This window comes from Pelodiscus sinensis, chromosome 31 (assembly GCF_049634645.1).
Source record: "Pelodiscus sinensis isolate JC-2024 chromosome 31, ASM4963464v1, whole genome shotgun sequence".
NCBI classification, from domain to species: domain Eukaryota; kingdom Metazoa; phylum Chordata; order Testudines; family Trionychidae; genus Pelodiscus; species Pelodiscus sinensis.
The window spans coordinates 1,934,690-2,004,905 of record NC_134741.1 but is presented as its reverse complement, the minus strand read 5'-3'; the positions used below and the strand labels follow the sequence as shown (position 1 = coordinate 2,004,905).

The 70,216-nt window shown below is 49.1% G+C and overlaps 3 protein-coding genes across 10 annotated transcripts; 1 reads left to right on the top strand and 2 right to left on the bottom strand.

The window, feature by feature from the left end:
• Positions 1–6,622: 6,622 nt before the first annotated feature.
• LOC142821635 (uncharacterized) lies at positions 6,623–14,798 on the bottom strand. 3 transcript variants are annotated; one of them, XM_075913214.1, is made up of 3 exons: positions 14,539–14,798; positions 11,175–11,375; positions 6,623–8,315 (listed from the first exon to the last, which is right to left on the bottom strand). In XM_075913214.1, exons 2-3 carry the CDS (start codon positions 11,359–11,361, stop codon positions 7,720–7,722), a joined length of 783 nt encoding a protein of 260 aa, XP_075769329.1. In that variant the 5' UTR covers positions 11,362–11,375; positions 14,539–14,798; the 3' UTR covers positions 6,623–7,719. The 3 variants fall into 3 exon arrangements, with proteins under 3 accessions (XP_075769329.1, XP_075769328.1, XP_075769327.1); XM_075913213.1 differs by lacking the exon at positions 14,539–14,798 and having other exon boundaries at positions 11,175–11,614; XM_075913212.1 differs by having other exon boundaries at positions 6,626–11,375; positions 14,539–14,788.
• A 3,370-nt stretch (positions 14,799–18,168) lies between these two features.
• LOC142818222 (uncharacterized) lies at positions 18,169–68,061 on the top strand. The gene is given in 6 exon segments (XM_075912465.1): positions 18,169–21,646; positions 57,635–57,877; positions 60,503–60,675; positions 61,934–62,047; positions 62,244–63,425; positions 64,346–68,061. Coding segments are annotated over 6 exon segments (4,017 nt in total). The 5' UTR covers positions 18,169–19,442; the 3' UTR covers positions 64,447–68,061.
• On the bottom strand, positions 40,605–57,852 carry LOC102453118 (uncharacterized). 6 transcript variants are annotated; one of them, XM_025178361.2, is made up of 10 exons: positions 57,742–57,852; positions 56,001–56,466; positions 53,532–53,627; positions 51,966–52,196; positions 51,623–51,645; positions 50,867–50,982; positions 50,243–50,302; positions 48,095–48,295; positions 46,217–46,330; positions 40,605–45,482 (listed from the first exon to the last, which is right to left on the bottom strand). In XM_025178361.2, exons 2-10 carry the CDS (start codon positions 56,187–56,189, stop codon positions 43,993–43,995), a joined length of 2,520 nt encoding a protein of 839 aa, XP_025034146.1. In that variant the 5' UTR covers positions 56,190–56,466; positions 57,742–57,852; the 3' UTR covers positions 40,605–43,992. The 6 variants fall into 6 exon arrangements, with proteins under 6 accessions (XP_025034146.1, XP_025034147.1, XP_006136973.1 ...); XM_025178362.2 differs by having other exon boundaries at positions 57,707–57,773; XM_006136911.4 differs by lacking the exon at positions 57,742–57,852 and adding an exon at positions 57,364–57,695.
• Positions 68,062–70,216: the final 2,155 nt, after the last annotated feature.

The window sequence follows — 70,216 nt, the reverse complement described above, 5'->3', positions numbered from 1 at the left end:
GTTGGAAACATATACACGGAACACAACGCAGGAGCAGGAAAGGGCTGCCAAGCAACTTTAGGAGATTCTTAAGCCATTGTTAGCGAATAGATAACTACAGCCTCTCTGGCTGGAATCGCAGGCTACCCAAGGATGTTTCACAATGCACAAGTGGGGGCCATCCAGAAAAAAAATAAAGAGTTAAAACCTTTCCCTCACACACTGTTATAATTAGCTTGAGGGCGTGGGAGGACGTAACCTAAAAGCCACCCTAAAAGCCAACTAGTGGGAATTGAGTTTGAAGATGTAATCACTAGAAGCTAAATCTGCCCTAACAAGGAGACACATTCTGCAAAATAAATCTCCTTACAGAGCATGGTCGAGTGATCTACCCCAGAGTCAGCAGCATAGATCAACTGCTGCAGCATGGATGTTATGAAAACCCTATACTGAGCAGTTTAAAATTAGTAATAGCTGACTGCAATAATACACATTTGGATTTACCTATTGAAAAGAATTAGGAGGTGAGGGGGCTAATGGGAAAGCCCACCCTCCTTACCAAATTAATACTGGACAAACATGTGTCATTGGGAAGGGTCATTTAGCAGGAATCAGGACAGATCATAAGAAGGAATTAAGCAATTGTTGTAATATATGAAGGGAAACCTGCTTTAAAAAGTGACTCCTTGTTTCTTGCAGCCTTTTTCAATAATCCAGGCAAAGAAACAATCAAATGTAAACATTTGGCTACAGACACTTTTGTTAAATCTGCAAAAGGAAAATAAGGAATTCTATTGACACTTAACTGGTTAACTGTATAAAAGAATGAAATCTATACATTCAATCCTTAAGGTTGCTTTAAGAAAACAAATCTTTGTTTTAAGAATCCAAGCCCTGTGTCTCTGTTCAAGGCTGAGTTGATAACACTTTTGGCTTGCTTTCAAATCCAACATTATATGTGAATACAGGCTGCCTGGCTATTTCAAAGGAATATAAAACACCTGTCCCCTCAAGTAAATTGTCCAAATACAAACAAAATATTTATAAGCGCCCATTTAACAAAATTTAATGTACAATATTATTATTACTATAGTCTTAATAAGTAACACTGTATATGATTCTTTTCAGGAAAAGAAAAGCTTTTTGCTTGCTGGAACAATAATTAACCAACACCTTGTGCTAAGGAGAAGCATTATAGCTTCACACATTAAGCCTGATCTGTGGTACAAGAGGGAAACTGAGGCATGCCACTGTTGGGCAGGGCTAGCAACTCTAGAGGTAATTCGAGGGAGTGGAAGGTCACGAGTACCAATGAAGCGCCCTTGTTCTCGTAAAGTTATAGCTCACTCGCCCATGAGAGTGGTAAGGAACTAGCTGTAACCAGTTCCCCTAACAGATCTTACGCAGTATTTTAAGTTATAATGGGCCACCCAGACAGGGGTAGAAATATTTTCTTGTCTTTCAGATCATCAGAAAGCGCTGGTGCCAGCTGAAGAAAAACAACAACAAAACAACAACAACAAAAAAACCATGGTTCTATGTCATGACAGAATAAGTTTGTGTTCTGTCCAAGTTTGTCTTGTGTGTCTTAATTGTAATACGTATTGCAAATATTGTTGTGTGTAGGATATTGTTTTAATGAAAGGATAATTTGAGTAAAGCAGAAGCATTAATTTAAACCATCAAAATTAATAATTGGGCCCAATCAATTGGCAACTTTAAAATTCAGTGAAAGGATAATAGTTTGGAAATTGTTTAGGCTAGGAGAATGTTAACAATGTCTCCACAGGTGAACAAAAAAGGAACTGGAAGGAAGCAAGGAGTGCATCATGTGAACAGAAGGACTGGAAGTGGGGTACCAGCCCTCTCCCCCACCGGATTGGTTTTGCTTTAATGGCTACACAAATGAAATATTTAGCTTCTGCAAATTTGCACACCAACCATAAAAGTGGTTTGGCCAGAGATAATAAGAAATCTATAAGTAACAACATGGGCAAGTGGGACATCAGCATATTTAAGTAAAGATGCCCACAACAATGAGGAAACTAGTAACCTCACCATTGCAATAACAGCTACTTGCCCTGCTACTCATTGGTGCCTGATGCCTTAAAAGGCCTCAAGAATTATGGAATTGCATGGGTTCCTATTAACAATTAAACATCTGTGAACCATGCTTGGTCCTATAAGAGAAACAGTGACTCTAGTCAATGTAACGTCCTTCAAGTCACATACATAGAACAAATACACACTAATAGCAATGGGGAATACATGGCCTTGGGCCTCCCCTCATTCACACAGAATTATTTTGTTTATTGTAACAACATGAACACTACAAGGACAAAGAATACACAGTCCTCTGAGTTAAAGTTTGTATGGAATATTGTGGGAAAGAAGCTAAACACTAACATTAGGCTACTGAAGTTGGACCTACTGACTCCCACTGGGACTTACCACTTAAAGCCCAGACAAAGGTAACGCCTGAGGCATGGCTGTCATTTGTTAAACAATGGCCATTGCTAACTTGCCCTCATTTGGATATTATTAACCAGGTCCTTAAGGACAAAATAGAGCCTCCCAATTGTGCATCATGTCCTGAACAGACCTGTCCCAGAACTAGGACAACTGTCACTGGTCCTTACCTTGGTGACGTTCCACACTGGTACAGACCAGCTGTGTGCTAGACTGGCTAATCAAATTGGCAAGTGCCTGATTAGGCAACGAAGGGGCTTAGCAGATACCATCGCAGATTGGTTTGGGCCTGGAAACTCTGTCAGCAACACTTATGTCATAGCCCAGAAATCGTATGAGAATCCAGGCTGGTAGATGCAGTAATATCCAGTGCCTGTAAAGGCCTAGACACCAGCCAAGCCAACCGATTGATCCTGAATAGTTTGAAGGATCTGTCCAGCTCTGTGTCCATTTCACTAAACCTAACCAGATATTTGGACCAGAGACTAATTGGATTTTTAATTAATGGAACTAAATTAAAGGAATTAGAAGGCCAGTATTGAAGAATAGGATAGCTTTGACCACCCAGCCCTTATGGTGGTGAGTCCCCATCTCCCCCGTCCTACCCATGGGAGTGGGGAAGTAGAGAATCCATGAGGACCCAAAGGCCCACCTGGACAGGGCATAGTATAACAGTTTGTTTTTGGCCCCTCTGGAGATTCCTCACTCAGATCAGATCAGAATGGTAACCTCCCTGCCTGTACCAAAGCAGGAGCATATAGATAGATCGAGGGCATTGCTTATTCTGAAGGTGTGGGAGCCTCCCTATACCCAGGGATTGTTGCACCCACTTTGATAAGGAAATTTTATGTACCTGCCCATTTAACATCATGACGAATCTGCCTAGGTTTGATGTGGTTGTCTCAGAGAAACAAAAACATCGAGCTGGTCCAAATAAACGGTACCTACTGGTGTTTGACTACCCAGACAGATCACTCCATCCTGCCCCTCTACATATCCATCTGTGTGTATAACAGCCCCTCGCCGGATGATCCTGACCGTTGATGGAATGTGGCTCTATCTCACTTCGGCATTGATAAGTAACCTAACATGAGATCCTGAGTGGCACGGCGGAAGTAAGTACCTAGAGGAGGGCTTACTGGCCCTGCAGGCGAAGATCGAGGAGTTGGTGGCCAATGCCCAAAGATATGTCGGGGCTGGCCGTCTGAGGTACACACAGATAGGGAAACACCGTGGACCATGCCAAACACCTACCTCTGCAGCACTCAACCAGGCAGTAGAGGTCAAACCTATAATCATGGGCAGTGCCAGTAAGGCGATGAAATATCTTAAAGATGGATTTAAATAGTGTTTGCCAAATTATGTGGGAAGTTTTGATTATAACATTTATAATAATGCTGGTGCTGTACTCGTACTTCCAGAGTAAATTAAAACCCCTTAAATTGTATTTAACCTTGTGGGTTAAGGAGAACCCCAAAGTCAAGAGAAAGGAACTATAGGAGTAAACTGAGGCAGTCCATGGTATCTTGCTGAGAACTGACAACTCAAACCTGAAAGTATTAGGCCAGCTTGGGAAGTAAAACAGTTCAACAGTTACTGTGACCCTGGTTCCCCTGGCAACCACATTCCAAAAGGGCCTCACTTTGATAAGGCTGGTACCAAACAACCACGCGGGATTGTTTTATGTTTTTTTTTTATTCCTAGGAAATAACCTTGGTTCCAAAGGAGCTAGCTGGCTTTTAGCTCAGAGAATAGAGACTCGTATGTCCATCAGCGAAAGACTGCTCTAGAAAGACCTTTACCAAGTTTTGCTAACCACCAACACTGCTGTGAAGTGCCAAGAACTGACTGTTGGCCAATGCTTCTCTCTGCAAAAAGATCCCTCCATCTCGAAATGATCCTACCCCGATTGATGATAAGCCTCTCTCTTCTGGTCCTGCTTTCCTACCTGCTGGACACCAGAAGAACCAAAATATTACGGGGTGATGTTCTGGTAACCTCTCCCCTGCATGATGTTGAACCACGACTGTTTCAAGAAAAAAAAAAAAAAGAGGAAAAATCCGCTCCTCTGACACTGCCAAAGCCCAAAGATTTCTGACTACAAAAGGACATTAAGAACTGACCTTGGTGAAAGAAGCGAAGTATTGTATATTGCCAAGGAGAAACTTGTGGGAGTGGTTTGGGTTTCTCTCTTTGATCTGGATTCTGTGCTTATGGACAGGTACCATCAGCATGTACCTGCCCTCCCTAATTTGGTTACTAATTATGATATAGAATCATAGAATCATAGAATAATAGGACTGGAAGGGACCTCAAGAGGTCATCGAGTCCAGCCCCCCGCCCTCAAGGCAGGACCAAGCTCTGTCTACACCATCCCTGACAGATGTCTATCCAACCTGTTCTTAAATATCTCCAGAGAGGGAGTTTCCACCACCTCCCTTGGCAATTTATTCCAATATTTGACCACCCTGACAGTTAGGAATTTTTTCCTAATGTCCAATCTAAACCTCCCCTGCTGCACTTTAAGCCCATTACTCCTTGTCCTGTCCTCAGAAACCAAGAGGAACAAATTTTCTCCTTCCTCCTTGTGACACCCTTTTAGATATTTGAAAACCGCTATCATGTCCCCCCTTAATCTTCTTTTTTCCAAACTAAACAAGCCCAGTTCATGAAGCCTGGCTTCATAGGTCATGTTCTCTAAACCTTTAATCATTCTTGTCGCTCTTCTCTGTACCCTTTCCAATTTCTCCACATCTTGAAATGTGGCGCCCAGAACTGGACACAGTACTCCAGCTGAGGCCTAACTAGTGCAGAGTACAGCGGCAGAATGACTTCACGAGTTTTGCTTACAACACACCTGTTGATACAACCTAGAATCATATTTGCTTTTTTTGCAACAGCATCACACTGTTGACATATTCAACTTGTGGTCCACTATGACCCCTAGATCCCTTTCCGCCATACTCCTTCCTAGACAGTCGCTTCCCATCTTGTATGTATGGAACTGATTGTTCCTTCCTAAGTGGAGCACTTTGCATTTCTCTTTATTAAACCTCATCCTGTTTACCTCTGACCATTTCTCTAACTTGCTAAGGTCATTTTGAATTATGTCCCTAGCCTCCAAAGAAGTCGCAACCCCACCCAGTTTGGTATCATCTGCAAACTTAATAAGCGTACTCTCTATCCCAATATCTACATCATTGATGAAGATATTGAACAGTACGGGTCCCAAAACAGACCCTTGAGGAACTCCACTTGTTATCCCTTTCCAGCAGGATTTAGCACCGTTAACAACAACTCTCTGACTACGGTTATCCAGCCAATTATGCACCCACCTTATCGTGGCCCTATCTAAGTTATATTTGCCTAGTTTATCAATAAGAATATCATGCAAGACCGTATCAAATGCCTTACTAAAGTCTAGGTATATGACATCCACCGCTTCTCCCTTATCCACAAGGCTCGTTATCTTATCAAAGAAAGCTATCAGATTAGTTTGGCATGACTTGTTCTTCACAAACCCATGCTGGCTATTCCCTATCACTTTATTACCTTCCACGTGTTTGCATATGATTTCCTTAATTACCTGCTTCATTATCTTCCCTGGGACAGACGTTAAACTGACCGGTCTGTAGTTTCCTGGGTTGTTCTTATTCCCCTTTTTATAGATGGGCACAATATTTGCCCTTTTCCAGTCTTCTGGAATCTCCCCTGTCTGCCATGATTTTTCAAAGATCATAGCTAAAGGCTCAGATACCTCCTCTATCAGCTCCTTGAGTATCCTGTGATGCATTTCATCAGGACCTGGTGACTTGCTGACATCTAACTTTCCTAAGTGATTTTTAACTTGTTCTTTGTGTATCCTATCTTCTAAACTTACCCTCTCTCTGCTTGTATTCACTACGTTAGGCACACCTCCAGACTTCTCGGTGAAGACCGAAACAAAGTTGTCATTGAGTATCTCTGCCATTTCCAAGTTCCCTGTTACTGCTTCTCCCTCCTCACTAAGCAGTGGGCCTACCCTGTCCTTGGTCTTCCTCTTCCTTTTAATGTATTTATAAAAGGTCTTCTTGTTTCCCTTTATGCCTGTAGCTAGTTTGATCTCATTTTGTGCCTTTGCCTTTCTAATCTTGCCCCTGCATTCCCATGTTGCTTGCCTATATTCTTCCTTTGTTAGTTGTCCTAGTTTCCATTTTTTATATGACTCCTTTTTTATTTTGAGATCGTGCAAGATCTCCTTGTTAAGCCAAGCTGGTCTTTTGCCATATTTTCTATCTTTCCTACACAGCGGAATTGTTTGCTTTTGGGCCCTTAACAACGTCCCTTTGAAATACTTCCAACTCTCCTCAGTTGTTTTTCCCTTCAGTCTTGCTTCCCATGGGACCTTACCTACAAGTTCTCTGAGCTTATCAAAATCTGCCTTCCTGAAATCCATTACCTCAATTGTGCTGGTCTCCCTTCTACCTTTCCTTAAGATCATGAACTCTATTATTTCGTGATCACTGTCCCCTATACTGTCTTCCACTTTCAAGTTCTCAACTAGTTCCTCCCGATTTGTTAAAACCAAATCCAGAACAGCTTCTCCTCTGGTAGCTTTTTCAACCTTCTGAAACAGAAAGTTGTCTCCAATGCAGTCCAGAAACTTATTGGATAGCCTGTGCCTCGCTGTGTTAGTTTCCCAACATATGTCTGGATAGTTGAAGTCCCCCATCACCACCAAATCTTGGGCTTTGGATAGTTTTGTTAATTGTTTAAAAAAGGCCTCATCCACCTCTTCCACCTGGCTAGGTGGCCTGTAGTAGACTCCTAGCATGATATCACCCTCGTTTTTTACTCCTTTTAGCTTAACCCAGAGACTCTCTACACAGCTATCTCCTACGTTCATCTCCACTTCAGTCCAAGTGTGTACATTTTTAATATACAAGGCAACCCCTCCTCCCTTTTTTCCCTGTCTGTCCTTCCTGAGCAAGCCGTACCCTTCCATACCAACATTCCAATCATGCGTCCCATCCCACCAGGTTTCTGTAATACCAATGATATCATAGTTGTATTTATTGGTTAGCAATTCCAGTTCTTCCTGCTTATTACCCATACTTCTTGCATTTGTATATAGGCATCTAAGATACTGATTTGATCTTGCCTCCCTGTTGTGCCCTGACCCTCCTTTCTCCTTGCCATTATAGGCCGTAGTCCCCCCCATTTCCAACCCATCTCCCAGTCCCGCACATTGAGCACTTACCTGTGGGCTTTGCTCACCTGCCCCCGTCGAACCTAGTTTAAAGCCCTCCTCACAAGGTTAGCCAGTCTGTGTCCAAACCAGGCCTTCCCGCTCCTGGAAAGGTGAACTCCATCTCCGCCAAGCAGTCCTTCCTGGAAGAGCACCCCATGATCAAGGAAGCCGAATCCCTCCTGGTGACACCATCGTCGCAGCCAGGCATTCACCTCCAGGATGCACCTCTCTCTGCCCAGGCCCCTACCTTTGACAGGAAGGATAGAAGAGAATACCACCTGCGCTCCAAACTCCTTCACCCATACTCCCAAAGCCCTGTAGTCACACTTGATCCGCTCAGTGTCACACCTGGCAGTATCATTTGTGCCCACATGGATGAGTAGCATGGGGTAGTAGTCAGAGGGCCGGATAATCCTCGACAACGCCTCCGTAACATCTCGGATACGGGCCCCTGGCAGACAGCATACCTCTCGAGATGAACTGTCAGGGCGACAGATGGGTGCCTCCGTTCCCCTCAGAAGAGAGTCTCCAACCACCACTACCCTACGTTTCCTCCTCGCAGTGGTGGCAGGAGACTGCTCAACCTTGGTGGTGCAAGGCCTGGTCTCCTCCACTGTGGGGGGTGACTCCTTGTCTCCTGCGGAAAGTAAAGTGTAACGGTTATGTAACAACACAGTGGAAGGGTTAGGAGCAGGGGTGGAACACTGCCTGCTGCCGAAAGTAACCAGCTGCCAGTGCTCACCCTGCACCACCGCATCCTCCATAAGTGGCTGGTCAACAGTCCCACATCCTAGGACAGTGACCTCAGTGGACTCCACAGGAATACTGTCCAGGAATTCCTCATGGCTTCGAATGCTCCTCAGCCTGGCCACCTCCTCCTGTAGCTCTCCCACCTGCTGCCTGAGAGATTCCACCAGCAGGCACCTTTCACAATGGTTGTCTCCCCCAGCCTGGAGATCACTCAGTGGGAATTGCAAGCCACAAATACTGCAAGACCACACCAGGACCTGGGTAGAGGCATCCATGCTCAGGTTCTCTGTCTGGATACAGGCACAGGTGGAGGAGACAGGAGAAGTACTGGCACAAGCGCTTCGGGTCTTCATCACCATCAGTCACTCCCTCTGCTCAACTCCCTCTTCAACTCCCCTGTCTGCAGTCCCCTATCCGCTTCGCTCCCCTGGTCACACTGCTCTGGCTTTTTAAAGCCTGCTTTAAAAACATGTTGTATGATGTTACTAAAATTATAGAACAGCCCCATCATAGAATTATATTGGGGATATTAATGATTATATTGCTTTTGCTTATTAAAAGTTTCATATTTGATTGTTGTTGTAAAAGATGTAGTAATAGAAATAGCTTTTATGTTTGTACTAATTATGTAATGTTTAATGAAAATAAAGGTTTAGAAAGGTAGTTGTGCTGTAAGCTCAAAAGGGGGGATTGTGGAGGCAGAAAAAGAGAATAAGGGAATTTGTGTGCAGCCATCTTGGTCTTGTTAACAAGAGAGCAAGAGTCAGGCTAAGTCTGTGGCCTGACAACGCGAGATCTGTAATTAGACGCTGCCTTTGCCTCTCGCCTCCATACGGAGATAAGGATAGAATACTGACTCTGGTAGGGACCTTGAGATAAGGAGCATCTGGGTGGAACTAAATAACTGTTAGCCATTGGTGTTTGTAATGGGAAGGAGACTAATTGTTATTGTTATTATATCTAATAGACAGTATATAAACTGCTTCATAATTGCTTGTATTCGAAGATCTGCCTCGGTGAGGGGGGGGGACTCCCCCCCTGTCCGAACCAGTTTTTCCCTTGCTGCAGCTTGTAATAAAACTGCCTCTGGCTGCTTGTTGCTTACAAACTCAGAGTGAGGACAATGTTTTCTTCCACATTGGGTAAGACTGCAACAACTGTTAGGAATTTTATTATCAAGTTGGTGGGAAAACAGAAGGGCCTTTTGAATGTTCCTCTGGGGAATGTCAGGATTGGCTGACCATTCAGGGATGGGTAGAATGCTCTCTTTCATTCAAAATTTCCCAGGAGAAGAAGGTCGCTGTGCTGATACAGGTTCTGTGTGAGGGCCTGTCTGGCTTGCAGGAGGTTACTAACCTTAGAAGTAAAATAGAAACTCTGCAACAAATTGCTGAAGAAAAGCAGCATGCTGTTACCCATCAGTGTGTGCCAGCAGCCAGAATGACCAAGAATTATATAGATTTTTAATCGCCTTAAGTCAGAGAATCTGCCTCTGAAGGGTCAAGTAGACACCTTAAAGAAAAATGCCTTTCCACCTCCCTCCCCCAATAGAGGTACACAAAGATAGGACATTTCAAAATTTCTTAAGTAGAGGGTCAGGAGATGTGGAGGCTAGTTGAGAGGGCCATTTTCCTTGCTAAACGGGTAGTAAAACAAGCCTGTGTCTATGGAAGGGTATCATTCTGCCCAAGAAAAATGACTGAGGCCCAGAGAAGCTGGCACACAACAGGTAAACTTTAAAAACGTGTGGGCAGTGGGAGGCATAGTGAGAGAAGTAAGGAAAAAAGTACAGGCACAGTGAATTCAGATCCCTGTGAATGGTGGGAATTTGGTATGGTTATCCTGGGAACTATTGGAAGTGTCATTTTGGGAGATAAAGCAAGCAATTTAAGGAAAAAGAGCGAGTGAAAAGTTAACTCTGACTTTGATTTTTTTATCTACTTCAGTTTAAGTGCCCATTCTCCAGATACTTAACGATGCTCTGTCTCCCACCTTCCTCCCCTTTTCTTCCCACCCCTTCCCCTCTCCTATTTATTTCGAGTGTCCACATCCAAAAGTCATAACTCCGGTCATCTGAAGAAGTGGACTGTGCCCACGAAAGCTCATGATATCATCTACATGTTTTGTTAGTCTATAAAGTTCTACCACACCATTTGTTGTTTGTTTGTAGTGTAAATATGTAAGGGTTTTAGAATTTAACCAACAATCATGATTTGTAAAATTCTGTTCGGAAAGCTTGAAATGAATTGTTTTTTTTATAATGCCATTTCTTTTCAAATTGTAAAACTGACAGGACACTTTTTGCCATACACAGGTAATTAGTGTTGCTTGGTTTTTGGTATTTAGCATTTAATCTTAAAGGTATGAAGTTCAATATCTTTTTATCAGACAAGTTGTGGCTGTTACATGGGGCAGCCAGAACCAGGAGAATGGAAGAGATTCTGAATTTATTTCTTGGTAAAATGGCAAATAGCCGCCATAGTAAAAGAATTAAAGAAAAACAGCAATGTTAGAAATGCTGAAGGTGGCTGATAACCAGACTATCATTTTGATAATAGTGTATGAAAACTCTGTGAGCACAAAGGAAATAGTTCCATCTTGTGCAAAAATGTATATGGCTAATTTTCATAACATTAAACTCCAAAAGGAATGTGCATTTTCCTGTAACATATGCAATGTATATTGCAGAAGGGGTAAATTAAATGCAAATGAACATGCTACTTAACATCTTATTAAGGCTCCTTACCCAACCAGCTCACAGCCTCATAGTTCTCCTGCATCGCATCCCAGTAGAGGGATCTCTGGACCGAGTCCAGCAGAGCCCATTCCTCCTCAGAGAAATACACAGCCACCTCCTCAAAGCTCACCAGCTCCTCCACAGCCAGTTCCTGCCCCTGGATCTGCAGGCCAGGGGCTGAGCTGGAAACAAACATGGGTGTTCTGCAGCCTGGCAGGGGGAGGAGGACAATTGGAGACATTTCAGAAGGGGCTGTAACCCTTTCCACACCCCTATTGTCCCCAGTCTCTGTCCCTGGTGACACACATGCCAGTCTTTGCCATTTTGGGCAAAAGCTTGAGCCTAGATATCCTATAAGCAACACACACAAGTTAGATCCCAAATCCACATGCATTTCTCTCAATACAGGGTTTGAGTTTCAACATTCCTGTGCCTGCAACAATGGGATTCGGTTCTGAGCACCTAGTAGTTCTGAAAAACAAGCCGCATATTCAGCAGCCTGAACATGGACGTAGGTGTCTACATTTAGGCTCCTATATTTCAAGTCCTTAGTCTGCCTTCATTTATTTGCAACACACACCTAGGTGCTCTCATCAGGACTAAATTGGCAGAAGTTAAGTGAAGTCGAGGGGACCATTCAGATGCTTAAAATTAAATGCAGCTGCTGAATGGTTGCAGGATAAGATCCTAAGATTCATAGATTCACAGAATCATTTCATGTATTTATTTAATCAGACACCTAATGGTGCCCACTGATAGGTTCAAGTATCACTTTAGTTCAATCTGGATAAATTGGGACACTTTGATACACCTGTTAAAGCAGCTCCAGGATCAGCAAAGCCACACATGGATCCTGGAATTCCAAGCCATGCAAGGGACTAATGCAGTCCCAGGTTCAGTTCCACTTGTTGGCTACTTCTAGACTGGCATGATTTTCCGGAAATGTTTTTAACGGAAAAGTTTTCCGTTAAAAGCATTTTTGGAACAGAGCGTCTAGATTGGCACAGACGCTTTTCCGCAAAAGCACTTTTTGCGGAAAAGCGTCCGTGCCAATCTAGACGCGCTATTCCGCAAAAAAGCCCGATCACCATTTTCGCGGTCGGGGCTTTTTTGCGCAAAACAAATCTGGGCTGTCTACGCTGGCCCTTTTGCGCAAAAGGACTTTTGCCCGAATGGGAGCAGCATAGTATTTTCACAAGAACACTGACAATCTTACATGAGATTGTCAGTGCTTTTACGGAAATTCAAGCAGCCAGTGTAGACAGCTGGCAAGTTTTTCCTGAAAAGCGGCTGATATTCTGGAAAAACTGACCAGTCTAGTCACAGCCGTTGGCTTTACACATGCTCCAATTAACAAGTGTGGGATGGTCCACATTCCGCTTCAGATTAGAGCCTGGGCCATTGAATGAGAGGTGGAGCAGGACACCGGTTGGTACAGCCAAGCTCTTGATCAAGAGAACTCCTGCTGCTTGTCAGGGGATCTCTGTCATATTACTCAAGATATAAAACCATAAATAATTTAAACCAAACAAGCATTAAAAGAAAATTACTAGTTACATGTACTGCAATGGCATCTAATAAACCTAATCATAGAGCAAGAGGTCCCAATCCACTAGGCCCAGTACAAACACAGAAGCAAAAGACAAGCTCCTACACCAGTGGCTCCCAACTTTGAGCACTGGGATCCTTTTTCAATCTATTAAAGTTGTATGGACCCCCCAAACAATATAGCTGTTTTCAAACACTCCATTACTTGATAATATGATCAAGGAAATAAAATATTGAATATATATTTATAATTATGCAACATACAATATTAATTCAAATACATAAGTGTTTTGCATGATGTACATTTACTTTAATTTATATTTTATACTTTCCACAGACCCTGTACAGTACCATCATAGAGCACTAGGGCTACGTCTACACTGGCCCCTTTTTCAAAAGGGGCATACTAATTTTCAACTTCAGAATAGGGAAATCCGCGGGGGATTTAAATATCCCCCGCGGGATTTAAATAAAGATGTCCACCGCTTTTTTCCGCCTTGGGGAAAAGCCGGAAAAAAGCATCTAGACTGGCCCGATCCTCCGCAATAAAGCCCTATTCCGGAAGATCTCTTATTCCTACTTCAAAGTAGGAATAAGAGATCCTCCGGAATAGGGCTTTCCAAGCTGGAAAAAAGCGGCGGACATCTTTATTTAAATCCCACGGGAGATATTTAAATCCCCCGCGGATTTCCCTATTCTGAAGTTGAAAATTAGCATGCCCCTTTCAGAAAAGGGGACAGTGTAGACATAGCCTAGGAGTCTGCTGACCACAGGCTGGGAACCACTGTCCTACACCTATGAGCTTACATGCTATGGGATAAGCTGTTTCAACAGATATATCAACTAAGGAGTTCTCATTGCCGCAAGCTTTGCAGCAAAGAGCACTAAGGATCCTTCTAGGAGCGCCCCACACTGCAGTGGAGCATTATCACTGTCAGCAACCAGGAACTGACACACATGAAGACAACATCTAGGACAGGGGTGGGCAATAATTTTTGGCCAGGGGCCACTTCAAATTTTTTTTTACAGTGGCTGTGGACTGGCCCATAAGGGGTGGGGCCAGAATGCTTCTGGGCTTTCCCATCCCCAGACCATAATTGGTCTTGAGGGGAACTCCTTTACTTCTCCCCTTCCCACGAGGCACCCATGCCCCTGGCAGAGTGGGAAGAGGCTTCAAAAGAGCCACCTGCTGCTCGCAGGGCAGAAGGAGCCGTCACCCACTCTCCCAAGTCCTGACTGGCCTGGGGCAGGGGAGCTGTGTGAAGCTTCCCTCGCAGAGCGCGCTCAGAAGTGCCATGTGCTCCTGCTGGCGGAGGGAAGTGAGAGGAAGCGTCACATGTTCGCCCCGCCCCCAGACCTTGATTGGATCCGGACTGCGGGAGCCCTTTTGCCCACCCCTGCTCTAGGAAATTTCACTTCCCGGCGGGCTCGCAGCGGCAGGCGGGCGCTGCCCGGCTCCTGGGGCCGGGCCGGGCTGGGAGCCGGGAACCAGCGGGCACCAGGCTCCCAAGAGTCAACCCCAGGGCTAGACCAGTGCGAGACCCGCGTCATCGCCCCGCCCAGGAGTTACCCCAACGTCTCCAACCGCCCATCCCCACAGACACCGCCATCGTCAGGCCTCCCGTCCCACAATACGCATGCGCACGGGATGCCCCCGTCACGAGCTGTTGGAAGCCCTTTATGGCTGTGGTCGGTGTCACGTGATCTTAGAGCCTTCCCAGGGCAAAACCGCCCGCCCGCACCGATCTATCTGCCCCGGCCTCAGCGCCCTCCCCCCACATCTCACACATCACCTACCCCGCCCCCACGCCGGCCCCGCCCCCACCTCGGCTGTCCCGATTCCAGCCCCGCCGCCCGCTCGGTGGCGCCTCTGCCTGGAAGCGGAAGCGGAAGCGGAAGCAGCAGCAGCAAGTAACGGACCCAACGGCTCCCTCGGTGCGGTGCAGCGTCCACGGCTGAGCCCGCGGCCTCCCCCTGCCGCGTGCGGAGATGGGCGGGGCCGGAGCAGAGGCAGGGAGTGATTGGTGGGCGGGCGCACTGAAAACTCGGCCGGTACGGAAATGGGGGGGCTCAAGCCGCGCGTGCGCAGCGGGTTCGGCGCCTGAGCCAGGGCGTAGCTCAGACGGGGACCGGGACACGGGGGGGTGGAGCGACGCAGAGAGGGTTGCGGGGCTGTGACTGGTGAGGGGGAGGGACCCTGGCAGCTCCCTCACCCAAGGGAGCGAATCTGCTTCCCTGCAGTTGCTCTCACGGGGGGGGGGGGGGGGCAGGAAACTTACCTCTGGGTCTAAAGCCTCCGCAGTTACAAGGCAAATATGTAGGGCGCCTCCCCCCCCCCCCCCCAACACACGGCTCCCAGTTTAATGTCCCTGTTAAAACCCGTCTCAGCATTTGGGGGCGGGGGCAAGTGGACGGGGCTGGGCGCCTGCTGTCTGATTGGTGCCCAGGCTTCAATGTCAAGCCAGAGTCACAGTAGGGCGCTGGGATTGCCCAGTTCAGTTTCGCTGAGTTACAAGACAACTGATGGTTCCAGTCTGGTTCCTGGTCACTTAAAAATCCCGGTTCTCCGGATCTGGTTCTGTTCTAGTGATTCCAGCTGCTCGAATCAAAGCAGCATCTGCTGAGCTGGCACTGGGGCAGCCTAGAGGGGCTCAGGCATGTGGGGAGGGGACCTTGGTTACAGCACAGGCAGAGGAGGCTGGTGTCTGTCTGCTCAGGATACAGAGCCCCAGAGCTGGCTGAGTTTCCTGTGTCAGACGTTGCCACCTTTGACACTGTGATCTAGGAGCTCAGGTGGGAGGGAGTACTAGGGGATAGTGTGGGGAGCTGCAGGGGGGTTGTGGCAGATGGGGATGGGCAGGAAATACACAGCATGGGACAGGGTGGGATAAACCTGCTCAGCCTAGGGTCTGATGGTCAGAACAGGGACATTGGGAGGAGAACAGACCCATTGGTAGGGGAGTTTCCTCTTTCTCCCATTTTTGGAAGAGAAAACTTCCCATGGACAGGGCTGGGAAAACTGACCAGAGTCTCCATTGGCTGCTAGTCAGGATGGGCAGGGAGGGTGTCCCGAGCCTCTGTTTGCCAGAAGCTGGGAGCGGGCAATGGGGTGGATCACTTGGGGATTCCCTATTCTGTTCATTCCCTCTGGGGCACCTTCATTGGCCACTGTGGGCAGACAGGACACTGGGCTAGAGGGGCCTTTGGTCTGACCCAGCCTGGCTGTTCCTGTTTCTCATGCTGGAGACAGAGCTCACTAGCCAGAAGCTGCCATGAACTAGGAAGGGGCTGGGATTCCTGTCCCTGTTGCCTGTCTGCTCCCACCTCAGCCTGTGGGGCAAGTGGGTGACTGAGAAGACCCTGCCCAGCTCCATCTGCTGGGAGGCACAAGGAGCTCTCCCCTCCTTCTTCCCTGGAGTCTCCTGGCCTCTCTGGGCAGTGCAGGGTGGGATTCAGCTTCTAGGTCTTCCTCCATCATGACTAGTGGAGCTGTGGCTGGGGCAGCAGGCACTGATGCCGGTGACCTTCGAGGAGGTGGCTGTGTATTTCACCGCAGGGCAGGGGGCTCTGCTGGGCCTGCTCAGAGAGCCCTCTACAGCAGCATTTCTTAAACTGTTCCTGGGCACACTGGTGCATTGCGAGGTAGTTGGAGGTGTGCTGTGCAGAGAACTGAATTCAAACTGACTGCCCTTAAAGGGGCAAGCTTCCTTTTTTTTTTTTTTTTGGTCAACAACTTTTCCCTGAGGCTGCTTTTTTTCTCCCTCAACCAAAAATGCTTGGTGTTCTCCATAAAAAAAAATTAATTGTTTGGTGTTCCTTGGTCTTCAAGAGTTTAAGAAACACTGGGGCGTCATGCAGGAGAACTATGAGACTGTGGCCTCGCTGGGTAAGGATTCCTAGCAGAGCCCTGGGGCCAGCATTTCTGTATCTAGCCAATTGGATTAGAGCAGAGGTGAGCAATAGTTTTTAAAAGGGGGTCATGTACAGATTTCTGAAGTGGCTCCAGCCCACCCTAGAAGGGCTGTGGAAGGGCCAGGGCCAGAAGACTTCTCGAGCTCCCCCGCACAGAGACCCTGATTGGCCTGGGGGAGTGGCAGCTGGGGTAGTTTCCCCCTCTGGCCCCACTCCCTCAGTGCCTACAGAGGATCACCAGCTATTTTAAAAGGAAGAGGGACCAATCAGGCCTGGAGCATACAGTGGCTAGACAGTTTTAAAACAGTCAGTGTTTCCCTCCGCTGGATGCCCTTGGAGGGGAAAGAGATTCTGTGTGCTCCCTGTCCCCAGATCTCAGTGGGTCTGCAGGTGAGGGAGTGGCAGGGTGGCCAAACACTGGATCCACTGGCTTGGCAGGCTGGAGCTGACTCGCAGAGGCCCCCTTTGATCACCCCTAGATGAAAGTGAAGTGGGACCGAAAGCCCCTGAGTGAGAGACACTTTCATCACAATGTCCATTTCTCTGGAACAAGGGGCACCTAAGGGACATGCTAATTCATCCCCAGCTTTCAGGGGCCAGAAGCAGGGAACTGTCCTGTCTACATTATTTCTCCTACACACACCATTTACCTGCCACCTTAGGACTAGCTCCATTGTGAGGAGGGCTCTAGGTTCTGCAGGCTTGGAAATAGGCAGGAGTTTAACCCCAGAGCTGTGTGTGTGTCAGCAAGTCCCCCAGAGCCCTCAGATCATTACAGTTCCTAGTGAGGCATGACAACACACTCTGTCACCTAGGGGTGTGGAGTCATCAGGCCCTGCAACTCCATCAGCAGCCAGACACAACTCTCAGATGGCAGGTAAAACAGAAGGTTTATTAGCTCACAGGGATACAAGACTAAAAAAGATTTCTTAGCGCAGGAACCAGGAGCAATTGGTACAATCCATCTCAGGGAGAAAGGGGCCTAGAGCCAAGGACTTCCCCATGCCCCCATCTCTTTTCCCTAAGCCAGTGAGACTCACTTCCACACTCCACAGCTCATCCCTGGCTTCAGCCATCTATTTTAGGCAAAATGCTTCCTGGGCAAAATGTGTCTGAGTTGCACAACCCTCCCAGGCTCCGATTGCCATGAGCCTGGGCCATTGTGAATGTGCTGGCCTGGGCATCCTCCCTCAATGAGTCACCCCCAAATTCCCATCCCCATCTGGACAGTGGTTCAGTGCCCAGGGAAACTGAGGCGCACACGGGGTTATTACAGGATAGTAGAAATCACATGCAACACTAGAAAGACATTGTCACATCCCCACCCCAGTGCACCCCAGAAGTCTGCTGCTCTCAAGCTGCATGAGTTTCCCCAGTTCTATGTAGGATGAGATTGAGCTCAGAGAATGTTCCTTCTGACACATACTCTGCCTGACTCCATGGCTGTGTCTACACTGGCGGGTTCTTGCACCAGAAATATGCAAAGGAGGCTCAGCAATATTCCACGCTCAGCCTCATTTGCATATTTCTGGCACAAGAACCCGCCAGTGTAGACATAGCCCATGTGCCTTCACCTTGCCTGATCTCACCCAGGATTCCCCATTCCCAAACCTGACCTGATCGCCCTGTCAGCCGACGGTCAGGGCAGTGTGTGTGTGTATGCTTCTAAGAAAAGGTTTAACGTCTGTGTTTTTACTGCTAGGACCGGGGTCCCGTCGCAGAGGGTGGCCAGCAGGCCAACAGACGCCCTGTTATATAGGAAGAGCTTATTACACTTTAGATTTTAACTGCTAGAACACAGGGGTTCCTTCGCAGCCTAGGAAAGGCTGAAAAGGTGCCCCAACGGATCTTGTCACCTGGGAGTGACACAGATCCAAACGCCTAAGCTCTCCCTATGTCTGTCCCTTTATGACCGGCTGAAGTTCTTTTAAATTGTGCTTGGTTCTATTACAGCAACTGAAGGAGTCAGGTTAAAGCTTAAACAGTTACAGGTTTATTAAAAAAGCTTATAAATCATATGGTTACAATGGCTATTGCTCTATTTTTTAAATGCTAGCAAATATATATATATATATAGGTCTTAAAAATGATCACAGGAAAAAGGTAAAGATAGAAAATAGAAATAATGGTACCAAGTGACAGCTTAATCTTTAAAGAGCTCTAACACTAGGTATATATATACTTAAACAAAGGACCACATCCAGGTACAATTTTTACCCCTTTCTGTGCCTCTCGACTCCAGCGTGTCAGGCCAGGGCCGGTCTCTCAATTCCTAGGAAAGACGAATACGAGGTGGGCGTCCCCTTGGAACCTCGGGAGATCAAACACCTAACCCGACCAGCAGATAGATGGTAGATTGACACTCAGAGAAAATGCGCTGCTGGACCTATCTTTATACCCCTGGGGGCCTATATCTTCTTTCTTATCTAAGATGCCGAATTGTACTGGTCCGTTTTGTGGCGCCAGTTCTTACAAGCAAGTTTCAAGTTAATTTACACTTGCAAGAGAGATAACTAAATTGTAAATACTAGACATTTTTTTACTAAGCGAGAGATTCCTTCCCCCTCAGATAGATGTGTGTTCGTATCAATATAAGTTTGAGTCAAGGGCACTCCTTGGCAGCCTCTTAGTCAACAATTAGCATATCTCTGTTTACAGCCATTCACGGTCACACAGCCTGGGCCTTCTGCTCTGTGTGCCCTAGATGCTCCAAGCAAGCAAAAATAGATGTTACAAAAAAGAGTTCCTGTCTAGCTACACGCCCGGCTGGAACAAGGGCAAGAGCCATGGGTCCCAGATCTCCAGCCCATCAAAGAAATGGAGATCCTGGGAGGCACCCACACAGGTAAGGAGTCAGGGAAACTGACACAGAAACCACTCAGTGAATGTAGGAAAAAGTTGAGGCTCCCAAAAATGAATAGGGAGGAAGGGAGAGCCCTCACTTCTGCCCCATGTAGGGCTGCAGGTATTATCCTGGCAAGTGCCTGTCATAACTCGGCAGCCATCCTGTTAGCTGGCAGGAGTTTCCTCTCTACATTTCCTTCCTTGAGAGTGTTTGGGTGGGATGTGGAGGCAGAATCCAATGTCTCAGTTTCCCGAACTATTATTGTGTTGTGCTTTCTGTCTTTGTCATTCCCATGTCGGTCCTTTGTCCCCAGCAGAGATAGTGAGTCCTGCTTGGGTTCTCTCCCAGCAAGTGGAAGGCCAATGAAGGAGAACACTCAGGAAAATCAACAGCAGGAAGGTCCTGGAACCATAGACTCACAGGGAACATTTGTGGAAAGAGTTGAAGGGGATTTTCCCCAGCATGTAGAGCAGGGGGAAGCCTGGGGGAATCGATACAGGGCAAAGAGGCAGCTGGAAAACAATCCAAGCAGGAAAGCAGAAGAATCCAGTGAATGTAGAGGAGGATCACAGGATCCTAAGGAAATTCCAGCCCAACAGACAGATCAAGATGGAAAGAAACCCTGTGAATGCTCAGACTGTGGGAAAAGATTCAGAGAGAAGTCAGGCCTTATTCTGCCTCAGAGCGGACACACAGGAGAGGGACTCTGCAAGTGCCAGAAGTGTGAAAAAAGTTTAATTGAACTGTCATCCTATATTGAAAATCAGATTTCCCACAAGGGAGAGAAATCCCATAAATGCTTGGAATGTGGGAAAAGCTTCAGTCACAGATCAAGTCTTAGTATCCATGAGAGAATCCACACAGGAGAGAGACCATATAAATGTCATGGGTGTGGGAAAGGTTTCACTCCCCGATCAGCCCTCTTTAGACATGAGAGAACCCACAAAGGGGAGAAGCCATATAAATGTCATGAGTGTGGGAAAGGTTTCACTAGACCGTCATACCTTACTGTCCATGAGAGGACCCACACTGGAGAGAAACCATATGAATGCCATGAGTGTGGAAAAAGTTTCACTGAACAATCAACCTTCATTAGACATAAAAGAACCCACACTGGAGAGAAACCATATAAGTGCTTTGATTGTGGGAAAAGTTTCAATCGGAGTTCAAACCTTATTATCCATCAGAGATTGCACACAGGCAAGAGACCATATAAATGTCATGGATGTGGGAAAGATTTCACTCACCGATCAGCACTTACTGTCCATGAGAGAACCCACACAGGAGAGAGACCATATAAGTGCAACGAGTGTGGAAAAGGTTTCACTGCACAATCAGGCCTCATTAGACATCTGAGAACCCACACAGGAGAGAGACCATATCAATGCCATGAGTGCAGAAAAGATTTCAATATATCATCAGACCTTACTGTCCATGAGAGAACCCACATAGGAGAGAAACCATATAAGTGCAATGAATGTGGAAAAGGTTTCACTGCACAATCAGGACTCATTAAACATCAGAGAACCCACATGGGAGAAAGACCATATAAGTGTTTTGACTGTGGGAAGAGCTTCAGTTTGTCCTCGCACCTCATTATCCATCAGAGACTGCACACAGGAGAGAGACCATATAAATGCAATGAGTGTGGGAAAGATTTCACTGTACCGTCAGCCCTTACTGTCCATGAGAGATCACACACAGGAGAGAAACCATATAAGTGCAATGAGTGTGGAAAAGATTTTACTACACCATCAGGCCTCATTAGACATCAGAGAACCCACACAGGAGAGAGACCATATAAGTGCTTTGACTGTGGGAAGAGCTTCAAGTTCACCTCACACCTCATTGCCCATCAGAGACTGCACACAGATGAGAGACCATATAAATGCCATGAAAGTGGGAAAGATTTCACTCGCCAATCAGCTCTTACTGTACATGAGAGAACCCACACAGGAGAAAGGCCATATAAATGCCCTGAGTGTGGGAAAGGTTATACTGCACGATCAGCCCTCATTAGACATGAGAGAACCCACACTGGGGAAAAACCATAGAAATGCCTTGACTGTGGGAAAAGCTTCACCTCAGAACTTACTAGACAAGAGAGAATCCACACAATTCCTTGCATCAGCCAATCCCCCAGGGAAGAAACCTCTCAGATTTCAGTACCTGGTGTGTAAAACACATCTGTTAGAGCCTGGGCACCAGAGACTGCTCCACAACCAAGGGAAATTCTGCCTAATTCCCACACACAGGTGAGTGGCATTTGACCTCCAGGGATCCAGGTGTCCAGTGCTGCAGTAAGGAGACAGTAGCACCTAACCATCAACTCGTCAATGACCCTCTGGCTCTGCCTGGTCTAAGCAAACTCCAGGCAGAGTGGGAAACCCCAATCATCCCTCCTGCTGGCTGCAGCCCTGCATGCTAAGCTGCTGGGCCATAGGGTGAGAACGAAGAGACACAGACTCCTCTAGATGTTCCCTGGGCCTGCCTCAAGTTTCCCCTCCCCCTTGCACTCCCAGCTGGGATCCCCCTGCCATGGAGATTATGAAAAGGACACGTGGGCCAGGCCCCACTTTACCTCTAGACATCTGTCCCCACCCCCATTTTCCATCTCTCTTTGGCTGGGCTCCTGCACTGCCCTAGATCTGTTCCCTGGAAGAGGCGTGTGGAGCAAGACTGCTAAATCTTCCCCTCCCTAAATCCCACAGGGACACTGGGATCTGTGAGACCAAATTCTGAGGGGCCAGGACACTTTGTGGAGGAAACTGGGGCAAGAGCTCCACACAGATGCAAAAAAGTGTGTGCAGAGCCACAGAGTTGCAAGGCTCAGTCCCAGAAAGGGGCAGGTGTGTGTGTGTGGGGAGGGGAGGGGGCTGCAGCTTCCCACAGTTGCCTGTGTGGCTGTCCCAGACCCTGCTCTTGTGACAGGGCAGCTCAGAGATCCAGTCTGGCCATGATAAGAGCCCCATTCCCTGGGCAGACAGTGAGCCCATAGCACAGGCTCCGCACAGCTGTTTTCTGGGCTCTTACCCTCAGAACCCTGTGCAGATGCAAAAACTTGTGTCCGCAACTGCAAAACTTCTCTGGGGATCTCTGGAGATATGTGCGCATTTGCAGGGCTCTGCCCCAGACCTGAGCACGTGGGGGGGAGGAGGAGGGCAGTTCCCTGCAGCAGCCCGTGTGGCTCTCCCAGCCCCTGCTCTCGTCACAGGGTGGCTTAGCGCTGTAGTGGCCATTGCAAGAGTAAGGTGGGCAGCTGTAGGGCAGCAGTGGCCCTTCATCTGCCCTGGGAATGGGCTCTGAGGAGCCCTCCCATCCCAGGCAGGTGGAGGGTCCATACCAGAGTTCCTCAGAGCAGCTGCCTGGACTCTTACCCTCATAGCCATGTGCAGATACAAAATGTGTATCCACACCTGCCCTGGTAACTGCTCGATGGGTAGCAGGTACAGAGCGGCTCCCTGCAATGCTCCTCTTAATTGCCAGCAGATCCAGAGAAGTGATTATTCCCCTTTATTTGGCTTTGGTGAGGCCACATCTGGAGTATTGTGTCCAGTTCTGGGCCCCCCAATACAAAAAGGATGTGGACTCATTGGAGAGGGTCCAGTGGAGGACAACCAAAATGATTAGGGGGCTGGAGCATATGACTTATGAGGAGAGGTTGAGGGACTTGGGACTGTTTAGTCTGCAGAAACGAAGAGTGAGGGGGGATTTGATAGCAGCCTTCAACTTCCTGAAGGGAGGTTCCAAAGAGGATGGAGAGAGGCTGTTCTCAGTAGTGACAGATGGCAGAACAAGGAGCAATGGTCTCAAATTGTGGTGGGAGAGGTCCAGATTGGATATTAGGAAAAACTATTTCACTAGGAGGGTGGTGTAGCACTGGAATGGGTTGCCTAGGGAAGTAGTGGAGTCTCCATCCCTAGAGGTGTTTAAGTCTCGGCTTGACAAAGCTCTGGCCGTGTTGATTTAGTTGGAATTGGTCCTGCCTAGAGCAGGGGGCTGGATTTGATGACCTTCTGAGTTCTCTTCCAGTTCTATGATTCTATGAGTGCAGGCACTGCCTGGGGAGGGAGCGGCTGGGGCTATTGAGTGCTTGAGGAACATGGGATAAAAAGGCAGGGAGAGTGGTGGAGCAGGGAGAAAGTTCTACCTCTGACCATTCACTGCCCCTGCCTTCTCCCTGCTCCCTCTGCAGTCAGACAGTCCCAGGAGAGGGGTGATTCCCACGGGCTCTTCTGTGGGAGGCCCAAAGCCCCTACCTCTGAGTCTGCAGCCTCCTCCTCGGAGGGTCTCTGTGGAAGGAAATGTGGTGGGGATTGGCCAGTGCGTCCCTGGGACCAGATTTCCTAGTGTAACCTGCCCCTGAGCAGCTGGTGTCCTGCTCCCCATTAGTAGAGTGATTACTAGTCCCTGAGTACCCTGTGGGGCTGGATTGGCTCCTTCCCAGACACTCTCATGTGCACGACTCAACAAATTTTGCAACATCCTACTTGCCAGACAAAAAAGGGACTCGCCACTCTCCCCACCCCCACCGCACAGGCGCGCATCACCGGAGAACAGGACGACCAGGACGGCATGTTTGTTTACGTCAGTTATCATGGCCACGGTTATTGTTTTGTCATTCTTTGATGTTTTGACGTGGTCTCAAAAACTTCAGTGAAAATTACAACAGTATTTTCATAGGTGTGTGCAGAACATTTCATTAGGGTGTGCACCTGAAGAATTTTTTTAAAATGTACTCTTTGACCTCCATTAACCATGCCCCTGACCCCATTAGCCACAGCTCTGACTCCTGTTAACCATGCCTCTGACCCCCATTAGCCACGCCTCTGGAGGTAACACTCTCGGGGCAAGATGGACATGTGACCAGAAGGAAAAGGTTTCATTTGACCCCCCTCTAAAGACTTTTCCCATCATCTTCCTACCAAGAGGGATTAGTTTGGTCCCCAACAACCCCCCCTCCCCCCATGCAACTATCCTGCAATTGCATTAACCCACTGTGCGTGACGTTAACTCGGGGGCAGAGAGGCTGGGGGAAGTGTTCCCTCTAAGAGTTTCCTCCCATGAGCAGAATGAATTTTGTGTTGTGCACCAGTACTGAGTTCATATGGCTTGTTTGATGTGCCACTGTGGTACCCAAGTTATTAATAAATATCTTTTAAACCTCTACCTTTTCCCTCTGCTGCCTTGTCTCCTCCCCTTGGTCCATCAGGTCCCCTGGTGCCTGCTGCCCCCAACCCCTCACTCTCCTCTGCTGTCCTGACTCCTCCCCTTCTCACTGCCCTCAGCCTTCCTGAGATCTGCCCCACTCAACCAGCCCTTCTCTCCCCACCATGCCCACTCCTCCAGTAGCCCCACTCTGATCATGTGAGCTACCCCTCCTCATCCGCTCTCCTAACACCTCCCTCTACACACCTGCCCTACCTCTCTCCTCTGGTCCCTCCCCTGCAGGTGTCTGCCCTTCTGCTTCACCCCCAGAATCCCCTTGCATCTGCACCCTTCTGGTGCCTCGCCCTTCCCTCACTGCCCCTGCCCCCTTTGCCCTCTTTTTCCCTGATGCCAACCCTCTCACCACTCTGCCCCCATACCTCTCATGCCCCTTTGTCCTCACACATGCCTTGCTCCATCCCTGCCTTTCTCATGCCCACCCTTCTTTCAAGCCTTCTCCTAGCACCATGGTCCCCAACACGGTGCCCACGGGCGCCATGGCGCCAGCGGGGGCACTTGCATGCGCCCGCCAGGTGCTCGGGGCTGGCCTGGCCCCGGGCACATAGCGCGGTGCTTGCGGGGAGCGTCGGCCCTGGGCACACGGCGCTTGCGGGGCGGGGGGAGTGCCGGCCCCGGGCGCACGGCGCTTGCGAGGGGGGAGCGCCGGCTCCGGGCGTGCGGCGCTTGCAGGGGGGAGGGGGAAGCGCCGGCCCCGGGCGCGCGGCGCTTGCGGGGTGCTTGCGGGGGGCCCTGGCCCCCCGGGCATGTGGCTATGGGGGGGGCCGCCCCCGGGCAAGCGGCTATGGGGGAGGCCGCCCCCGGGTGCGCAAGTGTCCCCACCCCCTGGCGCCCGGTGGGCGAACGGCCACGCCCCCTGGCGCCCAACAACCTCAAAAGGTTGGGGACCACTGTCCTAGCACCTCCTCCTTCCCTCTCTAGCCCCCAATGCCCCTCCTCTCTCGTCTCCCAGCACCACCCTGTCCCCCCTTCCACTGACACCTCCCTTCCTGCCCTTTTCCTCATTGTCTCCACTTGGCCCCCTGGCATTTGTCTCCTGCACCCCTGTCCCTTGGCGCCTTCCCCTTTCTTCTGACCTGCTCCCCTCTCCTCCTCTCCCCTGCCCTCTCCTCAGTGCAAGCCCCTTCCCCCTATTTTCCCCCTTCCCTTCCCCTTCCCTACCTGGCTTCTGCCTTCTAGTTTGCGGGGCTGCCAGAGCCTTTTTAAATCCGGTGGTCGCCGGCCGTGATGTCATGATACCACATCATGCCAGCATCCTGGCGTCCTGTCCTCTGGTTCATGCCCCGCCTCCTCGTGCTGGAGCTGCACGCAGGCAGCCCAGTGCTGAGAATCGCCACACTTCCCACTCTCTGGTGGTGCTCCACTCCTTCGCCCAGCTGGTGGATCAGCCAGCCCGTCAGAATGGCCCATCATTCGCCAGCTGGTAAAATCTACTCGTCACGGGTGAGTGGGCGAGCGTATTGTTGAGCCCTGCTCAAGTGACTCCATGCTGTACTGAAAAGCATTTATTGTTTGTCCATTTCCCGCCTGCTGGGCCAGAGCTCACTAGATGCTCAAACAGTGCAACAGTGAAATGTGTTTTCCCGCCAGTGCCAGTGGAGGGGGGTAGGTGAGTTTGAGGGTTCCCTCCTTCTCCCCCCACCCTCAAATTCCACCCTAGACACAGGAACCTTGGTCCCTGCTATGGAGAGTTTTATCCTCTCCCTGTTCTACCGCTGTACCTCCCCAAGGGTCACTGCCCAGAGCAGCCTGGGCTCTTCGTGTGCAGGGATCCCAGAGTGATTTCTGTGTGTCCTAAGTCAGGCTCCCGAGGGCTGCAGGGGAAAGTGTCATAGGCCTGGGCATGGGCAGGGAAATCCCAATGAACTTCCCAGCACAGTGTGACCCATCCCATCTCCCAGCCCTGGTTCCATCTCCGGGTGCAATTGTTGCTGGGCTTTTCTGGGCGACTCCAGATCATTTGTTCATGGGAACGTGGGTTTTTTTTCTTTTTGTTTTAGTGAGATGACATAGAGAACTTTTGTAACTAACACAGCCATGATAAGAGGTGAGAAGTAAAGCAGGTTTAGCCACTTCAGAAGAAAAGTGGTAAATGTATTTCCTGCTTTCAAGGCTTAAATGATTCCCTGATGTTTCACTGTAGAAACTTGAAAGTGTTTAACAGCCCACCCTGTATCATGGGTTTTCTCTTTGTGCGAAGGCCGTTGGGTTGCATGCTTTGATCTCCAGTTAGTTAAATGTGCAGACAACACAACACAAATGATCATTTGCCAGAATTTTCATTGTATTTTAACCATGTTCTAGCCTTTGCCCAAGCTGTGTGTGTGTGGTTTGGGCAATGACAGTGGTCAGTATCTCTCAGCAGTGGGGTGGGAGGGGGCAGAGAAAGGGGAGATGGAGGGCATGGGGGATGCCTTGACACTGCACCTCCTCAAGGATGGGCTTGGCTGCAGGTTTCTAATCCCCCAACCGAAGCACTGCAGGCGGGATCCAGCTGAGTTTGGCCAGCTACAGCCTGGCCACAGGGCTATCATCTCACTATAGACGCTGGGATGGACACCCCCCCCCCCCTGCAATGCTTTATGAAATGGACTGATGGACACAAATGTACCTAACTCAAAGATGCTTTGAGAAAATTATTTCATGCAACTCATCAATCTTCATGTCATGATCTGCTGGCAGTGTGTCTGACTTCAATGTATCATCTTTGTATGTAACATTAGACCTATGGAGTAGGGAATACTTGATGGGTTTCCAGTGTGTGAATGAGGCATCGAGGGTGTTACCCTCAATGTCTTGATGAGCAACTGTTACACAATCTTTTATCTTTAAGTCTGAGCAGGGGTTGGTCAGGGGTCGCCTAAATTCCTTAAGAAGACTGGGGAAGCAGGGGCCTTGGTCTTTTGGCTGGACTGCATCTGAAGGAAGGAACCAAAGACCCCAGGGTGGGGGAAAGCCCTGATTTGGAAGGGAAGCTGGAAAAGAAATTTTAGGATGAGTTTGTAATGAGGTTTTAGAGTAGCATTAGCCAAGCATTTTTTTGTTGCTTTTGAGTTTGTAATCTATTTTGCTCTGCCTGGTCTCACTTATCACCACTTAAATCCTACAGCTTTTACTTAATAAAACCACTTTTACTATCAAGCCCAGTGTAAACAATTATTACCTATGGGAGCAATCGGTGTGCACATTCCCCTTTCATTGCTAAATAAGGTTTACCCCATTCTTTGGGATTTGATCCCATTTGGGGAGTGCTATCCCAGGAAGCTGGGCCCTAAACTGCACTCTTCTCAGACCTGAAGAGGTTCAGTGTCTCTACTGCTGCTCAGAGGCAGGGGTGGAGGTGGGGAAGGAATCTCATCTTGGGGCCTTGGTCAGGGGAGACTAAGGAGCTGCCCCGGCAGGACTGGGCGGTGAGAAGCCCCAGAGCGCAGGAAGGCAAGTGGCAGTGGCCATGTCAGTATCCCAGGAGGCCCTCCCCAAGGGGTCTTCTGGGACCTCACCCTGTCACAGACACAGTCAGAGCATTTCCCTTTGAATTGGAACCTTAGGGATTCTCTCTACTTTCCAGCCCCCCCCATGTGTGAATGCTGCTCCCTGGCAGGTGCCTGGAGGAGTGCTGGGCTGGGATGCAAAGTGCCAGGCTGAGTGGGGTGGGGACAGGAGTCTGTCTTTGTTCCTCCTTTGCAAATAAAGCAGATTGTTAGTTTCACCCACTCCTGATGTCCTCTGTTCTGTTGTAACTGGCTCCCACCCAGGGCTGGCTCTAGACACTAATAAAACAACCAAGTGCTTGGGGCGGCACATTGCCAGGGGTGGCATTCTGGCCCAGAGGAGGAGCAGGGCAGCGGGGAGCCTCCTGGAGCTACCCCCAGCTGGGAGCCCTGCGCCTGGCTGCTCTGTGCCTGGCTGCTTGTAGCCTGCGCCTGGCCTTGGGAGCTCTGCATGGACAGCCCCAAGGCTTGGCCCCTGCTTTGAGGGTGGCAAGGGGAGACCACAGCTGGTGAGGCTGAGCCCAGCGTCCTCTTCTTTGCCTTCGTGAGTGTGGCCCCCCTGCCCATGTGCCCCCCCGGCTGGCCACCCCCCTCCCGTGCAGCCTCCCCACAACTCCCCCTCCTCCACCCGGCCTGTGTGCCCATGCCCACTGTCCCGCAACCCCCCCACCTCCCTCAGCTTGGCCTCTGCCCAGCAACCCCACCTCCTAGCCCCCACAACCCAGCTGGGACCTCGTCTCCTCTTCTCTCCCCCCTGCCGCCTCCCACCTGGATCCCCATCTCCTGTCTGGCTCTCTAAACAATCCTGTCTGGGTCTACACTGCACTTGGGGCTGGGGGACTAGACAACTGCCATCCTAGAGGTCCAAGTGTTCAATCACCTTTACATTTCCCATGGTGAAGAAAAAGCCAGGGGTGCCTTGGAAATTCTCAGGGAATAGGTTTTTCTACTCAACATAGGGTTGAACCCACAACCTGTAGTTCTCAAGGCCCCTGCCTTATCCATTAGACAACTGGGGCTCTATGACAAAACTTCAGGAGGGACAGAAATTCTCTTCCCCAAAGACAAATCCCTCCCATTGGCTGGGCAGACATGTCCCTCCTCCCTACCCCTGGCAGTCACGTCTGCAGCTGCTGGTCATTTCAGAAAGGTGCCTCAGGCAGCTGCAGGGATGTTGTGTGAGACAAGGTGGATGGGGCAGGACATTTCCTCCAACACAGGGGAATTAGCTCAAGTGCTTTGCATGTGAGCAGCATTGGGATTGATACCCACATTCTCCAGGAGCAGCAGAGTTCTCTCCCTTCATTCTACAGGCAGAGCCAGCTAGGGGGCTTAGGGCCTCCAGGGGCCCCTCTCTCTTCCTACTTGCTTTCCCCTAAAGCCAGCCACCCTTGGGCAGAAAGCTGCTGGGCCTGGCAATGACAGGAGCAATGAAGACAAGCCCCAGGCTGGCAGAGTTTTCTCACTAGGAAAGTGCCTGTTGCACAAGGGAGAGGCAGTGGCTCCCTCCACATGATCTCCAGCTGGCTCCTCCCTGGGAGTGGAGCATTGGCTGCTTCCTTGCTGACCTAACACAAGAGTCCTGGTCCTTTGCTCCCTCCACCATGCTCTTCCCCACAAAGCTGATTGGCTGGCAGAGAGTGCCACTCGAAGGGACAATCACTCAGCTCCCTGAATGCACTGAGTGACAGAGCAGACCAGTGGGAGGGGCTGATGATATCAGAAGGCCCCTGAGCCCAGAGCATGCTGGAGGCAGCCAGACAGCTGAGAGGGAGCCAGAGCCAGGCAGGACTAGAAGACAGGAAAGGGGTGAGTCAGAGAATAGAGACTGGGCAGCAGAAAAGAACATCTATGATTGTCAGTGGGTGGCAAAATGGCAGCAGCATTTTCCCACATCACACTTCTGGAGAGGGGCAGCCCCAGAAGGCAGCTTGACTCTCATGTTCTCATCCCAGTTTTCACTTGACTGTGTGTGGCAGAGGGTGCAAGTGCATCTCCCTGTAGTGCACAAGACTCATAGTGCCTGGTGGCCAGCCCTGTGTCTCTTCCACTGTCCTGGGCCCCTTTGGGCACATACTAGGGGTTGCTTCTGGGGAGCAAATAGGTAAAGTGACACGGGTGGGATCTGAACCCAAAATGACGGGCCTGGCTCACACTAAGCACCACAGCTTAGAAGGCCAATATGCTTGCCATTGTGTCCATAGAACCTTGCAGGCTTCCTAACCAGACATCCTCTTTATCCGCTTTGCATGGCCCTGCTGCTGGAGTCTGCCACTGGGCTGGGAGTGGGCAACTCCACAGTCTTTGCACTTGGGCTGAGAAGTCTCAGTGGTACTCTACCATTGATGGCATTAGTCAGCCTGACAGCCAGCTGGATCCATTCAGTTGCAGTGCCTGAGAGGTAGCTTTGCAAGTGTCCTGTGTCCATTGGTATTTCCTGGGGCTTTGTGTAGGGGGATTGGACTTCTCCATCTTCTCCACAGGAAATGACTCTTCTTTGGACCAAGATGCATGGGGCTTTCTCTGCCTCTGGGGGGCGGGCAATGAAGATCAGATGCCTTTCTGGAGTGTTCTTGGGTGCAAAACTCATTGCTGCACCATGCAGGAAGCTGCTGAAGTCTGTCACTTTGGCCTTTAAAGTCTGCAGGTTGCATGTAGCACTCTCTGATGTTCCCTGCTTGAGCCCCAGAACAAGCCCTAAGGGAATGGGGGTGACACAGGAGGAGCAGCTCAAACATGCCAAGGGGACGGCCATAAGCCCTGCAAGGCAGCAGTGACATCACAAGGGCCTTTTGCAGCACACCTCAGCTTATTGGTTGGGAGGCATGACCTCACAGAGGGTCCACAGCAACAGCCAGGTGGGACAGGCTGCAGGGCTGGGCCAATCTCAGAGACCCCCATGGCCTGGAATCTCCTTTGTGAGGTTTCCCCTTGAGGGCAGAAGAGATTGAGGGTCTCATCTGGGAGTGTCTCACCTTTCCCCAGGTTGCAGTGGGCTGAGGCAGGCAGGGTTACAGGAGGGGCTGGCACTGAACTGAAGAGAGCTCTGGGAGAGGCAAACACCTAATGAGAATGGGACTCAAACCCATGTGTGCAGACCACAATGAATTAGCAGTCTGTAACCTCAACCACCTCACCTGGGCTATGGGTGTTTGCTGTGTTGTAGCTAGGTATTTTTGTGCCTAGGGAAAAATATTACTTATGTGCCCCCTCTGCTTAGATTAGCACCCATTGCACCTTTTACTTTTTTTGCAGCTTATTATTTTTACTTACTGAATCTTTGTGCCACAATTTATGATGCACCCAAAGTGAGTGCCTCGCTTACCCCACCCTAGCTACAGTCCTGGGTGCTTGTTTCAAACTACCCAAAGTCAGCGCTGTTGGGAACTTTTGTGCCACTTGCTGTCTGATAAGTGGCACCTTTGTCTTTTCATAATGTTTCCTGCCCTATTGTACAAAACTAAGCCTTCCATCTCCTCTAAAAACCCAATGCAAACAGCCCCATGGCAGCAAGGGAGTCAGTACATCTGTGGGTGGAGCAGGGGTCAGAGTTAGGCTCTTGGGCTACGTCTAGACTGGCCCTTTCTCCGGAAGAGGCATGCAAAGCAGGCAAGTCAGAATAGGGAAATCCGCGGGGGATTTAAATATCCCCCGCGGGATTTAAATAAACATGGCCGCCGCTTTTTTTCCGGCTTGGGGAAAAGCCGGAAAAGAGCGTCTAGACTGGCGCGATCCTCCGGAATAAAGCCTTTTTCTGGAGGATCTCTTACTTGCAAGTAGGAATAAGAGATCCTCCGGAAAAGGGCTTTATTCCGGAGGATCGCGCCAATCTAGACGCTCTTTTCCGGCTTTTCCCCAAGCCGGAAAAAAAGCGGCGGCCATGTTTATTTAAATCCCGCGGGGGATATTTAAATCCCCCGCGGATTTCCCTATTCTGACTTGCCTGCTTTGCATGCCTCTTCCGGAGAAAGGGCCAGTCTAGACGTAGGCTAAGGGTATGTCTATACTTGCACTCCCTTTCAAGAGAGGGATGTAAATGTAGACATTCAAAATTGCAAATGAAGCGGGGATTTAAATATCCCGCACTTCATTTGCATAATCATGTCCAGCTGCTATGTCGAAATAACAGGCACTGTTTAGATGAGGTTATTTCGAGAGACTAGCCTTCTTTCAAAATAACTGTTAAACCTCATTTTATAAAGCACTAGAAAGTTGCTAGCTGTGATGGCCTAGTGGTCAAGGTATGCAACTAAAAACCCAATATAGTTTCCCTGTGCAGGTTCAAATCCTGCTCACAGTGAGGCCTGTGTTTTGGCCACACCCCTAACCAGGGCAACAAGCTACACAACCCCTGAGACACTCCCCATCCTCTGTCAATCCCCTTCTACTCCTGTCAGAGAGATGGTGCCTCACGCTAGGTCTCTGAGGTCTGAAGCAAACTCTCAGCTCCTACAGCCCCTGCCACTCATCCAGTGACCCATGGCTAGGCCCTACCCCAAGGGCTGTTCCACCCTAGGCTATGTCTACATTGGCGGATTCTTGCACAAGAATATCTTATGCCATGTGCTCTTGCGCAAGAGCATCCATGGCAGAGTGGGCACGCTCTTGCACAAGAAAGCTCTGATGGCCCTTTTAGCCATAGGGCTGTCTTGCGCAAGAAACCTCTGCCACACATCCACACTGCCTTCTAGCGCAGGAGCTCCTGCAGAAAAGGGCTTACACTTGTTAGAAAAGAGCGTAGCTCTTGCGCAAGAAGCCCTCTCTTCCAACACTGTACTTTAAATCTTCTTGTGCAAGAGCGAGCAGGCCATGTGAACTTTCTGTGGGTTCTTGCACAAGAATGTCTGTTCTTGCGCAAGAACCTGCCAGTGTAAACATAGCCCCAGAGTACAACAGAAGCTGGATGAGAGGCTGGGGAGTCTGGGCTTGCCCCCAAAGGTCCATCTCTGCAGGGGGAAAAAGCTGAGGATGTGATTTGGGTCACCCCTCCCCAGGCACATGGGCCCCTGCCATCTTCCCAGTCTAGAGAAAAAGCATAGTGGGGAAGGAAGGGAGTTGGTCCCCGCTCTTGCTCAGCCTCTTAGCCAAGGCTGTGGCCAAAGCAGTAGTAACAGAATATTTGTCCGCTATTGAGTATAGCAGGAGACAGATAAAAGGGCGTTTCTATGGTGTATGGTTATCATGTTTGCCTCACATGCAAAAAGTCTTTGGATCAAAGCCAGGCAAAAACACAGAGCCTACATCTTCATTGTACTCTCTTCTGCAAGAACTTATGCAAATGAGTCATGGTGATGAATATTGCCACACCTCATTTGCATTCTTAATGAGCCACCATTTTTGCCGTTCTGCCTGAAAATAAGCAGAACATCTTTTGCCAGTAGACAGCTCCTTCTTGCGCAAAAGCCCCTTGTGCAAAAATGATGGCTCATTCAGTATGCAAATGAGGTGCGGCAATATTCATGATCATGTGTTTGCATAAGTTCTTGCAGAAGAGAGCACAATGCAGATGTAGCCAGGGTCTTCTCTTATTGCGGCTCCCCTTGGTGCCCAGGTAAGCACAGCTCCTGCTGCCCAGCCTGTGCCTGGGATAAGCCCAACTCCCACATGACAGAGGGGGGACACATCAGGTGAGCATGCCCCTTGGTGCCAGCCTGGGGAAGCAAGATGACTCAGGCCAGACACCTGTTGGAGGCTTGTGGCTTGGCCTCCCCTGCCCTGGGAGGCTGGTGTATGGGGCCAGCTCTTCCTGATTCCTCCTGTGTGACTTGCCCAAGGAGGACATGAGGCAGGACCTGGGCTGAGGTGGGCAGGGCAGAAGCTCAGTGCCTCAGTGGGATGACCAGATCCCCCTCACACTTTGTTCTGCCAAAGCCTGTGGGGCTGGCTGTGGGGAGGCAGAGTGATGTATTTGTCTCAGGGCATCCCAGGGAGGCTCCTTTCTTTCTGGGTGGAAAGAAAACAAGCAAAGGTGGATCTCAGTGAGCACAAACTGGGACACCAATTTGGCCCAACTGAGTCAGTAGTGGTAAGTAAAGGGCATCACTCAGAGCTCTGAATCCTGCAATCTGAGTTCAAATTTTAGCGGGACTTTCTGAGGCTGGGCTAGTTGCTGCAAACCCCTCACACTACATGTGCTTTGGTTCCCTTGCCTGCAGCCTCACCAGAGAGAGTTTTGTGCCTCCTGCTAGGTGTTTTTTTCAGCATCTTTGTAACCCTTATTTTATGAGGAAGAAGGGATGTTCCAAAAAAGGGTTTTTTTCCAACATTTGGCCAGAAAAGCCTCTTCTGAAATTTGTGTAGCTTTTTCCAAAGGAACAGGGCAGTGTAGACATAGCCTGAGTGTTGCTCAGCACTGGTAGGAGACAGGGAAGGACAAAAGGACCTAACGGCACCTGCAACCTTTCAGAATACCCCCCTGCCTGACTCTCAAGTACCAGACTTTCCTTCCGCCCTCACTAGGCTTTGCTGGGAACTGTCTAGACTCAGGCCTCCCTGGTGCCAGCCTAAGCATTGCCTGCTTTGTAAAAGGTGTGCTAGAAATGAAGGAGCAGCTAACATGATGAGAGTGGGATTTGAACCCACAACCTTTGACTGACAGACCAGGCTCACATTTACTATGTTAGCTATGAAGTCCATTCTGCTACAGAGCTTGACAGAGTGCTGAATTTGCTATCTCCTCTCTCTGCTTTGCAGCACAGCAATTGCTGAGTGAAGAGAAAGGGAACCAGCTCTGTCTTTTTTGGAAGAGCAAGTAGGAAGGGGGAGGGGCTACTGAGCACCCTGACAGTGAAAACAAGAAATAAGGACAGATCTGCACTTGGAGAATATGAGCATCAACCTCACTGCCTCTCACATATAAAGCAAGTGGTCTGTCACTTGAGCTAACTCCACTAACCAACTGATACACTGATGCCCTCACTCTCATGGGGCTGTTTGCATTGGCCTCCTCTCTGTAGCCAGGGTTGAGCCAGGATTGAGACTGTCAGGAAGGAGAATGTGACCCAGCTTCCTGCACCCGGGCCCTGCATTTCTCATCCCTTCAGAGTCACTTGTTAGTGGAGGAATAAATCACATTCAAATGAATATAGATTATGAAACTTTTGTTCTTGTTGCTTTGGAAACTCCTCACAGACCTTTCCCGGGGCCCTGGGCAGCCCACTTACATTGCACAGCTTACTTCGAGGTGAGGATGCTGTGTAGACGCACCCACCCTGTTGAGGGCCAGCCTGCTGCAGGGAGGCTCAGGCCACCTCCTTTCCTCTTCTCTCTCAGGCTGTGTCTACACAGCAGAGCATTTGTGCAAAAACTCATGGAGTGTCCACACTACAAGCATCAGAGGGGTAGCCGTGTTAGTCTGGATCTGCAAAAGCAACAAGGGCTATGTCTACAATTGTGGGTTCTTGCGCAAGAACTCGTCTACACTGCCATGTGCTTTTGCGCAACAGCATCCATGGCAGTGTGAATGCTCTCTTGTGCAAGAAAGCTCTGGTGGCCATTTTAGCCATAGGGCTTTCTTGTGCAAGAATCCCCTGCCACACATCCACATTGCCTTCTTGTGCAAGAGCTCCAGTACAAGAGGGCTTACACCTGTTAGAAATCAGCATAGCTCTTGTGCAAGAAGCCCTGTCTTCTGACGCCGTACTGTAAATCTTCTTGCACAAGAGTGGGTGGGCAGTGTGGATGCTCTGTGGATTCTTGTGCAAGAACGGCCATTCTTGCGCAAGAACCCATCAGTGTAGATATAGCCCATGTGTTTGCTCAGAATCACTAGCCCTTCACAGGACACTTTCTGTCTCTTTCAGGACATAAGAACATAAGAATGGGTCAGACCAAAGGTCCATGTAGCCCAGTAGCCTGTCTGCCGACAGTGGCCAACACCAGGTGCCACACAGGGGGTGGACCAAAGGCAATGATCAACCGATTTGTCTTGTGCCATCCATCTCCAGCCTTTGAAAACAGGGGCCAGGGACACCATTCCTACCCCCTGGCTAATAGCCTTTTATGGACCTAACTTCCATGAATTTATCTAGCTTCTCTTTGAACTCTGTTATAGTCCCAGCCTTCACAGCCTCCTCTGGCATGGAGTTTCACAGGTTGATTATGTGCTGTGTGAAGAACTTTTTTTTATTAGAATGGGTCCATTCTCTATTGCCCAGAGGGGACAAGAACAGAAAGCAAACAGAACATCAGAACAGCCAGACTAGATCATGCCAGATGTCCATCTAGCCTAGGAGCTGGTCTCACAATAGCAGTCAATTCCATTGCCCAGAGGGAATCATCAGAAGAGACAATTTTCAAGTCGTCCCTCCCGTCGCCCATTCGCAGCTTCTGGCAAACACTGGCTCAGGACACCTCCCCTGTCCATCTTGCCTAAAAGCCATTGATTGAGCTTCCCTGCATTAATTATCCATTTCTTTTTTAACCCTCTTGTAGATTTCACCTTCATAATATTCTCTGGCAAGGAGTTCCACTGGCTGACTATGAGTTGGGTGCAAAAATGAATTCTTGTGGTTTATTTTTGAATTGGTTACCTACTAATTTCATTCTCTCAACATGATACTTCAGGAGAAAAAATAATTTATTATTTACTTCCTGCACTCCTGTCATCATTACATAAACCCCTATCCTATCACCCATTGGTTGTCCCTTTCCCAAGCTGAGAAGTTGTTCCATGAACTTATGGGAGTTATTGTTATATGGTCCAAAGAAGAGGCATTTCCTGTGAAGAAGATGGACAAGCCCAATCCCCCTACAAAAAGCCCCAAGAGATACCAGTGGACACCAGGCACTTGTAACGCTACTTTTCAGGCAGTGCGCCTTAATGGGATCAGGCTGGCCGTCGGGCTAACACCATCAATGGAAGAGTCCCAGTGAGACTTCTCAGCCCAAGTGCAAAGACTGTAGAGTCACCCACTCCCAGCCCAGTGGCAGAGAGGCAGTGCCCTTAGGAGGTAGGTCCTGAGGCAGAGGAGACCTTTGAAGGGAACAGAGATGTCAGGTGACAGGAATGAGAACAAGTCACCTCTTCTCAGGTGAGACATGGTGGGAAACTGCCAGTTCCAGTGCAAGTCAAGTTCCAAGGGCTGGTTCCTGCCCCAATTGTTCCTTGTAGGGCCTGGATTGAGAAGCACCAAAGAGTCTTTTTCAAGGGAAAGGAGATTCCTGTGACTGGCTGGGTCTGATAGGAAAGATTTTGGTTCTCATGGAAACACAGAGCTGAATCAGACATGAGTGCTGGGGAAGTTTAATTGTCATGTGCATTTCAGTCAGAAGGTGTTGAGTCTTCCTTGCTATTGGGGAAAGCAGGCCAGGCCCAGGCCCTTTCAGCCACTGGGTGAAGGAGGCAGCTGGGGCCACATGTACATTGTATGCTTCTTGTGCAAGAAGCTTTTTGCAGAAGAGATTTTCCACAAAAACTTCTTGTGGAAGAGAACATCCACACTCCAACAGTGATGCACTTTTGTGCAAGAGAGCATCCACACTGCCATGGATGCTCTTGTGCAAGAAAGCTCTGATTGCCATTAACCAAATGGCCACCAGCACACCTGTGCTTCTTTTGATAGGCTGTTTTTGCACAAGAAATCCCTGTTGTCTGTCCACACATGCCTTTTTGTGCAAGAACTCATGCACAAAAAGGCTTATTCCTCATAGAAAGAACTCTTGCACAAAAAACCCTCTCTTCTTCCAATTTACTGTAAATTTACTTGCTCAAAACCACACTTGTAGTGTGCAAAAGCGACAAGGAGTCCTGTGGCACCGTATAGACCCGTGGTCACCAACCAGTAGATCGCAATCTACTGGTAGATCTCAGGGGCTCTAAGAGTAGCTCTTGAGCCATCTCTGAACTGCGTGCCTGCGCAGTACATTTACATTCGATTTCCTCATTTGAGGAGCAGCTACTCACCAAGCAACAGCACAGGTGAGTAGCTGCGAGGAATGGTGGGAGCTGGGAGGTTGGAAGGGCTGAAACACCCCAGCAAGCTGACTGTGGCTTTCAGCTGAAAGAGGCTGCCCCGCGATCCAGCTGATCAGAGCCTGCTCACGTGGAGCTTGCTGCACTCTGGCTGAGCGCCATGGCCAGCTGGCCGGGCAGCCACTTCTCTTCCCTCCAGCCCAGCTGCCCTGCGCACAGCCCAGGGAGGCTGCGTCTTGCTCCAGCTGTGCTGGAGCAAGCTTCCCAGGCTGAGCACAGGATCACAGATGTCCATCTGATGTATACTACTAGCAATCTCAGACTACAACCCAGACTTCAAGACACTGGCCGATACTGTTCAGTCACAGGTGTCACACTGAGACTTTGTTATTGGAAGAAAAAATATATAATTATCAATACTTGATATTAGATTTACAAAACAGAAGAGAACAAAATGTATAATTGTAAATGCTTCATTTGACATTTAAATAGCATGAAATAAAAACAGACCATTTATTTCATAACTATAAATGTGATTTTAATTTTATATATTGCATAATTTAAAAATAAACTGTTTAACAGAGTGTATAAGGGCTGGGGATAGCAAGTGATGGACAGGAGAATAGAGAGGGCGGGGCAGTAGATCTTCACCTGTTCTGAGACTTAAAAAGTGATCTTGAGTGTAAACAGGTTGGAGACCACTAGTACAGACTAACAGATTTATTGGAGCATAAGCTTTCGTGGGCAAAGACCCACTTCGACACATGCATCCACAAAAGCTTATGCTCCAATAAATCTGTTCGGGTATGTCTACACTGCATTCCTCTTTTGAGAGAGGAATGCAGATGTAGACATCCAAAATTACAAAGGAAGTGGGGATTTAAATAGATGACGGCTATTTCAAAAAACCTTATTTAGAAATAAAAATGCTGTTTAGACAGTTATTTTGAGAGAAAACCCTTCTTTTGAAATAACCCTTAATCTTATAAAATGAGGTTTAAAGGTTATTTTGAAAGAAGGGTTTTCTTTTGAAATTACTGTCTAAACAGTGGTTTTTATTTCGATATAAGGTATTTCAAAATAGAGGTCAGCCACAATTATGCAAATAAAGCATGAGATATTTAAATCCCTGCTTCATTTGCAATTTCAAGTGTCTACATTTGCATTCCTCTCTTGAAAGGGAATGAAGTGTAGATATACCCTTAGGCTACGTCTAGACTGGTGTGATTTTCTGCAAATGCTTTTAATGGAAAAGTTTTCCATTAAAAGCATTTGCGGAAAAGAGCATCTAGATTGGCACAGACGCTTTTCCGCAAAAGCACTTTTTGCAGAAAAGTGTCCGTGCCAATCTAGACATGGTTTTGCACAAGAAAGCCCCGATCGCCATCAAGGCTGTTTTGCGCAAAACAGTTTTTAGCTGTCTATACTGGCCCTCTTGTGCAAAAACATTTCCGGAAAAGGGCTTTTGCCCGAATGGGAACGTCAAAGCATTTCCGCAAGAAGCACTGATTTCAGACAGTAGGAAGTCAATGTTCTTGCAGAAATTCAAGTGGCCAGTGTAGACAGCTGGCAAGTTTTTCCACAAAAGCAGCTGCTTTTGCGGAATAACTTGCAAGTCTAGAGGCAGCGTTATAGCCTATAAGATGCCACAGAACTCCTTGGCTATGTCTACACTGGCGGGTTCTTGCTCAAGAATTCTCACGCAAGAACATGTCCACACTGCCATGTGCTTTTGCACTAGAACATCCATGGCAGTGTGGATGCTCTCTTGCACAAGAAAGCTCTGATTGCCACTTTAGCCATAGGGCTTTCTTGCACAACAAATCCCTGTTGTGTGTCCATACTGTCCTCTTGAGCAATTGCTCCTGCACAAGAAGGCTTAAACCTGTTAGAAAAGAGCGTAGCTCTCGTACAAGAAGCCCTGTCTTCCGATGCTGTACTGTACAAGAGTGGGTAGGCCATGTGAACGCTCTGTGGGTTCTTGCGCAAGAACCTGTCAGTGTAGACATATCCAAAGGGCTCAGTAGTGTGTGGGGAGTAGGGCAAGCAGGGAATCTGCCTGAGGCTTCTTGCTGCATTTGCAGGCCAGATCCAGTGGCTTGCTGGGCTGGACCCAGCCTGCTGGCCTATATTGCCCAGGCCTAGTACAGAGGGAACCTTGGCTGTGGGCTGTGAGGGACAGGTGCTGTGGAAAGGCTAGTCTTGCCTTCTTGGGCAGTGCATGACAATGTCCATTTTGGCTGCATGACTGCCAAACATCTGAAAGGCTGTGTCTAGACTACATGCCTCTGTCGGCAGAGGCATGTAGATTAGACGGATAGGCAAAGGCAAATGAAGCCGCGATTTAAATGATTGTGGCTTCGTTTATATTTACATGGCTCGCACGCTAGTCTGGACGATCCCCGTCGACATCAAAGCCCTTTGTCGGCAGTCCCATTATTCCTTGTGGAATGAGGTTTACTGGGGCTGCTGACAAAGGGCTTTGATGTCGACAAGGGGAACGTCCAGACTAGCGTGTGAGCCAACAAACAGCTGATCAGCGCGGCAGCCATGTAAATGTAAATGAAGCCGTGATCATTTAAATCGTGGTTTCATTTGCCTTTGCTGAACAAACAAATCTACATGCTTCTGCTGACAGAGGCATGTAGTTTAGACGTACCCAAACAGAATTACAGGCCAGACACATTCACTTACAGCAGCCAAAGTAGCTCAGATGGGTGACCCTTAGCCTAAAAGCCCCTGGTTCAATCCCAGGTTTTGACATGTAGCAAGGATCTTTCTGGTAACCCAGAATTACTCCCATGTTTGATTATGATGTCATGCTTGGCACTGACAAATCATGTTCATGGGATTAGCCTGCCTCCCTCCCACCTTTTCCTTGCCCATTAGGCCACCGGGGCCAGACAAGTAGGGAGCAGGAGGGACAGAAATCCTCTCCCCCAAAGGCACACCTCTCACATTGGCTGGGTACACACATCCCTCCTCCCTACCCCTGGCAGACACATACACAGCCCCTGGTAGCAAGGGAGGTAGGTTAGGGTTGCATGATGGAGGCAATGGGATTGATGCTACATTCTCCAGTGGCAGGGGCAGTGTCATTCCTTGTTTTCACTGGAAGAGTCAACTCAGGGGCTAAGCTCTTCCAATAACTCCTCTTTTCTTACTAGGGCTCCCAAAAAGACAGACCTGGCTTCCCTTTCTTCTACCCTACCAACTGTCATGCTGAAAAGCAGGGCGATGAGATGTCAGGTTGTGCAGCATGTGGGGCTCTGTGGCACAATGGAAAGTGTCTTGGATTTCTAAGTTGTGGTGCTCAGGGACCCTGTGGGTGACCTGACCTACAGCTAAGATGCCATCAAGTCCCTCCCAATGCTCTGCTCAATCACTCAGTGCATGACAGGGTGCTAAGTGATTGTGCCCTTTAGTGGCGCTCTCTACTAGCCAATCAGCTTTGTGGGGAGGGGCAAATGGCTGTCATAATAGGTCAGCAAGAAAGCAGCCAATGCCTCAGCCTAAGGGAGGCAGCTGCTACTTTCCCACCTGAGCAATTCTGCCCCCCTAGGCCTGTCGCTATCTCCTTATGGAGAGCAAGCAGGAAGAGGGAGGGTCCCTAGAGCCCCTTTGTCTGGCTCGGTCAGTGAAAAGGGGACTCCCCATTACTGGAGAATGGGGGTATCAGTCACACTACCTATCAAATACTGAACAAGCACTCTGCCACTTGAGCTAATTCCCCTTTAAGTAAATGAGTGCCCTGCCAGACTTGGAAAGTAACTTAAGTAGAAATATTTTGTTATATAACAAGTACACTTTTTGCATATTTGTACTTAAGTAATGTATTTTTGCAATACTTCGACTTCTACTCGAGTAGGATTTTTTTTTTTTAGAAAATATACTTTTTATTCCACTCCCATTTCCAGAAGTGCTGAGTTACTCACGACTTGCATCATTCTGCTCTGCAAAGCTCAGCTGCATGTGCAAGCACCCAGTCATCCACAAAATAAGCAATCCACCAGCACAATGACCCTGCCAATGAAGAAGCCTTTTAATAGCCCCATCACCTTTTCCTTTCAAACCAGTATCTTTGTAGGCACTGCCATTCTGAGACCTGAGCTACCAGGGCGGTTGCCCAGGGCTCCATGCTGAGGGGGGTGCATATGAGTAGTCTTACTTGTGTCAGGTAAAACCTGAACCTGAACCCTGCAACTGGTGTATGTAGTTTGCTTCCTTTAACAATTTTAGTCTCAACATTTTCCTCCTTTCATTAGTGATCAATCTTTTGATTTTAAATTCTAAAGGACTGGCAGTGTGCTCTTGTACGTAGGCTTTAAGGTATAAATGGACTTGAAAGTGTGGCCAATCCCTGGGGATCGTGAGAACCTGCTTGGATTTGGTGAAACTGGTTTTTATAACCACCTTCGGTAGAAGGAGCGATGCTGGTTGTGGCACAGGAGAAGCTGAAGGGTTTATCTGCAGTGTGGCTTCTCTTAGCTCTAACAAGGACCGATGTCTTGTATTACAGGCTGGACATTCATAAACAATGGTCCACTGAATTTTTCCCACACCTGTGCAGAATGATGTTTGTTAGGGGCACCAATAAGGAGGAAATGTGTGGCATACCATTTCCAAATGGGTGCACGGAACTAAGTTCATGTGGCAAGACTGGAGACTAGCACTTTGCTCCAGCCCTTAACCTTTCATTGTGCAATCCAAAGAATTGAGGAGCAGGGGTATGAGAGTTGGCTCTGGGGTGGGGCTGGAGATAAGGGCCTCAGGGCTAAGATAGAGGTTAAAGCAGGGCTGGGCAATGTTTTTTGATGAGGGGCCATTCCAAGATTTTGTAAAGTGGCCAAGGACTGCACTCTTCCATGCTATTAATGGAGGAGGTGCAGGATTGGGGATGGAGGTTGGATGCAGAAGGGGGCTTGGGGTAAGGGACTGGCCTGCAGGAGGGAGAATTGAGTTTGGGAGGAAGTCTGGGTGAAGGAGGCAGTTGTGACCTAGAACAGGGGATTGGGATGCAGGCTTTTGGGATGTGACGTAGGGTAGGAAGAGATTGTGATCTGGAGCAGGAGACAGGGGTTTCAGACCTGGAAAAGGGTATGGATACAGGAGGGGGCAGGGCAAAGGGTTGGGGAATGGAGTGCCAGGGGAAGGCTAAGCCAGGAGACTTCCCAACTAGCAGCCAAGTCTGCCTGCCTGGCCGGCCACATGCTTATTACTTATAAAATGAGGTTGAACAGTTATTTCAGAAGAAGGGCTTTCTTTTTAAATAACCGCATCTTCATAGCATTTTTATTTTGAAATAGCACCATAACACCATTATGCAAATGAAGCGTGGGTTATTTAAACCCCAGCTTCATTTACAATTTCGATTGTCTGTATTTGCATCCCTCTATCGAAAGAGGATGCAAGTGTACACATACTTGTATTGACTAATGCAGGGAAATTCCATCAAATAGCTGATAAGTTGACACAACTAAATTGAACATTCCTAATTAAGTGGCTTGCATGGCTGCAGAGGAGCATGCCTGGGGAACCCGGCTCCCTCTCCAGGCCAGATCTAATGGCTTAGCAGGTTGGATCCAGCTCACAGGCTGTATTTTACCCAGGCTTCAAAAAAAGGGAACTCAGGTTTATATGGTTTCTCCTGTGTGTGGGTTCTGAGATGTCTAACAAGATTTGAACTCTGTCTCAAACTTTCCCTATAGAGCAGCTGAAGAGTTTCTCCCCTGTGTGGGTTCTGTTATGTTGAATAAAGTTTGACCTGTATTTGAAGCCTTTTCCGCAATCAAAGAAGTTAGGAAGTATTGCTCTTGTTTGTTATCATCTGGTGATGAATCAAGTGTGAGTGTGACTAAAGCATTTTACACAGTCAGAGCTGGTGAAGAGTTTCTATCCTGTATGGGTTCTTTTGTGTTTAACAAGGCCTGACCTCTCCTTGAAGCTTTTCCCACAGTCTGAGCAGCTGAAGGGTTTCTCCACTGTATGGGCTCTTTTATGTTTATCATCATCTGACCTGTGTTTGAAGCCTTTTCCACAATCTGAGAAGTTACAGGGTGTGTCTCCTTTATGTTTTATCTGGTGATCCATAAGGCATGAGCGCCGACTGAAGCCTTTCCCACAGTCAGAACAGTGGAAAGGTTTTTCTCCTGTGTGGGTTCTCCCATGAGCAACAAGATTTGGCTTTTGACTGAACCTTTTCCCACAGTCAGAGCAGGCGAATGGCTTCTCCCCTGTGTGGGTTCTTACATGTTTAACAAGGTCCGACCTCGCCTTGAAGCTTTTCCCACAGTCAGAGCAACTGAAGGGTGTCTCTCCTGTGTGGGTTCTCCTATGTAAAACAAGGCTTGAACTCCGACTGAAGCTTTTCCCACAGTCGGAACAGCTGAAGCGTTTCTCCCCTGCATGGGCTCTTTTGCATTTAACATCATCTGACCTGTGCTTCAAGCCTTTTCCGCAATCTGAGACGTTATGGGGTTTCTCTCCTCTATGTATTATCTGGTGATCAATAAGGCATGAGCGCCGACTGAAGCCTTTCCCACAGTCAGAACAGTGGAAAGGTTTCTCTCCTGTGTGGGTTCGCCTATGAGCAATAAGATTTGAAGTCTGACTGAAGCTTTTCCCACAGTCAGAGCACGTAAAGGGTTTCTCCCCTGTGTGGGTTCTCATATGTGTAACAAGACTTGACCTTTCCTTGAAGCTTTTCCCACAGTCAGAGCAACTGAAGGGTGTCTCTCCTGTGTGGGTTCTCCTATGTACAACAAGGTTTGACCTGTGACTGAAGCTTTTCCCACAGTCAGAGCATCTGAAAGGTTTCTCACCTGTATGGGTTCTCCGATGTGAAACAAGCTTTGAACTCCGACTGAAGGTTTTCCCACATTCTGAGCAGCTGAAGGGTTTCTTCCCTGTATGGGCTCTTTTGTGTTTATCATCATCTGACCTGTGTTCAAAGTCTTTTCCGCTACTGGAACAGTTATAGGGTCTCTCTCCTCTATGTATTATCTGGTGATCAATAAGGCATGAGCGCTGACTGAAACTCTTCCCACAGTCTGAGCAGCTGAAGAGTTTCTCTGCTGTGAGAGCTCTTTCATGTTTAATAGGAGTTTCAGAGTCATTGAAAGTGCAGGCTGACTGTTGATGGGGGATTTTCTGTTGAACAGTTTCTGTATTTGCTTCCACCCCTCTGCTTCTGTGACTGGATTTACCCTGTCCCTCTCCTGGATGGTTTCTTTGCTGCCTTTGTGGGCTACACTGTTTCTCACAGGTGTCTCCCTGCACAGGGCTTTCAGATCTTTCCAGTAACCTCCCACATGGAACCATTTGCTCTGGTCCTTCTTGTTGAAGACTCCTCTCACTGTTCTTAGTCAGCATCCCCTCACCTGCTGGGACAGAGGGAATCCAAACAGGAGTCTTTCACTGTGCTGAACTGGAAAAAAATTCTCAATGGGGAATAGGAAATGGGGGACATACCCAAAGAATTACTGGAAAGGTTCAATAATCAAAAGCTCAGTTCATCCTCCTTCCCCATAACCCTTTCCCAAAGGCAAAAATCTAGCCTTTCCCCTGTCAGCCACCTTCTGACTGGAGGTCAAGACAGGCTGAAGGGTCAGTAAAACTTGGGGTCTGTCTAAACTACACCTCTCTGTTGACAGAGGGATGTAGATTAGGTACATCAATATTGCAAATGAAGCTGGGATTTAAATATCCTGCACTTCATTTGCATAATGGCAGCTGCTGGTTTTTTTGAAATGGGGCTTTTGGAAAAACAAACAAAAAAAACAGTTTAGACAGAGATTTTTCAAAAATAAACCCTTTTTCAAAAGATCCTGTATTCCTCAAAAAGTGAGGTTTACAGGATTTTTCAAAAGATCTCCGTCTAAACTGTCTTTTTTGTTATTTTTTTTTTAAATGGGGCTTTTTCGAAAAAAATGGCAGCCACCATTATGCAAATGAAGTATGGGATATTTAAATCCCAGCTTCATTTGCAATATCGACATGCCTAATCTACACACCTCTGCTGAAGGGTGATGTAGTTTAGACGTGATGAAAATGCAGAAGTGACACACACAATGAGGGGGACAAATTGGTTTGAGAGTCAGTTTAGCTGATTGTTCACCTGTGTGAGTGTCACTGATGATCTCTCCTTCCTCACAGCCCTGGAGATCTGGGATCTGCAGCTTCTCCCCTCTCTCCTTCCAGGAGTTCACATGAGCTTCGGACACTGGCAATCCTACTCAGGGAGCAATTAATCAAGTGCTGATCTTGTTCATTAAGGTCTGTGCCATTATTGCTTCCAGAGCGAGGATCTGAGTCACCCACCCAGAGAGGCTTCTTCCTCACCTTGCAGGGACTGGGCTCTGGATGATACAAGATCCCAGGACACACTCATCTGCAGTAAAAGTGCATCCCCTCTGCCTTAGTTATACCCTAGAATGAGCTGGGCCATTCCTCAGTCTCCCTCTTTGTCCCTTACATTACCTCCATCCCAGGGCAGGACAGGAACACACTGCTCAGAAGGGGAGCCCTAGTGAGGATTTGTAGGTCTGACAGCAAGGCCCCCAGACAGGGTTCAGATTGCAGCTGCCACATGGCATATCACTAGGACTTGGCAGGAAAGGACCCAGCTAAGCTCTAGAGCCCCAAGGGCTCTGTCTACAAAGACACTGGCTGTGGGGCTCGGCTCACCCTGTTCTTTGGCTCAGATGCTCTACCTGGGCTAGGAGGCGGCAGAGGAAGTTGTCTCAGCAGCAAAGTGAATCCCTGACTGGCTGCTTCAGGCCCTGCTTATGCTTTACACTCATGCTTTACACTATGCTTTACTACCTGTGCCTGGGTGGGCTCTGCCAGCTGCTCACAACAGCTGCCGCTCCATGGCCAGCCAGGGCAGTGCCAGACTGTTCCTGTGGCCCGCCAGGGTGGAGATGGGCTGTGTTGCTTCTCTGCTGGTGGATGCTGCTGCAACTCAGCTCCCACTCTGAAGCCTCAGTTTTAATCTGCCAACAGCAGCCTTTTGTGTAGTTTCCCAGCCTTCCCCTTGTGGCCAGTTTAGCCCGCCATCAGATGCCCTACTCGGCTGCACAGAATCTACCAGAGGCAGGAAAGGACTCTGAGGGGCTCAGCCCACTGGCAAAAGGGTACTCTGCAGACACTAACAACAGCTGAACCCAGCCCCACAATTCCAGTATTTGCCATTCCTGCCTGGTACTTCCATTCACTAGTATAACTGATTAATCAAGAGGAAAAAGCTTATAGGTTAATACTACATGCATTTGCCTCCCCCCACACCAGTACATCTTTTAGCAGGCTGGCCAGCTTTGACCTATTCCTACTCTAGCTCTTCATTTAAACTATTTTAAGAGCTGGACAGGCAGGCAGCCCGGCTCAGTTATGGGTTGCGCTAGGTCTCAGAGTTCTGACACCCCCCAGACAGGGGATTCTGCCACTCCACACTGCTAACTCTTTCTCAGAGGCAGCAGCACTGGGTGGAAGGCAGCTGGTCTGCCCAGGAAGCTGGATTTTAAACTGTTTCTCGTTGCAGACCAACTCCCACCCAACACTCCAAGCTGCTGCCTCTTTATCAGAGGAAGCAATGTGAAGTGGCAGGGGGCTCCTCAGGAGTGAGGCCAGAATGCACTGGCTGCCGGCCCCACCTTCTGGAGACTATAGAATAGTCAACTAACCGAAAAGCATCGATGAGGTTATTCGACTATTCAATTAATCAATATTTAACATCCCAACACATGCAGCCAATGGGCAAGATGGTGGGGACATTGAAACCTCAGCTGTGGGAAAAGCAGCACCATCATTCTGTCCCTGAACCTGCTTCCCCTGGGAGAGGGCATGGAGTGGACTGTCTCACACAGAAGCCAGGATTACTCGTGCTAATATTCCTGATATTGGGGGACAGGGGCAATGAAGGACCCTGAACAAAACCCAACCCAGCTGCTCCAGAGCCCACCCAGTTTCTGATACTCAAGGGGACAGGAATCCTTACCCAGCCAGTTCACAGCATCATAGTTCTCCTGCATCACATCTCTGTAGAGAGCTCTCTGGCCTGGGTCCAGCAGAGCCCATTCCTCCTCAGAGAAATACACAGCCACCTCCTGGAAGTTCACCGGCTCCGCTACAACCATTTCCTGTCCCTGGCTCTGCAGGCCAGGGGCTGAGCTGGAGACAGACGTGGGTGTTCTGCAGCCTGGCAGGGGAAGAAGAGCAATTGGAGACATGTCAGAAGGATCTTTTAATCCTTTTCACACCCCCATTCTCCTAAGCTTCTGTCCCTGGTGACACACATTGGCAGAGTCTAGCACTTGTGGGCAAATGCTGAGTCTAGATATTCCATAAACACCACACCCAAGTTAGATGCCAAAGCAACATTCATTTCTCTCAGTACCTGGTTTGAGTTCCAACATTATTGCACCTGCAACAATGGGATTCAGTTCTCAGCACCCAGTGTTGCCAATAAAAAAAAAACCCCACATATTCACCTGCCTGAACATGGACATAGATTCAATTTAGGCTGCTGTATTAAAAACCGCTAGTTTTCAATGGTTGACTCACAACAAAAACTTTGTTGTAGAAAAGATTTATAAAGTCTCTGTCACATGTGAGAACCAGAGATTAAGTGAAGTTAAGTATGCGGGTGATTATTAAACAAGAGAGGTGAGTGTGTGCAGGATGAAATCTTGAAATTAGCGGATTCATGGGATCAGAAGATAGCCATAGTCACGCAGTCTGACCTCCTCTGTGGCACAAGCTATTACACTTAGCCCAAGTACCCAAGCACAAAGCTCTCTTCCCCCAAAGCATGTTTTCTAGAAAGTTGCCCAGTGCTGATCTGACGACATCAAGAGATAGAGAATCCACAAGTTCTTTGCTCATTTGTTTCAACAGCTAATCCTCTTCCTTATCAAATATTTGTGCCTCTTTTCAAGCCTGAAATTTGTCTGGCTTCAGCTTTCAGTTATTGGCTCTCACTGAGCTGTAGCCACTTGACCAAGAGTGGGCAATACATTTTGATGGAGGCCACTCCAAGAAATTGGAAAGCGGTTGAGAGCTGCACTCTTCTATGGCATTAGTGGAGGAAATGCAGGGTTTAGGATGGACTTTGGAAGAAGCAGGGAGCTTGGGTTAAGGAATTGGAATGCAGGAGGGAGAGAGAACTCTGGGAGGGAGTTTGGGTGAAGGAGGCAGGTGTGATATGGGGCACTGGATTAGCCAACTACTCATTAGAAATTTAAAGTAACTTTAATTTAGAGAAAGTGACTTAGGTGCTGTTTATTTCTGACCACTGAGAGCTCTTGCATATACTAGATGCAAGAGGAGGGGAGAGAGTTTGTGTATGTGGAGTGAGGAGCAGGAGCAGGGAGCAGAGATTAGGAGGGGAAAAGAGAGGTTTGGGTGTCAGAGACAACCTCTGGACAGGAGACTTATCTGGATAGCAGCTAAGCACCTCTCTCAGGCAGGCAGGAAGCCTGCCCAAACCTCACAGAGGCTGCAGGGCCATGTGTGTGTGTAAATAATTACGAGCCGGAAGGGAGAAGGAGGAGTGGTGCATCGTTTTTGGCCAGGATCCGACCAATTAAACTGTCCTGGAGTTGGAAGCAGCTCCTGAAGCATTTCCCCTTCCCTCTGGGCTCTCAGTCATTTTTGGAGTGGCTTGCAGATGGGATGTGGTAAGAACAAAACCAGCCCATAGCTCCCCCCAGCATCCATGGGCTGGATTTGATGGATCCAGCCCATGGAATATATTTTCCCCAGGTTTGCACTAAACTGAAGAGCCCTTGGGGATCCAGCAGTTTCTCGCCAGAAACTGACTGATATAATGGAAACCACTCTCAACCTTTCAGCCTATTTATTGTTTGAAACCAACCAAGCAGTGAAATCTGAGCCTGAAGGTGCTGTCCGTTGTGTGCTTTAACTTCACCCCTTTAGTATCACACCCCAGACAGAAGTGTTTCTCAACATGTCCACAGGTCTCCAATCCACTGCCCTTGGGTCTCCTCACTGATCAGTGGATGAGATTTAGGGCTGTGCGTGCCGTGGTTACTTGGTTTGGTTGGTAACTTTAATGACAAGCCCATGAAGATGTTTTCACAAGGAATTTTCTGATCAGTTAAAGAATCTCCACCTGGAAACTCACCTTGTCTGAAAGCTCCCACTGATTTTTCTCTTGCTCTCTCCAGTGCAGAGGGCAGAGTGTCTGGTGAGGGAAGGGATAAGAGGTGAGATTCCAGGCTCTCCTATTCATAACCATGTCCCCATTTTGCACTTTGCATTTCAATTGTATCAGAGACCAGACAGACACATGCAGGTGTTTCATATGAAAAGGTCTGAAACCTTCTGTTTCCTTTCTCACTCAGGCACTTCCCAGCAATGGAGCAAACATCCCAGCAGCCTCACACCAGTCCCAGGAGAAAAAAGCAGTGAGATTTACTTTTCCCTCCTCACCTCCTCCCATTTGGTTTCTCTCAGTCACTTACTGCCTCATTATAACCTAGACCTGCACTGAGTGAAGGCGTTGCCATGACAGTAACTTTACCTATTTCAATCCCTTTGACACTAACAGGAGTTTCAGAGTTTGCAAACCTCTGGCTCTATCTGCAAGTACTTGGGTCTGTTCGCTCAGTGTCTCTAAGGAGAGCAGCATGACGGGGCCATCATGCTCCATGTGGGAATTGAGGCAGGGGAAGGTTGGCTTCAGAGGCCAGATTCAACTGTCTCATATACTTAAACCACTCACCCCTCCTCCATCCCTTTTAAGTACCTTTGAAGTTCCTCAGAGTTTCCGACAGCGCAATCGTTTTCCGGGATAGACAACTGACTTGTTCTTCCAGTTCAGGACAAATCTCCTCCGGCAGCTGGAACTGCCCCATCTCACACCTGGCAGAAACAATTACATGTGATTGTAGTTCATTTACTGATAACTTCTGGCTAGGGAGTCTCAGCTCCAACAGGTCTGGAGTTAGAATTCCTCCAATTCTCCCAGCCTGAGAGCAGGAGCAACACAGCCCAGAGATGTGCAACCTTCCCCTCAATGGTCCCATTGCTGTTCTTCACCTTTGGCCCGGAGAGACCAGCTGGGGGACAAAGGGAGAATTGAGCCTTGATGGCCAGTTCATTTGTTGGCCTCCAGCCACACTCAGGGACAGGAGGTGCCCCCTAGGAATTAGAATGGGACACAAGCTCTCCCCTCCCCAGCTAGTTCCACAAAAGTGCCCAAATTGCTCTTACGAGGGACAGACTCTTGATCCCAGCAGACAGGCCAATGTTCCAGCCCCACAGTCCTGAGGCAGCCAGTCCCCAGGGAGGTGACAGCTCTAGGAAATATTTGACATCAGACTGTGCCCTGAATGGGGAATTCCAGAGTCTACTTTGCAAGGGTGAGAGCCTCAGAATTAAAGGAATCAGAGATGTCTGTATTGAACATTTGGCTGTAGAGCCCTCAGGAGATGTGGTGCTAACATCACCGCCAAGCCCTTTCCCTGCGCTGTGCAGTGTGAGGGGAGTGAGAGTCACTTACTTGCTCAAGGTGCTTCTGATGTCCTAGAGAAAAAAAAAAAAAGACAGAAAAGAATCTCAGCCCCATCAGATACACACAGGAGACCCAAGGGAAGGGAGTCTGCAAATATATGGGGAAGAGAGGCCCTGTGCTGTCCCCAGGGCCATGGAACCTGTGAGCGAATGTGGCTTTGACATCCTTAATAGTTCTGTGGCTGTCACTCTACAAAGCACAAAAGTCACTCACATGGCAGCAATGCACATACCAAGTTACACCTAGATCTGACAGCTGGACCCCAGTGCTTGTGGTTCAGAAGCCTCCCTTCGCTGTGTGGGGAGCTGGGATGTTTCTCCCTCAGTCTCACCTGCAGGAATTCATTTGCTGGCTTCTGACACTTCTCCTCCAGCTCATCAATCAGCTCGCTGAGATGGGAAATCTGCACAGAGAGTTTCCTAACAGTGTCAGTCTGGAGTCTCCCAATCTCCTCACTCAGCTTCTCCAGCTGGGCCAGCAGGAGTTGCTCTTGTTCCTCCAAAAACTGCCGCAGCTGCTGAAACTCAGCCACAACCTTCTGCCTCTCGACTTGTGTCTGTTTCTGTATGAAAAAGGGGAAAGGGCTGGTCGGGGCATGGATGGAACCTGGGGCCCTTTCATGGGGAGCCGAGCATGCAGCAGGGAAAAATTCTTGGAAAACCCTCAAATTTGTGACATTTGACTCTATTCTGTAGATAAGAGTCAGAGGTGCCTCTCCCAGCATTTCCTTTGGCCCCCATGTCCCTCACAATGTGGATGATATTATCACTCTCATGTAACTTTGTATTAAGATCTTATCCTTTTAGATATATCTTTAAGTGTTCTTATAGAATCTTTGTAACATTTCTCCTATAACTTTGTATTAAGAGACACTTTCCTTTGTATATGTATAGATCTTGTAAGAAAAAATGTCTTTAAAGCTCTCCCCTTTCCTCGATTGTCCTGTTGAAATGAATGAAGTGTGAATGGAGAATGAAAGGGGAGCACCTCCAGCAGCAGTTGCAAGGGTGGAGAAGGTCTAGGAGCCAGATCCAAGACAATACCTGTGAAGTGAACTCATTAAGAAGACTGGACATACAGATGCCTTGGGAGTCAAGCAGCAAGTGCCTGCCCTTGGAAGAACTCTCACTGAAGGAGCATTAAGAAAGGCAAAGTGATGACTAATTGGCTGCATGAGAGGGATAAATATGAGGCATCTTGCAGAGGGACCCTGGGGTTTTTTCGTCTTGTCAACATGGGAGCATCGATCCAGATCAACAGAAGCCTGGCTCCACCCCTCCCTCATCTAATTCACTTGGCCAGTGCAGTTAGAGGGAGCAACTTTTGGTAACAACAAGACGGAGTGTGCTTGTGTGAGAGAGAGTGCATGAGTGTAATGTGTCACATGCATCTGATAAATATTGATTGATCTGTGTATGTTCAATAAATGTGGCGTGTTGCCTTATCCCTCTGAAAAAGATCCCAGGTGCTTCTTTTAAGCACAACATGAAAGGGATGTCCCCATGTCTCATGGGCAGCATCTTCTGTTTTTATGGGCTCTGGGAATTCAGATCCAAAGCATCAGGAGGAAGGACTCAGCACCAGCCTGACAGAGATACTCAGGGACGAAAAAGAAACAAACATGGTAATGCACCAGGTGAGCAGATACAGCAGACAGCTCCTGATGGAGACATTCAGCTCCCTCGGGGAGGATTTCTGGAAAGTCACAGGGGCTGGACATTAACTCACGCACTGACATGGGAGCTCAAGGCTTGTATTCACATGGTTCTAACCCAGCAATCCACGATCCAGGAGAGACACAAACAAGCCCAACCTCACCAAGGCAACAAAGGAGTCTGCCTCCTAACACAGCTCTCCCACTGCCAGTCTCTGTCGGTTCATAACCACATGCACCTACCAGATACTCCTGGATTCTCCCCTCCCGCATCGCTTTCCATCCCAGCAGCTTTTCTCTCTCTTCCCTCAGAGTCTTCAAATGGGCAGCCAATTTTTCCTGAAGAAACAGAAATAAGCACCAGGGTAAACCCCATGAGATGTTGGGAGCCCATTTGTCTGCCTTTAAGCTGCACAGTCCCAGTTTTGTGGAGCTCTGTCCCTGTCTGGCAGGCATTCAGCCTTGGACGTGGCTTTGTCCATAGAAAAAGAGACAGGAAGAGACAGCAGATACAGCAAGACGCCTGTCAGGTTGGGGGACGGATCGATGGTGGTACCTTCATAAAGAATGATGCAGGTGGGTAGTAGGGCAGTAAAAAGGGTTAAAAATACTAATCATGGAACTGATTACAATTTAATCAGTAAGGGTACATCTAGACTACAGGCTTTTGTCGACAGAAGTTTTGTCAACAGATACTGTTGACAAAGCTTCCGTCAACAAAGAGCATCTAGACTACATCCAGTTCTGTCAACAAAGCAAGCCGCTTTGTCGACATGATAGTGTAGACACAAAGGACAGTGTAGATGCAATAAAACCTTCTGTCGACAGAACTCGTCAACAAACAGCTTTATTCCTCATAGAACGAGGTTTACAGCCGACGACAAAACTGCTGAGTTCTGTCGACGTTATGTTGCAGGTATAGTTTTGTCGACAAAAGTCCACTTTTGGGGTGTGTCTAGACCCGTGTTCACCAACCAGTAGATCGCAATCTACCGGTAGATCTCAGGGGCTCTAAGAGTAGCTCTTGAGCCCTCTCTGAACTGCACACCTGCGCAGTACATTTACATTAGATTTCCTCATGTAATGTAGGCGGGGCTTCAAGGAAGGGGCGGGGCAGTAGATTTTCGCCTGTTCTGAGACTTAAAAAGTGATCTTGGGTGTAAAAAGGTTGGAGACCACTGGTCTAGACTACAGGGTTTTGTCGACAAAAGTAGACTTTTGTCAACAAAACTATACCTGCATCCACACTGCCTTTGAGTTATGCTGATATAACGTTGACAAAACACAGCAGTTTTGCCGACGTATGTAAACCTCATTCTACGAGGAATAACGCCTTTTGTTGACAGAGTTCTGTCGATAGAAGGCATTATTGCATCTACCCTGTCCTTTGCGTCCACACTGTTATGTCAACAAAGCGGCTTGCTTTGTCGACAGAACTGGATGCAGTCTAGATGCTCTTTGTCGACAGAAGCTTTGTCGACAGTATCTGTCGACAAAACCCTGTAGTCTAGACATACCCTTGTTGACAAAACCCTGTAGTCTAGACACACCCCAACAGTATTTTCAACCTGTCAATATGCCAACAGGAAGAGATGGTAGTGGATGTGTACTCTCCTGGGGGCAGGGCTCTTTCACAGGGTCTGCCGTGAGTGGTCACTAGGACTCCCGGCAGGTGAGGACTCCCAGCAGCTGCAGACTGACATTAGCTGCTAGGGGCAAGCAGGTACGAATGGGGGCAGTGGGGAGTTTAACTGGTAACTGGTACCAATAAGCATTACTTCAGCAGTTGACCAGTTTGAACTCTTGCCACAACAAAGATGAATCCCAGGGGTGATTGGCATGGTCTTGTGCAGCCTGCAGCCCTGCTGTGGATGGACTTAGGGCACTCAGAGTCCCACACAGCATCCAGCCCAGTGACCTCCTCTAGTGCCGGCTGGAGCATCTGAGAGTTTAATCCCTCATGGAGCAGGCCAGGAGTTCAGCATCCCAGTGGGAAGTCGCCTGTGCCTGCTAAGCCTGGGTCCTGTAGCAAGGCACCTTTCCCTCGTAAGGGCCACACTGTTCGGCGATGGTGAGGCACGGGGCGGGGGGGAGGATGAAGGGGTAACCTAGCAGTTAGGGCCTTGGACTGATACTGGAGAGACTGGGGTTCTGGGATAAACTCTATCAGTAATGTGCTTAGTGACCATGAGGAAGTTTCTACCCCACTTTCCCTTCCCACCATTTGTCTAATTAAACTGTAACCTGCTTAGGGCAGGGACTGTTCCTTGCTGGGTGTTGTGCATGGCTCTGATTCCACTGTGGGTCTATAAAGCAAATGACGGATTCTTACTGCTTCTCTTTCAATCAGTAACTGCTTGTAACCTCCTCTTCTGCAGTCCCAAGGCAGCTCACTCTCATAGACTGTCCTGCAGTTCCTGTGATCTAAACCTCTGATTGTTAACATCTTCCCTTATGTAAACACCACTGCCATCACTAGTGAGGGCTGGGTTTCAGGATTCAGAACCTGAGAGAAACATTTCCCACACCAGGTATCTGTAAAGACTTGATGTAAGTTGCCACACAGCCAAAGTATTTACTTTTTACAGCATCTCTTGTACCATGAAGGCTTCACAGAGCTGTGTCACACCTGTGCCAGGTAACAGTCAGTGAAATTATCCTGTAATTAAAACCCAACTTTATTTCCCATTACACTGGACAGCAACTCTGTACCTTGTACTCCTGGGTAGCTTCCTGTATGGGCACCACTGTGTGAGCCCGGGATCTCAGATAGGACACACGGATAGGAATTTGATCCTCTTTACAGAACGGTTTCAGGTTCTTTTGGTGCTCCCTGCACACCTTGTCCCATCTCGCTTTCTTTGCTGTCTGCACATTCAGCTGCTTCTCTAGTTCTTTCATGTTTGCCAGCTGCCGAATGGGCCGGAGAAGTCCCTGCTGCTCAGGGACTCTGCACTGATGGCTGAAGGAGGCCTAGCAGAAATTGTGCCCGCACTCCAGAGTGACAGGGGCTGTAAAATCTTCCTGACAGACGGGACGAGTCACTTCCTCCCTGAGATTTTCCACAGGGCTCTCTGCTGCTATAGCTGCCTCTGGGCTGGGGAACAGGGTAGTTTCACTTTCCTGAACTCAGAAACGTAGGGGCAGGTCCGGAGGGCATGTGTGTGAGGTACCAGCACTGATGATAAAAAAAAATATATATATATATCAAAATTAAAACCAAAAATCCCCCAAAGATTTGCTCACTCATTGCCCGTGCCTGGGCCTGCACTGGACACCCCCAACCAACTGGGCAAGCTAGAACTCCCTGCCTCTGTGTCAGTCATACCAGAGTCCCCTCCTGATCCTGTGTCCAAATCCCTCACCCACACACTTTGTGGCCCTCTCTCGCAGTCCTTCTGCGTGTCCCTGACCCGTACCCAGCTCTCAGCCCCTGCCCCCCAGCCTAGCGTGAACATTCGACACATGCTGGTCTGAATTTTTTTAATTTAACAACAGAGAAGGGGGCAGGCAGCACTGAGCCGGCCGGAGGAAAGGCCTTTGCCCAGCAGGAGCCACTGCCCCAAACCCTGCCCCCAGATAGTGTGTCCCAATACTCAAAGCCTGACCCACAAGCAGCACAGAATGGTGGGTGACAATTGCTCCTCCTCCCCCAGCCCAGCTGAGCTAATAACTCCCACAAGCGGAGCTGCAGCCCCTCCCCCCCAGCCTTGCCACCCCTTCAGCCTGCGTGTGCCCCTCCCACACTGATGCCCTGCAAGTGACTGAGACAGTGAGCAGGGCTCTCCCCTACCCCAGCGAACCGCCCCGCCCAGAGTCTGGCCCCGTAGCCACGCGCCGTCAGGCCCGAATGCCTAACCCGCGCATGCGCAGCGCCCGGCTCTTGCCACCGCGAGAAGCAGTGGGCGCACCCGGGAGCCAATGAAGTGCTGCGGCGGGAAACAAAGAAACAAACAAACAACCCCCCCGCCGAGCCCCCAGCCAGGGCCGGGCAGCAGCTGCGCGGAGCGGCGGGGTCAGGCAGAAGCCGCCAGAGATTTGGGTCGCAGAGGAACACGCCGCCCCCCCATCTCACCTCGCTCTACTCCTCCGCCCCCCGGCACTGCGCGGCGGTAACTGCACCAGCGGCCCCCTCAGCATCCGCCCTGAGGGTGCGCAGTGATCACGGCGGGCACTGCTGCTATTGCCTCTTTGCAGCGCGCAGTCAAACACCGCGGCGGCCTCAGCCCAGGGACCAATCGCAGCGGGGCCGGGAGTGACGCGCGGAGGGAAACGCATTGAAAACACGGACGGCGCGCTGCGAAAGGCTGGGGTTTGGGTCAGACTGCGCATGCGCACCGGGCCAGCGGGGCCCCCCCGGTCTCAGCCCAGCACTCGGGCTTATCGCACCCGGCGTTGTACTCCCTCCCCGCACGTACCCCACGCGTAACTGAGACCGGCACGCGCCTCCTACCCGCTGCGCAGCAGCTGCCGCCGCACCCGGAACTGCCTGTCGAGCCCCGGTCTGCGCATGCGCGCATGGCGAAGGCAGCGCGGCTACTGCGCATGCTCAGCTGGGTTGGCGACTGCGCAGCGCGTTCTGAGGCCCGGTGCGTGCGGGGCGGGGGCTGCCCGGGGCTAAACTGACGGGAGTGGAGGGGGGAGACCAGGCTGGGGGGGCATCTCAGGGCTCTTCCCAGGGCTGGGGTCTGACGGGAACCACTCGCGCTGTCAGGCGGGGCAGGGAACCTGCGGCCCGGGTGGCCTTGCCTGGCCCCGGCCCCGAACCTCTGGGGAGCCCGCCCTGGTTTCTAGTCTCTCGCTCCCCAGGGCCTGGCCGCTCCCCCGTGTGTGGTGAATGTGGAGAGTCAAGGGTCGCATGAGCGGGGGGGGGGGGGGGGTTAAATTTTTTTCCTTCTCTTGGTTGCGTGTGTGCAGCCTCTGACCCCAAAAAATCCCCTCCCCCCCAAGTTTGTGGAGAGAAAATGACGCATGAAATTGCAGGGGAGGCAGTCTGTGCAGGAGCCAAACTGACTGAGGGGGTGAGGAGAACTGGCTGCAGGGCCCAGAGAGGGGCCAAAGGGCAAAATTGGGACAAGCAGCAGGGTAAATTGTGGGCAGCCCTGCCTTCCCCCCCGCCCCCAAAAATACTCCAGTGTGTGTGGAGAGACATTTGCAGTCTTTGTAAAAATACAGGATGGGGGGTGGCAGTGCCCACTTGCCAGGGCTGTGTGGGTGGCTAGTGCCTGGAGGAGGTGCCTCTTCCCTTCCTGAGAGGTGGGCACTGTCCAAGGGGGTGAGATTCAGTGGCTGGGGGCTGCCTGAGAGAGCTGTTGTTTTGCCTCCTTTCCAGGACTTTAGTTAGTGAGCAGACGTCCTGGGCTAAAGGGACAGGGCTGGATTTAACCTCAGCTGCTCTGACTTGTTCTTAAAAATGGGTAAATAGTCCTGTATTTTCTGTCTCCCCATCAGCACTGGCAGGTCCTGCTGCTGCCAAATCCCTGCTCCCCAGCCGCCTACCCACCAGCAGAGGGCTCCTCCGAAGTAAGACTGGAGTGTGCTGGCTGTTGGCCCCACCCCCAGGGAGTATAGAATAAGAATTCTTGAGGTTACCTGACTATTCAATTAACTGACATTTAAAATTCCTAGACAGTTCTGTCAGACACATAGATATGTGAGAGAGGTGTAGGGGGTGTCTCCTTCACCCTTTGTCATTTTTGTTTGTCATTTTGACAGTGGATATATTTATAATAAAGTGAGCACTGTACACTTTATATTTTAAGAAGGCTCCAGCTACACAGTCCTTATGCTTAACAGGGATTTGATGTTAATTGAACTGTTGGGCAGTTCAGTTCTGATGGATTGCTGCTGAGCCCACTTGTATAGTAGTCGTTTTACCAGTTGTAAATACAGAAACATAGGGAAATACGGTCACCATTAGCCTGGTGCTTTTCCCCATCGCTGGCCACTTGGGTAGATTTTGCTTCCCAGATGATTACTACGGCCCAGGTGATTAAATGTGAAAGCACTGAGCTACATTTGAAAATCATTTTGTACGTGCAAACTTCTTACCAAAATCTATATTTCTGTAAGTCAGTGTTTCCCAATTTTATTTGGCTACAGAACTGTTTTGAACTCAAAAGAATTTTCTGGAACTCCCGACTGACTGCATGCGCAGCGCTGGGTAGTGACATCATCATCCCTACTCTCTGGCTAAGATGGCATTACACAAGGACACTTATTGTGGCAAACACAAATGAAAATTGTTTTCAGTGAAATTCATAAATGAATGAAAATTCTGTTCCTTTACAATAATTCAGGTTTTAATGGAATTTTCCTTATTTTCACTTCACGGAACCCTGGGTTTCCACAGAACACAATTTGGGAAACACTGCTGTAATTCATTTCCCATCCTGCAACCCCTGAAGTACACATTTTACTTTTCTATTACTGTATTGTATATACAAATAGTTAGCTTTTTACTTGTATATTTGTACTTCTAATCACACATTTTGGTGTAAAGGTTTCTGTGTGTGCCATCTCTATTGTTACAATATGTTCCAATGGGGCCCTTCACTCTGACAGTCCTTGGCTACGTCTAGACTGGCATGATTTTCCACAAATGCTTTTAACAGAAAAGTTTTTCGTTAAAAGCATTTGCAGAAAAGAGCGTCTAAATTGGCACGGATGCTTTTCCGCAAAAGCACTTTTTGCGGAAAAGCGTCCATGCCAATCTAGACGCGCTTTTGCACAAAACAGTTTTTAGCTGTCTACACTGGCCCTCTTGTGCAAAAGGGACTTTTGCCCAAACGGGAGCAGCATAGTATTTCCGCAAGAAGTACTGATTTCACACAGTAGGAAGTCAGTGTTCTTGCGGAAATTCAAGCAGCCATTGTAGACAGCTGGCAAGTTTTTCCGCAAAAGCAACTGCTTATGCGGAAAAACTTGCCAGTCCAGACACAGCCCTTCTGGATGCCAAAATCCAGTTTTTCTTAAATCAATTCTCTCTCTTTTTTTTTTTAAGGGTCCAGAGTAGAGATGTAAGCAACTAGTCGAGTAGTCACCTACCTGACCAGCATTTGCTTATTGGGTAGTCAAGTAACTACTCAACTAGTCGCTTCCCTCCCGCCTTGCTGCCAGAATAGGGGTGAGGAAAGGATTAAAGCCCCTCCTGAAATGTCTCCAATTGCCCTTCTCCCCTTGCCAGCCTGCAAAACATCCATGTCTCTCCCCAGCTCAGCCCCTGGTCTGCAGAGCCAGGGACAGGAAATGGCCGTGTTGGAGCCAGTGACCTTCGAGGAGGTGGCTGTGTATTTCTCTGAGGAGGAATGGTCTCTGCTGGACTTGGGCCAGAGAGCCCTCTACAGGGATGTGATGCAGGAGAATTATGAGGCTGTGAGCTGGCTGGGTAAGGATTTCTGTCCCCTTGGGTAACAGAAACTGAGTGGGCTCTGGAGCAACTGGGTTGGGTTTGGTTCAGGATCCCTCATTGCCCCCACTACCAACGTCAGGAGTATCTGCCAAATAATCCTGGCTCCTGTGTGAGAGACTCTTCCCTCCACGCCTCCACCTAAGAGAAGCAAGTTCAGGGACCTAACATTGGTGCTGCTCTTCCCACAGCCAAGTTCTCACTGTGCTTCCCCACCATCTTACCCATGTTGTGCCTTGGCCGGAGGTGTCAGTGGAAGGGCTCAGGCAGGAAAAGCAGGTACCAGAGTTGTGCAGCTGGGTGCAGCTGCTGTAAGTGCCTGCAGGCTCCCCTTCTGCTATTGTGCTGAGTCCCTGGAAGGAAGGTGCCACCTCAGAATCCTTTCCTGCCTCTGGTAGATTCTGTGCAGCCCAGAGGGGCACCAAATGGCAGGCCTGACTGGCCAGAAGAGGGAGACTGGGAAATCACACAAATGCTACTGCTGGCAGAGTAGAACCCAGGTTGCAGAGGGTTCTGCAGAGGAGCTGAGCTGCAGCAACTCTCACAAACACCAGAGTACCAGCACAACCCATCTCCATCCTGGCTGGCTGCGGGAATGACAGCTGTTGTGGGCAACTGGCAGGGTCCACCCAGGCAGAGGCAGTTGGGATCAGGAGCGTGGAACATAGGCAGGGCCTGAAGCAGCCAGCCAAGGGTTCATTTTCCTGCTCAGACAACTTCCCCTGCTTCCTTCTGCCCCAAGTAGAACATCTGAGCTAGAGAGCAGGGTGAGCCCAGCCCCCCAGCCCGGAGTTTTGTGTACAGAGCCCTTGGGGAGTTAGAGCTCTGCTCAGTCCTTCCTCTCCAAGCCCTAGTGACCTGCCATATGGCAGCTGGAGTCTGAGCCCTGTCTGGGGACCTCGGTGTCAGACCTGAAAATCCTCCCTAGATCTCCCCTTCTCAGCAGTGTGTTCCTGCCCTGGGATGGAACAGCTCATGAGGGAGATGTAGTTGTACCCTGGAGAGTGCAGCAGAGTGCTCAGCTCCCCTGGGGAATCAGCTGGGTCTTCCCAGGGTGGGGGGATGCACTTTTCCTGCAGTGAGTGTGTCTTGGGATCTTGTACCAGCCAGAGCCCAGTCTCTGCAAGGTGGGGAAGGAGCTGCTCTGGGTGGGCAACTCAGATCTTGACTCTGGAAGCAGTAATGGCATAGACCTTAATGAACATGGTAAGCACTTGGTTAATTGCTCCCCAAACAGGATTTCCAGTCTCCAAAGCTCATGTGATCTCCAGGGTGGAGCAGGGGGAGGAACTGTGGATCCCAGCTCTCCAGAGCTGTGAGGAAGGGGAGCTTATCAGTGACACCCACGCAGGTGAGCAATCAGCTATACTGACTCAGAAACTAATTTCTGAGTCCTCACAGCAGGTGTCACTTGTGCATTTTCATCAAGTTTCACTGACTCTTCAGCCTGTTCTTTGGGCATATTTCCCCTTTTCTCTTTGTATTTTACAGTTTTCTTTTAGCTTAGCAAAGGGAATAATTCGTGTCTGGATTTTCTGTCCCTGCAGGTGATGGAAGGCTGACTGAGAGCCATGAGATGAGTCTTCAGCAGGAAGGACTAGAACAAATGGATCCATGTAGGATGCTATTGAGAAGATCTGAAGGGCATGTTTCTCAAAGCTCTGAGCAAGGAGAGACCTGTAAGAGACAGTATAGCCCAAAAAGACTGCAGGGAAACCATCCAGGAGAGGGGCAGAGTAAATCCAGTCACAGAAGCAGAGGGTTGAAAACAAACACAGCAACTGTTCAACAGCAAATACACCATCAACAGTCCCCCTATGCTTGCAGTGACTGTGCAACTCTTACTAAACTTGAAAGAGCCCACACAGGAGAGAAATCCTTCAGCTGCTCTGATTGTGGGAAAAGCTTCAGTCGGAGCTCAAATCTTCTTATCCATATGAGAACGCACACTGGAGAGAAACCCTTCACCTGCTCTGACTGTGGAAAATGCTTCAGTCACACATCACATCTTGTTACCCATAGGAGAATCCACACAGGAGAGAAACCCTTCAGCTGCTCTGACTGTGGGAAAAGCTTCAATCAGAGGTCACACCTTGCTATCCATAGGAGAACCCACGCAGGAGCGAAACCCTTCACCTGCTCTGACTGTGAGAGAAGCTTCAGTGAGAGATCAATCTTCGTTATCCATAGGAGAACGCACACAGGAGAGAAACCCTTCTGCTGCTCTGACTGTGGGAAAAAGTTCAGTTGGAGCTCTAGCCTTGATGCACATAGGAGAACCCACACAAAAGAAAAACCCTTCAGCTGCTCTGACTGTGGAAAGAGCTTCACTCGGAGCTCAAATCTTCGTTTGCACAGGGGAACCCACACAGGAGAGAAACCCTTCAGCTGCTCTGACTGTGGAAAATGCTTCAGTCGCATGTCACACCTTGTTAGACATAGGAGAACCCACACAGGGGATAAACCCTTCAGCTGCTCTGACTGTGGGAAAAGTTTCAGTCAGAGCTCAAATCTTCTTATCCATAGGCGAACCCACACAAGGGCTAAACCCTTTAGCTGCTCTGACTGTGGGAAAAGCTTCAGTCGGAGCTCAAATCTTCTTACCCATAGGAGAATCCACTCAGGAGAGAAACCCTTCTGCTGCTCTGACTGTGGGAAAAGCTTCAGTGACAGTTCAAGCCTTGTTGCACATAGGAGAACCCACACAGGAGAGAAACCTTATACTAGAGGTGGGAAAAAGCCTCTCAATGGATAGAATGGGGCCTGCCTAGGGCTTTGATCCTGCCCAGGAGGCAGGGCCAGGCCCTGCCCCCTAATGGGCATATGCTGCCAGGGAAGGAGCTCAGCCCTGCCCCCTCTTTCTGCCATGTAGCAACTGGAGAGGAGGCAGTGCTGGGGCTGAGGCTGCTCCTCTGGCCTCCAAAGCTGTCTTGTGCCCACAGCCATAGAATTTCATGCCTCCTGTGCCATGTGACCATGGCAGGATGCCTCTGGGGGCCAGCTCTGTGCTCCTTGGCTGTGGCAGTAGTGCCTCTGGCCACAGGCCATGTGGCAGCAGCAGCAATGCCTCTGGTCTCCATGGTTGACTTGCTGCTACATGGCAGGGCTGTGGTAGTAACAGAGCCTCCCTCTGGGGTGATAGGGACAGTGTGGCTGGAGATGTTGCTGCACAGGGCATGAAGCTGGGGAATGTTTCCCCTCACCCCCAGACCCCCCCCAACCCCAATCCCCTCACCCTCCCAACCTACTCAGCTTGCTCTGACACCCTCCCTTGTTTTTGCACCTTCTCTCCTGGCTACACTGCATCTTCCCTTGTTTCTGCGCCCTCCGCCTGGCCAGACACCCTACTCCCAGCCTGTTTCTGCACCCCAGCTCCCTCCCAGATCTTTCTGCAAGCCTCCACCCCTTTCTTGAGGCCTCGCCCACTCCAAAACTTTCTGCAGACTACCTGTTAATGGAAACTCACTATTAATTTTTAAATTACATTTGAGCCATTTTGCTAAGGCTGCAGCTGGGGAGTTGCATTTAAATTCTTACAAAGATTAAGCATTTTAACTTTCTCAAGTTGGTTGATCAAACTTCATTTTTAATAAAGTAAAATATGAATTTGTGTCCAACACAAAGAAATTCAATGTTTTCTTTATTGCAGGCATGGAGAACCTTTTTTGGGGTTCCGGGCCACTAAGCCACAGAAAAATCAGGGAACACAGAAGTGAGAAGCAAAAAAACTCCTCCCAAAACTCCCAATGATGTGGCCCCCAAATGAGACACCTCACTCATTTGGCACTCACAGGGTGAGGGGAAGGGATGGAGAGTACTGAGGTTCAGGGTTTTCCATAGGCCAAATTTGCTTTCCTGGGGTTCCAGAGTTAGTAGATTTTGTGGACCTCCTTAGGCTCTGGGGTAGTAACAAAAATGTGCCGATCTGCTTGTGTGCTGGGCTAGTGGTGGGATTTGAACCCACAACCTTTGAATGATTGGTGTGGTTCACACTGAGCACCACAGTTTAGAAGGCCAACATGCTTGTCATTACACCACAGAGCCCCACATGTTGCCTTGCCTCCCCATCTCTCTGTGCTTTGCACCATGGTGATTGCTGGGGGAAGAGAGAGGGAAGAACTGAGTAGCCGGCCTTACATGGCCCAGGCCTGCTCTTTAAGTCTCTGCGTTAGGCTGAGGGGGTGACTATTGAGCCTCCCTCTATGGCTTGGGTTGGGGAGCCTGCCTATATTGGGTTCATTGGGGTGGGCACTGTGGCATCAAGAAGTTGGGCTGTCAGGTTACCCCATTGGGGACAACGTGAAGGCAGGAAAGGTGTCCCTAGCTGGGGTTTGCCAGAAGCTGGGAATGGGTGATGGGGGTAGGATCACTCGACAGTTGTCTGTTCTCATGATCCCCTCTGGGGCAATGGAATTGGCTGCTGTCATGAGACAGGATCCTGGATTAGATGGATGCCTGGCATGGCCCAGTCTGGCTGTTCTGATGTTCTGTTTGGTTTCTGTTCTTGTCCCCTCTGAACCAGGGAGAATGGACCCACGTCCTCAAGTGGACAGACAGTGCCCTGTGAAAAGTTTGTATAGCTGAGCTGTTGTTGCATTCCTGGCAGTCTAGTACGGTGTTTCTCAATCTGTTTTTATGAAGTACCCCCTTTTAAAAAAAATATTAAAGTACCCCCAGTACCTACAGTTTTCAGACACACCATTTTTTTCTACTATTGCAACACATTTGTTTAAACAATTTAATTGTAGCAAGATGGGTGATGAAATTTTGGGTGTAAGAAGTACAAAAATAATAAAGCATTGTAAAAATTAATACAAAAAAATCCATTTTTTCTGAGTTTCAGTTGTGTTGAAATACTCCCCAGACTTCTCTCAAGTACCCCTAAGGGTAGTTGTACCATTGGTTGAGAAATGCTGGTCTAGTGGCTAGGCTACAGTACTCTCACTGTTGTGGTTTGAGTTTGATCCTGTGTCAGGGAGAACAGCATGATTCTCTCCAGGAAAACTACCACTCATTGCTCTGGTCTCACTCAAAGTTGTTACAGTGGCTGTGACCCAACAGGTCAGTTAGAGGCTCCATTTCCACACTTGTCCTTGTCATGAACTGGGAAGACATCCTATTTTTCAGAAGGGGCAAAGCTGGGTGACTCAAACTGCCCCTCTCCTCTCCTGTGTGGGCACCATGCAGGAAACTCCGTGGTGCACACAGCACTAGTCCAGCATACAGCCAGGTTGGCACAAGATCCATTTGTTCAGTTTTGTTGTTGAAGGAGACAATACAGAACTGGCTCCAGCCAGTCAGTAACCCGGGGAAATGATGCACCAGGCCTGGGCACCTAGGAGTGGCTGTTGGTCTTAAAAGAAGCACACAGGGTCTTTTTTAGGGGATAGGGTAACACACTGCATTTATTGAACATACATAGACTAATCAATACTTTATCATATGCATATGATACATTACATTCATGTTCTTGTGTACACACACACACACACAAGCACACTCGTTGTTACCAATAGTTGCTCCCCCTAACTACATTGGCCAGGTGCATTAGATGGGGAAGGGGTGGAGCCAGGCTTCTGCAGATCCGGATCAATGCTCCAATGTTGACAAGACAAAAACCCTGGGTCCCTCTACAAGATGCCTCATATTTATCCTTCTTGTGCAGCCAGTTAGTCATCACCTCACCTTTTTAATGCTTCAAAGAGAGTTCTTTCAAGGACAGGCACTTGCTGCTTGACTCCCAAGGCGTCTGTATGTCCAGTCTTCTTTTCACTTCACAGGTATTGTCTTGTATCTGGCTCCTAGCCTCTCTCCACCATTGCAACTGCTGCTGGAGGTGCTCACCTTTCAGTCTCATTTACACCTCATTCATTTCAACAGGGCAATCAATGAAAGGAGAGAGATCTATTCTCCAAGCAAAAGAATATTTTCTTTACTATGACAGGGTCAGGCCAGGGAGCTGCTGCAGAGAGGGGAAAAGGCAGCCCAAAAGGGTAAAACCCCTTGGCTATGTCTAGACTGGCACGATTTTCTGGAAAATCAGCTGCTTTTCCGGAAAAACTTGCCAGCTGTCTACACTGGCCGCTTGAATTTCCGCAAAAACACTGACGATCTCATGTAAGATTGTCAGTGTTCTTGCAAAAATACTATGCTGCTCCCATTCGGGCAAAAGTCCTTTTGCGCAAAACTTTTGTGCAAAAGGGCCAGTGTAGACAGCTCAGATTTGTTTTCCGCAAAAAAGCCTCCATCACGAAAATGGCAAACGGGGCTTTTTTGCAGAAAAGCGCATCTAGATTGGCATGGACGCCTTTCCGCAAAAGCACTTTTGCGGAAAGGCGTCCGTGCCAATCTAGATGCTCTGTTCCGAAAATGCTTTTAATGGAAAATGGGGGGGAGTTTTGAGGAGGGGATTCCCAGGGTGTTTGAGAGGGAAGGTGGGTGGTGGGTTCTCCTCCTAAGAGATAAGGCACCCCTTCTAAAATTTTGTTGTCTGTCTCTTTCTGCAGGTGGTGAGGGCCATCAGTTCTGAGCTGCTGAACAGGCTCGTCTGTCTAGCAGATCTGGACAGCGTCATGGCCGGCTTTGCTGCCCTTGGCTTCCCAAATTGTGGAGGAGCGCTCGATGGGACACACATTCCAATCTGTGCACCGCATCATCGAGCAGCCCAATTCATTAACAGAAAGGGCTACTTTTCTATGGTCCTCCAGGCCCTGATCGACCATCATGGCCAGTTTTCTGACATTTGTGTTGAGTGGTCAGGGCGGCCACATCTTCAGGAACTCGTACCTCTACCGGAGGCTTCAGGCAGGAACATTTTTCCCGCATCACGACTTTGCGGTTGGGGATGTGCTCATGCCGGTGTGCATAGTGGCTGATGCCGCCTAACCCCTGATGCCGTGGCTGATGAAGCCCTACACCGGCCACCTGGATGTGAGCAAGGAGCAGTTTAATGCTCACCTTAACTGGGCTCGTAACCAGGTAGAATGTGCGTTAGGATGTTTAAAAGGGAGATTCCGGTGCTTGCTCACACGGCTAGACATGGGGGAGAGCAACATCCCTGAGATGGTGGCCGTGTGTTGTGTTCTCCATAACCTGGTGGAGAGGAAAGGGGAGGCCTTCCTACCAGGGTGGGGTAAAGGTGCTGATGGTCAGGAGAGGCACTTTGCCCAGCTGCCATCCGCCAGGCTCACCAGTCTGTTGTTTGCATACAGGAGGCCCTACAGGAGCAATTCTCAAGTGGAGGCCACTGACTCTACTGAGGGGCTTCTGCCTGGAGACTGGGCCCTGGCCCAATAAAAGCTTCCCTCCACAACCCATCTCCTGACCCAGTTTGGAGAAATAATAAACACCAGGGTTTGTCTCAAAAGAATAAATTCAGGTTTATTTTTTAAATATCACTCACTCACCGTTGCAAACATAAGAAAGCTTTTGTTCATTTTTTATGTAGAAAATATACTTTCATGCCAAACTATGTACAATAAACATTTTCTTGAACACAATCCTTGTTATTTAACTGGGGTGATTGAAACCTGGAGGGAGGAAGGGGGTCAGATTGCATCAGTCTCCTGCTTGGGCCTTGTGTTCGGGGTCCACCATGGCCACGGGATCAGGTGGGGTGACTGTCTGTTGGCTGGACAACAGAGGGTAGGTGCTCTTGGGACTGGGAGGCCTGGCAGAGAGGAGGGCCAGGGGGAGAGAGGGGCTGGGGAAGAGGGAGGTCCATGGGGGGAAAGGGATGCTGCTGTGGAAGGGGGGTTTGGTGGGGCGGGGTCATGGGGTGCTGGAGGAGCAGGACCAGGCACAGGAGCAGGCAAGCCGCAGACCTCCCTGACAGTGGCACACAAGGACGTGCGCTGCTGGACCAGCTCCTCCATCAGCCGGTCATGCCACTGATCCTCTGCCTCCACCCTCTCTCGCAGGATGGTGTTGAGCTCTTGCACGGCTTCCACATGCTGCCTCATGATGTCTGCATACACATGCCTGTGTCTGCGGCTCCCATGTCCCCGAGATGGAGGCGGGGTGGGGTGCTGCAGTCGTCTTGCACGGCTGGTCCGGCTGTGGAGGAAAAGAGGAAGACACAATCAGTCATAAAAAAATTGGACTATGTAACACTTAAAATACTAACAGGATGGTTTATTAGGGGATGAGCTTTTGTGGGCCAGACCCACTTCCTCAGATCAGACTAACACGGCTACATTTCTATCACAATCAGTCATGTGTGCAACAGCTGTCCAAAAGGGCATGCCCTTTCCTTGAGACAGGGGAATCAGACATTCTGAAGGTAACACGGTGTGTGACCTGGGCATCAGCCTGAGCATCACAGGTTTCCCTTATCAGAGGGGTAGCTGTGTTAGTCTGAATCTGCGAAAGCGACGAGGAGTCCTGTGGCACCTTATAGACTAACTGAAGTGTAGGAGCATAAGCTTTCGTGGTCAAAGACCCACTTCGTCAGATGCAGGTAGTGGAAATTTCCAGAGGCAGGAATAAATATGCAGGCCAGGATCAGGATGGAGATGACGAGGTGGATCCAATCAAGGAGGATGTGAATTCTGCTTTTGTAGTTAGCAAGCCATTCACAGTCTTTGTTTAATCCAGAGTTGATTGTGTCAAACTTAAAGATGAACTGTAGCTCAGCAGTTTCTCTTTGAAGTCTGGTCCTGAAATTTTTTTGCTGCAGGATGGCTACTTTTAGATCTGCAATTGTGTGTCCAGGAAGATTGAAATGTTCCCCTACAGGTTTTTGTATGTTGCCATTCCTAATATCAGATTTGTGTCCTTTGATTCTTTTACGTAGGGACTGTCCAGTTTGGCCGATGTATATAGCAGTGGGGCATTGTTGGCACATGATGGCATATATTACGTTGGTAGATGTGCAGGAGAATGTACCAGTGACAGTATGGCTGATCTGGTTAGGTCCTGTGATGGTGTTGCTGGTGTATATATGTGGGCAGAGTTGGCACCGAGGTTTGTTGCAAGGATTGGTTCCTGAATTCGAGTTGTTATGGTGCGGTGTGTAGTTGCTGGTGAGAATATGCTTCAGGTTGGCAGGTTGTCTGTGGGCAAGGACCGGCCTACCTCCCAAGGCCTGTGAAAGCGAGGGATCATTGTCCAGGATGGGTTGTAGATCACTAATGATGCGTTGGAGAGGTTTTAGCTGGGGACTGTAGGTGATGGCCAGTGGTGTTCTGTTGGTTTCTTTCTTGGGCTTATCCCGTAGCAGGAGGCTTCTGGGTACACGTCTGGCTCTGTCAATCTGTCTCCTCACTTCCTCGTGTGGGTATCGCAGTTTACAGAACGCTTGTTGAAGATCTTGTAGGTGTAGGTCTCTGTCTGAGGGGTTGGAGCATATGCGGTTGTACCTCAGTGCTTGGCTGTAAACAATGGATCGTGTGGTGTGTCTGGGATGGAAACTGGAGGCATGCAGGTAAGTATAGCGGTCGGTAGGTTTTCGGTATAGGGTGGTATTGATATGACCGTCACTTATTTGTATCGTGGTGTCCAGGAAATGGACCTCCCGTGT

Bases quoted from the DNA above. Each gene is read 5' to 3' on its own strand.
- LOC142821635 (XM_075913212.1), bottom strand. From the start codon at position 8,787: ATGGTGATGAAGACCCGAAGCGCTTGTGCCAGTACTTCTCCTGTCTCC.
- LOC102453118 (XM_025178361.2), bottom strand. From the start codon at position 56,189: ATGAAAGAACTAGAGAAGCAGCTGAATGTGCAGACAGCAAAGAAAGCG. The intron at 50,303-50,866 runs GTACTTAAAAGG...TTCCCTCACCAG, and splicing joins AACTCTGAGGAACTTCAAAG to ACACTCTGCCCTCTGCACTG. The intron at 45,483-46,216 runs GTGAACAATCAG...CCTCTGTCCCAG, and splicing joins CATCAGTGACACTCACACAG to CAGGTGAGGGGATGCTGACT.